Genomic DNA, 72,089 nt, shown 5'->3' on the forward strand with positions numbered 1-72,089 from the left:
CTGGGGCAATGGAATTGCCATTTACAGATATGAAGACACTGGAGGTAGGGGAGAATTGAAGGAGAGGAAACCCAGAGTTCAATTTTAGACATTCTACATTCCAGATACAAAAGGTTTTCAAAAGAGATATTAGAATGAACTTGGTTGTGGACACTGTCCTCCCAACTCCAACATTTAGAAGTCTGGCAGAGGAGGAAGAGAAAAACCAAAATCAGGGAATAAGTTTAGTTTTTCTTTTTTCCCTAAAAAAAAACAGAAGTCATATTTAAGCCAACAGTCACAAATTCAAAAATTTATGCCATGGTGGGCAGATGAAGTAGCACTTTGCAAGACAATAGTTACTTGGCTGCCTCTATGGTATTGTTATCTGCCCAGTATCAGAATATTTGAAAACACTGTTTTATATAACAATGAACTAAAACTATACGTGTTCTTATATAAGTCCTGTTCTGGTTTGCTAGAGCTGCCATTATGCAAAATACCAGAAATGGATTAGCTTTTATAAAAGGGATTTATTAAGTTACAAATTTACAGTTCTAAGGCCATAAAAGTGCCCAAACAAGGCATTAACAAGGGTATACCCTCACTGAAGAACGGTAGATGGAGTCTGGAAAATCTCTGTTAGCTGGGAGGATATGAGTTTGGAGTCTGCTGATACTTTGCTCTGGGGTTCTGGTTTCAAAATGGCTTTCTCCAAAATGTCTTTGGGCTTGTCTCTATTAGCTTCTCCGGAGCAAATTCTGGGCTAGCATCTCCAAATGTCTCCAAGCATCTCCAAGTTGAGCGTCAGTATCAGCTCTTAGCTTCTCTCCAAAATGTCCTGCTCGGCTGCTCTGAGCTCCTGTCTGTGAGCTGTGTTATAGGACTCCAGTAAACTAATCAAGACCTACCTGGAATGGGCAGGGTCAAATCTCTATGGTAACATTCAACCAAGAGACCACACCCTAATTGGAAAGATTAAAAAATCTGCCCCCACAAGATTGCATTAAAGAATATGGCTCTTTGGGGGACATAATACTATCCAAACTGGCACAAGTCCTTTTGTGTGCTGGCCATGAATTTCTGACCTCTGATTTAAGCCAATTCCAAAGATTTTCTATTTTTCTACGTTGTCTTTTACCTTCTAGGTGCTGTGCTCCAACATGATAAAAGGTAAGACGGCAATTGGGCCACATTTAAGTTTTGTTGTGTTTGTGTTTGTGCTTGCCATATGTATAATTAAAAGCAAACTGCATGCCATTTTTATTCAACCATTTCTTGACTTCTACCAGACAGTATGGCTTCGAAAATTTCTCTTTTTCCTCTTATGTTGGGTAAGGCATTTTTTTTTTTCTGTAACTGTTTCTTTTGGTAACTTGCACATTGATATGCAAATGTGAACTTTCTTCCCAATTTCTACAGCACATCACGCAAGAAGGGTATTTACATCCTAATCATGTATGGTATAATAATAACCCTGAATATGTTTTTGAACTTTGAATTTTAATTACATGAATGATATTTACTTTTATGGGAATGTGTTTTTCTCAAAAAGATCAAGGTTTAGAATAAGTGGTCAGTTTAGTAAAATAGCCTTTTCATCATTTTTTATTATTTATTGAGTTCCTATGGTGTTCAGGGGACTCCAATTTATGTTTAAGATGCAGGCAGTATGCAGTGATTACACAACAAAGTAGAAGCATCATTTATATATTTGATCTTGTTCACAGCTTTCTGCTTGCCCATATGTTGCTATGAATCAACCACAACACACGGATGTAATGTGCATGTCTGTCTTTACCATTATCCATACATTAAGTGCAGCAAGTTGCTGAATGGTACATGGTGGCAACACAGGCTCAAACACAACAATGTCTTTCAGCAAATGACCATTTTATGTCTTACACAAAACAAAGGAAGTAAAAGAGCAGAAAAGGGTTCCCATCATGGATGATCTCCCAGGGAAGCCAACTTCTTGGTTCAGGGTGGGTGGATGGCAAAGCTCTGCATGCCCCACTTCACATAGGAGAGGAGAGACAAACCTGCTGCCTGAGAGAGGGATACTTATATACCCCAGTGGGGAGGAGGGACTGCTACTGAGCAAAAAGCATATATCAAGCTATCTTTGTGCAGAGTTCTTGCCCTGATAAGCAGCTGGGGCTACTTGTTCCTGGATTTAGGTTCAAGGTACTGTCATGCCATTCTGTTACACCTAATATCTCTTTTGGACTGTGAAATAGAAACATATTGAAACATCTACACACAAGAAAAAGAGTGGGGAGGTGAGGGCTGCTGTGACTCTCCAGTATTAGACCACACTTACTGAGGATCTAGAATGTGTGAAGTAAAATGCTAAATTATGGGGGTATGCAAAGGAAGTCCTCATGACCCTTTTCAAGGAGAGGAGTCATATTTTGAGATAGCAAATATAAGCCGACAGGATATATACATTGTGTATTAAGTCCAGTAGGAGATTTGAAAGTGTCTAACTTAGTTTTGGGATGGAAGACAGCAATGGCTTAAGAAAATTTGCCTAAGAATGGGTAAACTGAACCTTCAATATAAGTAAAAAATTCTCAGAAAAAAAAAATAGGCTTGGAAGGGAATTTAGACTAAAAGAGCAAATACTCTGTGATGATTAAAGAACTAGAGAACACTAAAGCAAAAGAACAAAACAATATAACACAATTATTTATGTTATAGTAAAATTATAAAATGCATTTCAATTCATATATCATCAAGAGCAATGTCATCAAACATTTATTGGTGTTAATTTTTGTGGGTCACTGAGATAGTTTGTTGAGATATAATAAAGTTCTATAGCATAGGATATACTCTTGTGGGGCTTATAGGATGAGTGAGGCTAGGCTGCTTGCATTTTAAAAAAATATATCAGTTCTGGCATATTAAAATTATACTATGTAGACATAATATGATAGACTGATAGTTTTTTTGTCTGCAGATTTCAAAGAGCTTCATGTCCTTTCCTTTGAAATAATGTTTTACATTAACATATAGGAGTTGGAAATTTTCTCTTTTGATTTAAAGTGTTACAAAATATAATATTTGCAAACAATGATATCTTTGATACAAACACACTTCCCATTTATTACAACTCAACCTGTTTAATATATATATACATATATATGTATATATAGTTTAACATATATATGCATATATATGTATATATTATTCAACAAGGCTTATTAAATGGTCTATTAAGTGTTAGGCACTGAGAATGCAAAAATAAATGAGGCATGTTCTCTACATTTAGAAGCTTACAATCTAATCAGGAAAGTGAAAAATCTTGATTTTACAAGTTAAAAGAGCCATAGTAGAGGTAGTATGAGGCACGGTTGATGATGGGCAGCAACTAATGCTCATGGAAGTCTTGAGGTGCTTTATGAAAAGGGGTCATTTGATCTGGAGGTTGAAGTATGAGTGGGAGTTTGTAAAGAGAATTCCAAGAACAGCAGATATGTATAAAAATGAAGATTTGTGTAAAGATACTACTTGTAGTTTGGCATAGTCAAAATGCAGGATATGTGAATGATAGCAGAAATGTAGCTCAGGGATCAGACCAGCTTATGCGTGACTTAACACACCATAAATATTTCTATTAATTCAATAGCATCTCCAAAAGTTCAATGTAGTGAAGGTATCATAAGCTTTCAATTTTGTGCTTATTTGGTTTTATTTTTTACTGTTTTAATTACTCAAATTTCAAAGACATTTTTCCTCAGAACTCTTCTTTTTAAAGACAAACTCTAGTACCAAATATTGTATTTATTTCTTTACAATTAAGAAAGCCACTTCCAGACGTAATGATATTGTAATTTTTACTTTCTGCCCTAATTTTATACCCCTTGAGATTTCTCCGGTATGGTGACCACATGAAATGTCAACATGGATTCATGCTGTCCTTCAAATGTTATTCTTAGATATGCACAAAGGTAGCACAAACAGATGCACCCTGAAATTCCTCTGGGCTTGTTTTGCAGTAGTTGTAGCAGTGAACTTGGGAATTAAATTCAGGAAGAGAATCTTTTCACAACCCACATGCAGTAAAATGGAATCATTAATGTCACATTTGGCAAAGGCCAATAAAATGTGCTCAATAAAGTTTCACATTTGAACAAAATGGTGTCTTGCTGCTACTTTCTTATGTATCTCCCTTACAATTATTCCTAACATGTACTGAGAATCCCTCTGAGAGTACCAACATCACAATTATTTTTTATGTATATACACACACGTATTTATACATGTCTTATACATATCCTATATTATATATATATTTATCCTACATATATGTACACATATTATTTTTACAAATGGAAAACCATGTATTTTCATGATATGTCATTAGTAAATTACACTTTTAATTCAAGGGGCAATTATTGATTTCATAATAAATTTTTATCGTCTATTTTCTTCTTCAAGGACTAATATATTAGTATTATGACTTTTAGTGTGCCTGATGATCATATCATATTTTTGACATTAAAAAGGCTACTTATTCTCACAACATTGCAAAATGATAATTTTAAATTATTCTACGTTAATTTGTTGAAAGGACTGGTGATATTCATTTAAATCCTCTCCCTTGTTTGAAAATATCATTCTGGTGTTTCAGGACTAGAACAAATTTGACTTTTCTGAGAGGCATGGTATATAAGATAATGGCGCAATAGATATGTTGTTACGTAAACTTAATGAAATAATGTTAAGCAATGAAGTGAAGCTCATTTGTATGAAGAGGAATATGGTGATTTTCCTCTCTCTATATCCCATCCTGACACTCTTTCCAAAGCAAAATAGAAGGCCAGCATTCTGAATCTTTTTATCTTTCCACCATCATATTTTGGGTCAAAATCAAGAGTTCCCTTCTCTTTTGTGGTTGCATCTTCTTGAGGATCATAACCAGACAAATTCTGTAAAGTCTGGAACAAAACTTCTTCCAATATTATAAACTTAAGCATCTATAATAAATAAAGAATTTTTGTGACTTCGAAATTAAAATTCTTAATTATAGCCATTTTTGAAAACGAGGTCTTAAAAAGTATTCCTGATATACATCTCAAGTCCAAAATAAGGGTACTGAGCCCATTTTTACCCACAAAAGCAGCACAAACTTTCTGGTCAATCAATTATCCTCCATCGCTAAGATTCACTATACACAGAGAAAATGAAAGATATTCACAAAGATCTTTCTTTTCATGAAATGTCATCTTCTTCCATTGGAATATAATGTTAGCGTTGAAATAAAATGCATCCAGTCTTAGAGAAATCAGAAGGATCAGCAAAGCCTTAAATGAGAGTCTGCTAAGACTGGGGATAGATACCCCTTTATATAAGATAAAGTCGTTGACCTACAAGAGCTCAGACTTCTGTGAATAAATGCGTAGTGACGTCATGAGGCAATCTTGTAAAGTGCTGTTGCAGAGATATATCAACTTAGGTCAAAATAAACAAAGTGGGAGTTGCACTCCCACAGCCTTTCTTAGAATAAAATAAAGAGCTTTTCAATGAGCCAAAAGAAAAGATGAAATTCTGTACGGGTTTCTAGCTTGTCAAAAGAATCCCCCATTGCATCTCCATTTAGTTAGAAAGTACAGAAATCCTAGTCTCCCTTACCTTCTGACGTCTGATTCTAATGGGCCATATGGTTCCCGAATCTTCTGTAAGTAACTTAATGCTTTATGTAATTAAGAGGGCATATGCTTCCTGTACAAAATCACTGTTAGATCTTTGCATGGCAGAAACCAACGTGGACCCAATTGTGATATTGGCTTTGATCTTCTGCCAACCAACTTTAAAACTGCTTAATAAAATTCAGAGAAAATGAAGACACATCTTACAGTTTTCAAGATATTCACATGCATTATTCTAGTTCATTCGTAGACACTCTGCCCAGGAACTCTTCACATTTTGTCACACCCCATGCCCCTGTTTCCACCAACAAGCTTTTATGGTTTCAAATTGATCAGACAGCAGGCAAAGCTAAAATTATCTTTAGAATCTTTTTACTCTTTCTGCAATTTATGTACTCTATAACAACATTCCAGCTCACTAATTTTTAAACATCTCACCAGAAACAAGTTACTTTTTTTTTTCTATCACCCTAATTCTGTGAAGCAATAACTGCAAGTATATGGTCAAAGGAACATCATCATTTGTGTACTTTTATACATCAAGGGACAGTACAGTATATGACTTTTTTGTTTCATATTCTGAGAATTCACTTTCTTTGATCTTCATTCAAAATAGTTATAGAATCAAGTCCTTCATCTTGAGTCTCATTCTGCTTTAAAGAGCTAGAAGCAAGGTCTTATTTCTTTCCTTTGTTCTGCTCAACATACCTTAAGAGGTATCAGAAAATCCTGATTTTTATTAAAAGAGTAATTGTCGGAGAACTTTGCTGGGGGTCAGGTAGTGGGGTTCTGCACATTTTAGGATACACTGTAGGGAGTGGGGAAGTTTGAAATTTCACACACTAGTTAGTAAGAAAAGCAATGTGTTGGATGCTTAAATGTTTAAATAAACTTTTATCTATTTCTTGGGTGCACATGTTAGGTGGCACTTATGATGCATCTCTTCTTATATCCATGCATTTGCTCTGCAACTTTGCAATGACTTCCCTTGATGGTTCAGGAGAACTGCCCCACCATTTGACTCGGCTTGGCCACGTGACTTGTTTTGGCCAAAAGAATGAAGCGGAAGTGACACTGTGCCAGTTTTGAGCTTAGGCTTCACCAGACCTTGCATATTTGATGGAATTCTTGTGCTTCTGCCATAGCCAGAGAAGGATGTTCCAGGCAGCCTGTAAATCCTAGGAGAAGAATGAAAGACATGCAGAGCAGAAGATAGCCCATAGATGGATAAGGGAACTCAGCTGGGTTTAGCTGAACTCCATAGATGCATGAGAAACATGTTTATGGTTTTATGCCAGAGTTTGGGATGATACGTTCTGCAGCAAAGGACAGTTAGTTTGCATTTGAGGGGTGCCCTAAATAGAAATCCTTTGCCAAAGGTGGCTGTTCAAGCGTTTCAAAGATCCTTATCAAAATCTACAACAAAGGTTTTGTTAATTAGCATATGGGTTGCTACAAATAACTATTTATTGATGAAATGAGCAGTGTTTAAGATATGTGACTGGTTCCACCACCGTAACTATTTGGGAAAATCACTGTGCTTGTTGGAAGCTGTTAGGTACCCTAGAAAAGACCATGGTGCTGGTTTGACAGTGTTATGTACCCCAGAAAAGGCCATGTTCTTTTAATCTATTCCTGTGGGTGTAGACCTATTGTGAGTGGGAATTTTTGATTAGTTTGTTTCAATTGAGATGTGACCCACCCAATTCTAGGTGGCTTTAATTGTTTACTAGAGCCTTTTATGATAGGATAAAAGGCAGAGAAAACTAGGAGAGCTCAGAGAGAGAAAACCCCCAAAATGCCAGGAGAGGACCCGCAAAGCTCAGAGAGTTGGTGACCAGAACCAGGAGCTGAAAGCAACAAAACCCAGGAGAGAAGGACCAGCAGATGCCAGCTATGTGCCTTGAGATCTGACAGAGGAACCCCAAATGCCAACAGCCTTTCTTCAGAGAAAGTATCATCCTGTTGGTGTCCTAATTGGGACATTTTCATGGCCTTAGAACTATAAATTTGTAAACTAATAAATCCCTGTTGTAAAAGCCAACCCATTTCTGGTATATTGCATCCTAGCAGCTTGAGCAAACCAAAACAACCACCCTTGCAGGAACAAGTCTTGGGATCCGTAGAGCTGAACAGGCTAACACCTTTTGATCAGAGCTAGGGATGCCTTGGTTTTGTGTTCTTACTTCATGCAGGACCGTGTCTCCTGATCTGCATCTATCACTGAATGGTCATGGCACAAAAATATCATGCCTTGGTATGAACTTTCTGTGAAAGGTGCTGGGTAGAATGCCTGAGGACGAAGAATGGCACCTTCCTAAGATTACACAAATTAAAATAAGTAAAGATTTATGATTAATTTAGTACCGACTTGCTAATAAATATCTGCTTGTTTTGCAAATTGTTCTAAGACTTCCTTTCATTATGAGGTAGTCATTGATGCTCTGCACAGAATACTTATGGTCCTTCACCCTCTATGGCATATAGTAAGATTGCACTTTAACCTTTAACCCTTGGTGTTCACAGTTAGTGAGTTGTGAGAGTCACTTCTTGATTTAGCATTTAATTGCTGCCCCAAGACCTGCCAGGACACACTTTGCTTTTGCCCTGTGCTATGGCTACAGGCCATGTCCTAGATAATTGTTATTCTTCAGCCCTGGTCCCAGAATGAGGATGATTAAGAAAGATCAGAGCCCTCAGTCAATTTCCAAGGGATATAAACCTCTGCTACTTTAACTCTGAGAGTTGTAAGTTATTTCTTACTGCTGCATAGCCTTGACTCATGAACAGTTTTTTTTAACAGGGTTATCAGGAAGAGGAGATACAGTGCTCACCTGCTTCTAAACACCTCCAGTAAAGGAGAGCAGCTGAACTTGACAGCTCTTGAATGACCAATTTGGCAAAGACCAGGTTGAAATATTTCTTTACCGGTGTCTCTACTACAGTTCCATTCACTTGGTTGAAAATAATCATTGAGTCTTTCTTTACTGAGAATGTGCTGACTAGGGCTTTAATTCTTTCTGGGTCACTAATGGATTGTCTTAAGTGAGATAGCTGGTTTCTTGTGACTGGATCCCACACTGAAAAGTGGGGAGAATATCTGCCTTAGATGACTCATGGTGGTTTAGGAATAAAAAATACATGGTGTGGAAAAATATATTTCTTGAATGTTAGGGAACTTAAATACATTTAGTACATTGTCACTTTAATTTTGTCTCAGCAAATACTCTGAGCCAATCCTGGTAAGAGTCTTTGCACCCCAGCTGGAAAACTTCACCAGCTCACAGGAAATGGTGAGTCCCAGAAGCTTTTCACCTCAGGGCTACTGAGACAGAAGATTGGAGGATTTACTGAACATATGCATAATTCATTTCAATATGTCTTTCACATGGGTGATCTCATTTAGTCTTCCCACGGTAAGCTCCCTTACATATGAGTGTTCCTATGCAGGATTCTTCATGAGCAATGGAAAGTTGGGTTAGGTAAGTTGGCCAAGACCACATAACAATAATAAAATTAGCAGAACTTTGGTTTTAACCCAATCTTTTCCTCCAAGTGTCATATCATTCTCCTGTTACAAAGCTGGTTTGTTTTCATTCCTTCTGGGACTCTGCCTTAAGGCACGTGGGATGACATACTCCTCTTAGTTCACTTGAGGTATCCATGGGCCATTCTTCTGGACAACCAAGTACAGGTATGCAGGTTATGCACCGTATGTGGTGGTCCTCCGACTGTGCTCACTTGAAGGTACTTAAAGGCCTTTTCTAGTGTATGGGTCCTCTCCCACTAGTCTACTTTATGTTCTCATTCTTCATTTTCTTTTCTTACCACCTTTTCCCTTACTCTATTCTCTCTCTGTTTAACACTTTTTCTTTAGAATCTGGTGTAAAAAAAATGAATTAGAGTTAGATCATTCAGTAAGTGAAGAAAGAAAGCTGAAGCATCTTAGTTTTTCTTCCCTTCCCACCAATCAAAAATGAACTAAGTAAGAGTGATGATTGCTTTGCTTTATTTCTGAAGGCCAAGTGGTTAAAAATCTGATAAGTGTACTTTCTTAAAATGGAATTTAAAAGGATTAAAGCTTATCTCATTTCTTTTTACAAATCTCCTGAATGTGAAAGAAAGAAAAAAAAATGTGTTAGCTTAGTCTCACACACTAGAGAAACCTAGAGTAAAATTATTCAGGAAATAGTCTTTCCCTGAATATTCATGAAATGTGGACATTTTAAGCTTTTGATGTTTGAGGGAAGTATGCCACTACATTTACATGAGAATTAAACTCTAATCCTCAACAAATATGGTCAGAAAATATGTCGATATGTATATTTTCCTTCATATATCTTTTACAGGAAAAAAAAAATCACAACCCAATTCAGCTGGTTTGAATATATGTTAAGAAGTGGAAATAGGGAGCTCAAGAATAGGTTGAATCAGGAACTCAACAGAATCAGCAAAGACTAAAGTGTTTTTCCTTTTTCCTTTTCCTTCTTTCTGCCTTAATGTCTGTTCTCAAGCCTTCAAAATGGCTGCCAGAGTTCCAGGCATCATATCCAGGAATGGTGCATGGCATCAGCAAAAGAGACTGTCCTCTCCTGTGACTTATTTTTTAAGAGAAAGGCAACCTTTCCAAGAAGCACTATCTGCAGATATCCTAAGGCCTTATTGGCCTGTATCACATCCCACACTCATGCCTAAACCAAATAGATTGAGTCAGTATTTAGGTTGAGGTTGGGATAGGGTCACCATCCCTGAGGGATACACATCTAAACTAAATTGTCCTCTGTAAACAAGGAAGAAAGGAAAATACTCGGCATTTAGACAAGCAACAATGACTGCTATGGCATTTGAATTTGTTTCTATATTACAGTTGCTCTTTTCTGTGGCCATTCCTGCAGCAACTCACAAGAGCATTTGAACAGTGTGTTTATATGAGAGAGGAGAGAAAAGAGAATTGATGTTATGTTGTCAGATTCATCAGAGTCATGGAAAGTGCCTTCTTTAAAATTAGGAATGCACTTTGGAAAACACATTTTGTTTCAGGTGGCAAAGAAAATAGTGAATTTTTTGTATTTCACTCCTCCCACATTCCTACTTGATTACCACATTTCTTGTTTGTTCTTTTTCTTTTGCATTATTTACAGTTTTCACATCTTTAATTTAGAGATAACACCGTGTTCCATTTTGCAGCCCACACATAGCAATGTCATCATCATAAGTTTGTTCTCCAATTAACCATGGGTATGTATTATCAAATACAGTGTGCTAGTTAGAGAAAAATCACTTTGGGCAAGAAAAAGTGTATGTGTGTATATGTGTGTGTGTGCATGTTGTGGAGGAGGGTAGTTGTTGGTGAAGGACCCAGTCTCCTTAGACTGAAGACCAACGTTGAGAAGACGTTCAAGTTTCTGCGGGAAACAATGAAAGGAAGGAAACATTAGTCAAGGGTGAAAAGCACCATATGTCCTAAACCACCTAGGCACAACAGGGAGTCAGCTTAATGACTCTCTAAATGCACCCTGCTGTGAACAGGTATCGGAGGACATATGGTATATTTCACCCTGAACTGTGAATTTCCTGAAACAGCTGTAATGTTCTTTTAATGTAGTTTGTGTGGGCTATTATATATAAGCAAAGATGTTTAAAGCATCCCCCTTTCTCCCACTCACAGTAAGTAAAGGACATTTATACGTTGTTAATGTAAGCTTCTAACTATTGAAATTTTTCCCATTTTGAAATCATTACCTGCCCAACACCCTCCCTTTTCCCTTTCCCCTTTCTCTGCAAATCTTTTTTTTTTTCTCTCCATTTCTTGATCCTACTTTCTCTCCATCCAATCCTATTTTTCCTAGTTAGCAAAGGGCACTATTGAGGATTGGGAGGGAATGTGTCATTCACATTACTTTTAAAGTGACAATTTGCATATCAAAACAGATATTTTTAAAATATTGAATAAAATATGGAGCTCAATCCCAAATTTGAGATTTCAGATATATTAGTGAATATAAGAAGCTGTGTTCATTTTCTCATGGAGAGTCATTTTTTTCCTTAGGGACATTTTACATGAGTTCTGAGTTCAGCACAGCCAGTTCTGATTTGCAACCTGTTATAGTTACAAACAACTCCCATTCCTTAGAAAGGGTTTAATGGCATCTTTAGATTCAAGCAATAAAAATACCCCAATTCTGAGATTAAGAAAAATTATCTGGATGAGAGTAGAGTGGTCAAGACATTATGATAAAATCATACAAACCTGTAGTCAAGAAAATGGACGAAAGACTTGTCAGGAAACATGTCTGCTGTGAAATTAATTTGGCATAGGTGTAACTTCTAAAGAGACTGTTCACCTAAATAAATGTAGATGATTGATGGCTCAAATAAGACACATATGCCACCATCTTAGAGAACATTTATTTCTCAATGGTGTTTGGACAAAAATTAAAATTTGCAGCATTAAATAAGAACCTAGTTAATTGCTTACTTACATTAATAATGACACAGGAAGTTAAAAAAATGCCTGATATGTTGCAGACCACACACGCTTCACCTTTACATGAGTATAATTTTTATAATTTTAAATTTTAAATGGAGTTACCTGAATTAAATATATATGGTTTTATTCTTAGAAAATACATGGTATCATATCTTTCTTGGTTGTGGAGGGAGATAGCTCTTATTCCTACTCAAAGATTCAGAAACTGAGATGCACACACAAAACTGTTAGAGACAACATTATTAGCAAGGCCACCCACTCTCAGCTTAGAGGTCTTTGATCTTGATCATAAATGTAACTGGATAGGTATATTTTAGGCTAACAATTCTTCCAAGTATTTTGTTTGGTGAAAAGGGGATCTTAGAGTACAACATATGCTCCAACTACATACAAACACCTTCACATCGGCCAAATGGTTTCCCCTAAAAGTTAAATATTCAATCTCACTCTACCACCTTGGAATTTATAATACTTCATGGCTATGAAAAGTTTGCTTTTGCTTAATTTTTGATAAAAGGATTAACCAAGTAAAACCAAGTAAAAGAAATATGATATGGGAGTCTACTTGAGAAAACAGATTTCTCGGTTGGCATAATAATGTTTAAAGATTTGTACGAGTTCTTTATGACAAGCAAATTTTTATGAATTCATTAGAGTAGGAACAAATAATCAGTATTCATTATTTGGGGTCTTTTCCTCTATGAAATATCCTTTTAAAAGTATTTTATAACTTTTATTTAACAGTACTGGACTTTTTCTTTTCCTTAATTAGCCCATGCAGATTCCACCCCCCCACCCCCACCCATTCACATCAAGTCACTTACAAAATTGACAGTCCTTCATGATAAACAACATATGGGGCATAGTGCAGCAGCTCAACTGAGAAGCCTAACACCTGGCTTTTCAACCTGTCTCTGTACTATCTAGCTACATTGACCATGGACAAATAATTTAACTTTTCTAGATTATAATTCCATAATCTAGAAAATGAGAGTGTATAAACAGACCAGTGTGTCAAACATTAATGTGCACACATATCAACAGGGATCTTGTTACAAATTCAAATTCTGATTCAGTAAGTCTGGGGTCGGAACTGGAATTCTGCACTTCTAAATATTTCTAAATAGCACCTAAGTGATGCTGGAGGTGCTGTCTCATTTTGAGCAAAAGGCTCACCCCAGCTTTTGATTTCTGGTCACATAACCAAAGCACCTAGGGGGATCTTTAAAAATACTCATGCCTGATCTCACTTCAGACAACTGAATGAAACTCTTGATGTGGGGTCAAGGTGTCAATATTTTTAAAGTTACCCTGGTGATTCAGAAATGGAGCCAGTATTGAGAATAACTGCATGAGGTGCTACCTGAATTCTGTTCAAACTCTACATTGACCTTAGAAGACAAGATATATTTTCTAAAAGCATGCATTCTATTTCATAAAGGGACAACTGGTCATCCACAGGATATTTGATAATAAAATGGATATCTTTTCAGGTAGCGAATTTACATTATTTCCAAATGTCTCTCACTGAAAGTTGCAAAACAAGAAAATCGTAAAAAAAAAAAAAAAAAAAAAAATGTAATTTAATAACTCCAAGAATACCAAAGGGAGATCAAGAATCCACTTAAAAAATGGTTTGGCTTGGTGCAAAATTTGTAACATGAAGCAAAGAAAAAGACAAAGGTCAAGGCCACATTTAATTAATCCTGAGAAAAGTCACATGTAATTACCAGCTGTGTGGGATAAATATCCATGTCTATGTGCTTGTAAAGGTGAAAATGGATCTGATCTAGTGTGAGCCCCTGGCCACAAGAGTATGTTCAGTTACTCTTGATTGAGCTAACAATCCTTTGGTCCCATGTGACAAAATGTCTTTAAACCCCATAATTACAATTACAAACAACTTCCATTCCCTAACCCTCTGCCCACTCCTTTGCTTTAGTTTTCTTCTTGCTACCTATCACCTTCTCAGATGCCACGGTATGTATTTCCTTTATTTGCTTTAGAATGTAAGAGCAGAAATTTTTGACTTATTTTCCTTATTCTCTCCATGGTGCCTATAACAGAGCCTAACACATAATATCTGTGTTGGATAAATATCTGTTGAACTAGTAAATAAATGGAAGAAAGATATTTAGAAAAGTATAACTAAATATGGTCCAGCAGAGTAAGAAGAGAGATAAAGAATGTAATTGGAGAAGATCTAAAGGTCCATTCTGACTCCTCCTACTGACTGAAGGAATCTTTATATTGTTGCTGTATAAAAATCTGGCCTTATACACTATTGCATCTTGATTATTTTTAAGATATTTTTACCATAATGCTATCAGCAAGTGGCGAAATCAAATTTAAAAATTTCCCAAACCACTACAATTTTATAAATAAGATATTTCAAATGCTATACCAAGTACTAGCAAATCCTTAAAATCCTTAACAGAATTCAACTGCAGAAAATTGCTTTGCATATTTGTAAAGTGAACAGAGAGATCTTCAGACTATGGGGGATTTTTGCTTTCTCACAGAATGCAATAATTTTCTAATTAGATATTACACTATTCTTTGAAGGCACAGTTGATTCAAATATGAAATAAGACAAGCTCTTATTCTAATAACCTAGAAGAATTTAAGGTGGCAAAATGAGAATCCAACAATGGGCCAAAACAGAGCTAGCACTTTTTCTGTGCCCTTACTGTTGAATCCATATATTTACTTGTGGAGTGTTCTGGGTGTGAAGGAAAACAAGTTTGCTCACTTAGCATATCTAGGATGGGAGCAGTCCAGTACAATCTGTGGTTATTTAATAGTCTACAGAATTAAAAGCAAAGCGAGGCAAGAGGAGACTCTGGCATGTGTAGATGAGACTCATGTATATTTTTCTGGTTCAATGGACTTGGCTAGCCAAAAGACTGGTTAAACAATTTATGAGTGTTAGTTTAAGCGATTAGTTTTTGATAGTGTTTATTGATATACTACTTCATTTGTTTCATTTCTCTTTCAATTTCTTGCTCCTTTAAAGAAAATGCAGAAGGGGAAATGGCTGACCACAGCAGCCAAATTCACAGACTCTGAAAAATTATGTTTAATGGTGTTTCTAATGTAGTGAGTTTGGATAATTAGAACTTGCTTTCTACTGGGCTTGACTTTTATTCTTTCTCCACCCTATTCCAAATGCACATCTTTTGGTTTCGAAAACATAAATCAACCAGCAATTATCTTTGTTTCTTGAAATACTGCTGAAAATAGACATGTGAGTTAATTTGTGTTAACTTGAATCAATATACGGTTGAGTTAAATTGTGAATTTTAGGGGAATATATTCTTATTTGAGTTTAATAATGTGGTTGAATCAGTGGAAAAAGGAGGTAACCACTTATAAAGAGTGGCCTATTTCCCCTCCATTAAGTTTAATTGCAAACATTTCAAGCATAATGAATCACTCTGCCAACCTTACGCTACTTCATCTTCTTTCTGTGGTCATTGTGGTTGCTTGTGGGTGCAAGTTTTGTATCTTCAATTAGTTGTGGGAAGAAAATTGTAAGCATAATTGTGAATATTGTAGGGGCCCTTTGAAAATTGCTCATGAAATTGGGTGAGGGAAAAAAATAAAGCGAACAGCTTCAAGAACACGTCTACCTACTAAAACTTTTACTTCATGGATGTTAAAAATGGTTTCTTCAGTTTTGTTTTTCCATATTAGTTGGATGGCACAATCATAACACTCTGAAAAGCCATTTGTAAGAAACTTTAAAATGTACTTTGAGAAAACCGCTATAACTGTTTTAAATTGTTTTGCAAAGTCCTGGGCAGTTCAAAGAGCCAAGCTAACAAAAGATGTAAAATTACTTTAGCTGTCTTCAAGGCTATAAACCGTCAGAGATACAGAACTAGCTACTTGTGGTTGATTGCAAGAATGATGTAGCAAGAGACACCAAAAATAAGGCAGATGTTCCTTGTTATTAGAAAAGAGAAAACAAGTCAAGCAAGTAGGTTCTAGGGTAACACTACTTGAGCATTATGAACATAAAAAATGTTTTCTGAAAGAAAATATTTTAATGAGATGCTTGGCAGTAAGTAGAGTCAGAAGACAAAGAAAGGGATATCACAATGGTGAAATGCTCAGAATCAATTTTCTTTGTTGGTAGATATAATTCCAAAATACTGTTTTAGTACCTAATTATTACCTATTTCAACTTTAATTCATTGTACAGACCAAGAGAATAGAAACAATAGGGATTGAGGAGTAGGACTTATTTTTCTTATCTGACTATGAATAGAAATAATTGATGCTTCAATTACTGTAAGCTAAAACACACAGAGAACCCTCCTCCTTTCTCAAAATACGGTGCGGTATATACAAATATGGATATAAATGCAAAGAAAAAATTATGGAAAGCAACCAAAGAGGTTACTTGTGAGATGGGAAGGAGGATAGGCCTTGAGAAGGGAATTTTCTTATATAATTTTATTTTATTTTTACCAGAAGTCATGCACTAATTTTTCAATTATTTTTAACAAATTATTTTCAAATTAAAGAAGAAAAGGAAGCTTTAACCCGTGCTATGGAAAATGGAAAGATACAGGTTAATTGATATCTCCGAGCTTCAAGGAAGCTAGAGCAACCAGAGGCAGAAAATAGAGAAGACAAAGTTTTGAGCCTCACAAACCCATTTCTCCTTCACGTCCTTTACTTTTGGGTTTCATTTCATCTTTTTCCACATAGTCACAAAAGTTAAAGACTCTCCCCACCGATGTTTACAAGGCAGATTCCTTCACTTCATCCCATTTCCTGATAAAATGTCACTTCCATGGATGGTCCTTACCCCACTTTCCGACATACTGCCTGTCACCCTCCCTCCATCCCACAACCCTGATTTATTTTCCTTCACACATTCATCACAACCTGATAGACACTCATGCATTAGCTTATAGTGTGTCTCTAGCACTAGAATGTAAGTTCCATGAGGGCAGGGACTTGGGCTTTTTCTTTGTTTTTTCAGTACCTAGAACAGGGCTGGGCACATAGTATTGCTCAACACATATTTGTTGAATGAGAGAAGGAATTGATAGTCTGACGGATGCCAGTAGAAGCAAAAGCCAAATAATAAGACAGAAACTGAAATAGGATGCCAATATAATATAACCAATACTTTCAAAAGTTAACTTGTTCCATTTGGAAATTTTAATCTTTGCATTATATGTTTCATTTCACTTTTCTTAGGTGTTTGTATTTACCTCTTGGTATTAAATGGAGAATTTTAAATTAAAGATCAATAAAGGAGGAATTATTATTTAATACTAGGGCTAGCTTTTTCCCTTTCTGAGTGTTATTTTGACTTGAATTATGACCCTTCCATAATGTCTCATCATTTCTACAAATACTTGCCATAGAGATTCAGAAGGAGAAAAAAAAATGTCTGGGAGTATTGTCAAGGCCCAAAAGCCACCTATTGTGGAAATATACATTGGAAATATTTCTCCATCATAAATGTGAACTTATTTTTTTCCCCATATTTTCCATTTAATTAATTATTTATTGAGCGTTTCTTTAAGCAAATGGTAGCACTTAAAGTGTGGGATATGTGATTTAAAAATTCTTTGTAGTTTAAGTGTTGAAACATATTACTATATCTTACTACAGGGATATTTTCTTACTTTTATGTGTGACTAGTCATACCAGATTAAAAACTAACATAAATTTCTGTCCAACATTGTCAAAAGTTCTAGGCTTTACAAATCACCTCTTTCTTTTTTTTTTCTTTTAAATCCCAGTTTGGTGTATAGCATGTGCCAGTTTTCAGAGCAAACAACACCTGCCTTGACTACAATAAATGGTGAGAATAGAATTATTGAGAACTTCAATTAAAATGCAAATACCAAGGAAGATAATTTATTGTTCTACTCATAATGCAAGGAAACCTGTGAGATGTTGATGTTTTATAGATCTCTCCTTGCAGATATTATCAACGCTCTGAAAATTAATCTTGTGTTAGTGGTTAATTGAGTGACTAGATTTATCTCTAAAAGTCATATAATATCAGTAAAAAAAAATTATATATATTCAGCACAATAAGTAAAATAGTGCATTTAAATTGTAAAGTGCTTCAAAATTCATGAGATGTATTATCATTCATCATTATTATAAATGTTAGACACTAAAAGTAGATAAAAATCACTAAAGAGGATAAGAAGGGCATGCTGTGTTTAATACAAATATCTGACAATTGAGGATTATCCAGAAAAATATTTTTCTTCAATTTGAATAGCTAACATTGTTTCTAATTGGAATGGGGGGATGTATGTCCATCACCATAAGGAATATAGTATAATTTTTATGTGACCGTTTAGAATCTTAGAATCACTCAAGGCATTTTGTGACCCCTTAGTCATCACAATATTAAAGTATGTCTAAATATGTGGGATTATTTTTAAGAATGCAGGTCCCAGTACCCCAGAGTCTGAAATTCTGGATTCTAAAACCATTAGTCTAATAATTCACATACTATGGAAAAGATAATGCACCATAGTTGTTGTTGTTTTTGATGATGATGACTGACAATAATATTAATACTAATATGTAACATTTCAAGTGTACTTATCACTTACCACTGTTTTAATCACTTTACATGTATTAAATCCTAATTAACTCCTTTACTACTCACAATGAACTTAAGTGGTGGCTGCAGCTGCTAAAGTGAACTATAAAATATGCTGTTTTGCTATTGGAGACAGTATGGCACAGAGAGATTAAATAATTTGAATTGTGAAGGCTGAAGCCAGCATGCAATTGTGAATTATGAAGGCTGGAGCCAGCAGTGGAACCAAGGGAGTCTAATTTCAGAGTTTGCAATATTAACTCTTTCATGTTTCCCTTGAGCCTAATCCATGCCAAAATCTGTGGGTCAGAGGTGTACAAAACACAGCCTGATTACAAAAATTCTTCGAATCCACAAGAGGAGACGGACAAGCACAGAGAGACAAATATAGAGTTGATTTAGGTATAGGATAATCACATAGGCAAGGAGGAACTATTAATCTTTGCAGGGAAACCTTTGCAGAGGTGGTGACCCTACCTTAAAGATTGTGCCAGAATGGCTGACAGGGTGGTAGGGTCATTACCAGCCATGGCTGAAGGGTAAAGAATGTTAGAGCATATCAAGTTTGAGAAAAAGGAGTTTTATTTGGGAAAAATAGAGTGTGCATATAAAGGGAAAGCCATGAAGGAAAGGACTTCATTGACTATGTCAGGGCTACAGTTGAAGAGTTGTACAAATTTTATTCTAGGGGAGTATGCCCCTTTGTGTAGGACAACACCTACTCTAATGTATGCATGTGGGGTATTTATTCACGAGAGGGCATTAAAGAGTGGATGACAAGGTGAGATTTTCCACAAGTTTAAACTGGTACACTATAAAGCACCATGGCACACCTAAAGGATCAGAGAATTTGGGAAGCCGGGTCAAATGTAATTGGATCTGATGTTACGGGGCCATTTCAAATAAACCACTTTAAGGATAGAGTGTAGAAAGACCTTGGAAACAGCCCTCTTTACCATGAAGTCCAAAGTTCACCTAGTCTTTAGTCAGAATTCCTCTAAACTTTAATGACTTTATATTGCTGTCTCTACCAGGCAAGGGAACCAGCTGAGTAATGACTCACAGTCACAAAAACAGTAGCTAAAGCATTTTTGGTGCTTGCATTATTTTAGGGAAGCATGGCCACTTACTGTGTTGCTTGGTTCTTGCTATAGCAGTGCATGTTATGCCATCATTGAAGTAACTGATGTGGGAAAGACCAGAGCAGGTGAACTAAATTTTAACAAGCTCAGGTCAAAAATCTCCTTAACCACTTGGCTTGGCAGATAGGATGCTTGTCTCTGGGGCATCACTGCAAATAAGAGACCAGCCGTGTCAACTGCTCGCTGGGGAAGACATCAAGGAGCAATCGCCAAAGCAGGTTTCAAATGATGCAGCGAAGCAGACAGGAGCAGAAAGCATGGTTCTTAAAGAACTGGAAAGGTTCATGAAAAAGGGAAGAAGTTAAATGTTACAGGCAAACTGAGAAAGCTCTACTTAATCCTGTCAGGGAAGCAAACTAAACCCACTGAGAGGATGGCTGTGTGAGAATTATTGCAGAAAGAGACCCAGAGGGCAACATACATAAGCAGGTTGGGTAAAAAGACTGAGGAAGAGAGAAGTAAATTAACAAGAAAGAGGAGATATATTTTTTTAATTAGGTATTTTTGGTAATGCTAACATGGAAATACACATGATCTGGTTTGTTTCTGACTTTCTAATAAATTCTGATGTGTTACTTCAGGATTCAATCTTGTGCTGATTGGACTCCAAAGTCCACCTTTCTTCCATAATAATTGAGCCAGTTCCTCCCACTCTATTACACAGAAGGCCAAATAGTTCTTCAGGGGAAGTTTCTACCTATATAAGAGTGGGGGTAATTATTAATAGATAAATATATTTAAAATTACAGTGTGTGTAGGCTGGAGAACCAGTGAAACCTCCAAGTTTATGGTTGAAATTAATCACTTCTCAGAAGTGCAGAATCATTCTTATAAGGATAGGTTACAAGAACATCCTAAGTACCTGGGTGAGTGAGCATGAAAGTACACAGTGAATTTTAATGTCAGCTAAGGCAACGTGAAATGGTTAAGTATTAAACAGTTAAAATGCATGCAAAAAAAAAGGTCCTCTGAATTATCTGTTCCTGTCCTTGACTCATAGTTCCCACTCATAACACTTGCCTTGCTGGTTGGTTATACAACTGCTGTGTGTCTTTCTTCTCCTTATACTGCCCTTATCTAGTTTTGCATAACTTGGCCTAGCCCAGTGGCTACAGTGGATCAAGAAATGTCTTTTAAATCAAGCAAAATTGTTCCCAAGTCACTTCAGCTCTATACCTGATTATGTAAATAGGCAGCAAAACATGGGCTGTTATTAGAAACGGCACTAGAAAACAAATGGAAAATTATCCTGCCAGCAAGGAATAGGTTACACCTAAATACCTGTAATAATATGTGCAGTTGCAGTCTCTGCATTTCAGGTAAACAAGAAAAGGAAAAGAGTGCAAAGCAATTATGTAATAGGTGAGAGAGGAGCAGAGGATGCTGTGCTGTAAAATTAGACTAAAAAGAATCTGCAGAGGTGACTGTTAAAAAGATGTAATGCAATCCTAATGTTGTAAATAAAAATAATAATTATATCATTATTCTATATCGGCATTTAAATAAGGTATATGCATTCTTATTTATATCTCGTAAGAAGAAGAAATTGGTCCTCAGAGACGTTGCAAAGCAGTCATGATAAGGGGCAGAGTTAGTCCTTGAACTCAGATCCTTTGGGTTCATGGATTTTTAAATTAAAAATTTGACGAAAGGTTTGACACTTTTATTTGAGATGGGAGTGTGTGACATTAAGTACAAATACAAGGAAATACTAATCCACCTGGTAGATAATATATAATATGAAGAGGAATAAAAATGGGTCAGAAAGGATTTGGAAATTTTATTCAATATCCACAGGATAATGTGGTGCTGGCTTTACCTTTAAAGTTGAACTAAGAAAATGCCACCTTGTTTTTTTCTTATGGCATTGCTCTTAAGCTCCTCTCAGAGAGCCCTGTGAAGCTGATGCTTCCCAAACAACTTGCAAAGCCGTGGGCATCAAAAACTGAGGATTTTAAATGAAATTAAAGTTCTATTTGAATTCAGGTGTATCAAATGAGTCACCATATAAAGGACAATCAATGGGGAAAGATGGTTGAAATGGAATATAGGCTAGAAATTCCATTAGCCTGTACAACAATTTTTCTAGAAATATAAGATAATAGTTGCAACAGAAGTATTCCCAAAATAGACCACATTCCAAATCAAATCATTCTGATAGTACAATTATTCAGATACAGTCCCTATCTATTCTTATACTGATTGGAATAGAGCAGAATTCAAAAAAAACAATAAACAAAACAAATAAACAAAAAATGAACTGGAGACTTTAAACTGATGTCACAGATTTTTAATATTTTATTATTTAAAAAAATTTCAATCCACATTTCCATTTTAGAGAACATATTGCCACATGAATCCAAAGAGTTTTCTATGTTCAAGGCTGTGGAAAAGAATACTTTAGGAAAGCTTTTTTAAAAAATATTTTTAGGTAGGGGTTTGCAATATGTTTATTTCCTGGAGACTACAAAGAATGAACCTACTGAAAGAGCACATTATATAAAGCGATAATATATCTGTAATATATGCATTTTAATATTATGCTTGTAAAGTTATTAAGTCATGACTACAACTAATAGTATACTTAAAACTATTTTAAACATTTAACAAAAAGACAAACTCCGCCCCCAGCCTTCAAATTTCATGTGAACTCCAGCAGGTCACTCATGCTTTTCAATGTCACAGCAGATTGAAGTTTGGAAGATGAGGCATTTAGATGCATATTAAGTCAAGGCACTCAGATCACACATTTCTGAAGCAATAATTATAGCTCACATTTGATAAACCATTGCTAAGTGAAAAGCATGGTTTCAAGTGCTTTATATGCACTCTACTATTCAATCTTTGTAATGAATCCATAAGGTGGTACTATCATCATCCCCAATTTTAGAAGGCAAAGACAATATTAATTAGGAAATTAATAATCAATATCCATAACTTCAGTCAGGTCATGTGTGGGCACAAGCTTTTCAGTTGTCTGAACACAAATCCATAATCTGGCCACTAAACTATAATTCAGAGATACCATCAATTAATTGAAAGAAGGAATCAAGCTTGAAAATAAACATAATCTAAGTCCTATTCAGTCATCAAACTAACCAACCAAGTAAGGATATTTGTGTGGAGGGAGAGACAGGAATGAGAAGGGTTAGTTAAATATATACATCAAGCTATTTTACTTTACATGAATAGATAATATATTTTTTCATACACAGATGAGAAAGGAGTGGAGAGTTTCCACCATAAAGACACATTGGAAGAGTAAAAGTGCACCAAAAAGCCTTGTGAATACAGAGAATCTTAGGGATAGCAAACAAATTTCTCCAGACAAGCACTCTGGTTCCCAGATGTTGATCCCCAGAAACCTAGAGGTTTAAGAAGCAAATCATTGACATTAGAGAGCAATTTGAAAGATTACAGGAAGACAAAAACAGACAAACAGATTGCAAAATTTCATGGAATGAAACTGCATGGATAAAATAAATCTTTTCTTTGAAATTACCATAAGGGTATAATTTTAAATGGTAATCCTGTTGTTTTGTTTTGTTTCGTTTTTTTGGAGGGGAGTGTTTAGTATTTTAGATGTTCTTGCGTTTATTAGAATAATAATGAAATATATTGCTTGATGTTGAAAAACCTATAACCATGTCATATATATGCAATATATTTATATGCATGCTTATATATCTGCTTTTAACTAACTATATATGGCAAGCATTTCTATATTAATCTATCTCTACCTTTATATGAGAGAAGCATTTTTTCTGAACAATTTTGCTCTTGACAGGTACCCTGTATACAGCCAAAGAATATGACTCTTCTTGATAGAGTTACAGAGGCACAATAGTCATATTTGGAAATGCTTTCCATGATATACAGAAAATAAGTCTTGAAACCACTGGTACTTCAGTACTTGGAGATAAAGCAGCTATAGAATGTGGAGGTGAAGTGGCTAGAGATAGAGGAGGTAGATTTATTCAGAAACAATTGTTTTTTCTTGGGTATCAGGTGCAGCTGACTGGGCAGGTGCTATCTCATTGTTAAAACTCTGTTTCCTAGTATTCTTTTAAGCCAGTATTTACATAGCTGCCCTAGACACAGGTTGCCATAGACCCATGTAATCCAGACATCCTAAACTGGTTTCTATATCAGTGTTGCTGAAACTGTTGATCACAATGTAGTAGGCAGCTATGTCATCAATTTAGGAGGTCTTGTCTAGATTATTCTTTTTTAAAATTAAAATTATATGAAAATTACATGCAAAGTCCAAATGCATGTCATGGAGCAAGGGTAATTATAGTTTTATGGAAACTTTTGTTTGAGCCATACCTGTGCGTGGAGGTGGTGGGGGATTGGGGAGTGGGTACTTATTTAGACCTGCATACCGTTTTACAGAGTAAAATGCATTCCTGACTGTGAGTGGAGACCACAATAAAATTGAATAATCCTGTCCCAGGCCATTAAGCATCATAGAGAAAGTAGATAAAAACTCCCTGTAAAGCCACTCTGTAAGTTTGGAATCTCCCTGGTCCAACATTTGTGACTTCAATTTAGGAAAAAGATTTTTTCCACCTGCCACATTTGTGGAGTCCATCCTTGTTTTCTGTCCTCCTATGATGCTAATTTTATTCAGGCTCTTGGGCAGGGTAAGTTCTTATTTTAGCTTGCTAAATTATCTCTTTTTCTACCACTCTATCCTCTTCTGTGCTTCTAAATTATTTTTCTTTCAAACTACAGCCCTGCTTAGAACTCTTCACTGGTTTCCAATTATGGTCAAAAAAATTTGAACTCTTTATCTGGATGTTAAAAACAAATCCTTTAGCAATTGTCCTTGCCAATGTCTCCAGGCTTACTTCCTATCACACAAAAGCTACATATAAAAAAAACAAAACCCTTGCTGGATTCCCCACTTAACATCCAGTGCTGTCTTTGTATGCTCTTTTTTCCTCCATTTATAAGCTGGTAAACCTCCAGTTTGTTATTGAAGTTTCTATTCAAACATCACCTTCTCTGTGGTATCTTCATTAACACTCCCTGCCCCACCAGCAGGAGATACCTCTACTTTTCTGCCTCCATGTTCCCTTACAAGGCTGTCTCTCTTCCATTCTCCCATTGTATCTTTATTTAAGTGTCCAATTCAGTACTTGGAGTATAGTAAGAGATCAATACAGTGCATAATTGTTGAATGAATACATGTCAATAATTGTGGCTACACACACACACACACACACACACACACATATGAAAGAAAGAAAAAGCAATAATATTTTCTGGACACAGTCATTTATTTGATTGTTGCTCTCCATTTCCAAAAACTGAATATATATTAATTAATACACCAACACCGCAAAATTGAAAATGAAATTCTAAACACTAAAATGAAATCACTGTCATTGCGGTCACAGTTGATTTGTCTGGGGGGGGTGGCGGCCGGTTGCTAAATCCTAGGCTCCCAGGATTGCTCGGAGGGTACCGGTGGCGGGGGCTCTTTCCCGGAGGCGAGGGCGAGGCGGGGGACTTGGCCAGGTCCCCGGCGGGGTGGCGTGCAAAGTATGGAGGGCGGCGAGAAAGGAACAGGCGGGACACGTTTCTTTTAGGGGTGAAGAAACCAAGAGAGTTTATTAGGGGAGAGTACAAGCTTATATCGGGCGTTTAGAGGGCGGGGTAGCTGTAGAGGTTAAAGGCTTGGATTGGTTCTGAGAGGGCGCGGAGGTTGATTGAAAAGGGGCGAGAGTTGCTCCGGTAACGGTGTCTGGCAACAATGTATGCGCACTGGTGGTAATGGGAGTTGCACTGGCAACGGGGAGTGTCCGGGCAAGATAAGGGGGTGGGGAAAAGGCGGTTTCCTCCGGCAAGCCTCCCCTAACAGTGTTATTTTGGGTGAGGAAATGGGGCCTGCCTCCGGCCTCACTTTCCCAGGCCCGGGGGGCTGCGGAGGGCGCTGTCGCCCGTGCCCACCACCCTCCCCAGGGGCTGATCAAGTCCTCCAGCCCAGGCCCGCCAAGTTGAAGCACGTAATCAGTGTCCCGCAGTCATCATTTAGTACACATGATGCTCTGAGCCTTGCAAGTAACTGCCTGCCTAAGCAGTTCCTGATGAGTTATTTTAATCTGCAGAACAGTAAAGAGAAATGATTTGTTTGTTTATTTATAAATAGCTTATGGATTATGTGTTTTGTGTGTGTCTGTGTTTGTATGTACAGGGAGGGAGAAGTAATGGCATGGAAAAGACAATGGAGAGAATTGGAGAAAGGAGATTTTTAAAAGAAGACAAAAGCATTCTTACTGTCTTTTCACCAATAATTTTGTCTCAAAAGAGAAATTAGTGTCTATAAAGCAGTATAAGATAAGGTTTGAGGCTTAAAAATCCATGCATTCAGTTATTGCTATTAAGGGATAGAAATGCAAGCTCAAATTGTTGTTTTTGAACTTTAAAACAGTAAAACTGAATTAAAATGAATAATATGTTTGATCATTTTTATTAAAAATATAATGGCTACTCAAATTAAAATTTTGATATTTGTGATTTTAGAAACTTGTGCTCATCTTCTTTGTGGAATGATAAACAATTTTCCTTTACCCTTTGTGGTATGTGACCCAGAAAAACATGTTTGTAAACTTAATCCATTCCTGTGGGTGTGACCCCACTGTAATTAGGACCTTTGGAAGAGGTTTCTTCAGTTAAGGTGTGGCCCAGCTCAATCAATATGGGTCTCAATCTTACTACTGGAGTCCTTTAAAAGCAGAATAAAATTCAGACACAGACAAAACAATAGAGGGAGCAGCCAGAAGCTGAAATCAATGGAACCAGGGAGAAAACAGAAGAGGCTGCCATGTGCCTTACCTTCTGACAACCTAAGGACCAAGGATGGCCAGCAGCCACTCCAGAATGCCAGTCTTTGGGGAGAAAGTATCAGCCTTGATGATGCCTTGATTTGAAACTTCTCTTAGCTTCAATACCATAAGGAAATAAATTCCCATTGTTTAAGCTGATCCACTGCATGGTATTTGCTTGAGTAGCCAAGGAAACTAAAAATTCTTTGAACATACAGCATAAATTAGATAATTTTTCTTGGCATGTAGTTTTTCAATTGCACAACTGCTAAATTAGATAATCAGAGGAAGATTGAATCCATATCTTACAAATGGAATCATAAATAGATATTTCACACTAATGTTGGCAAGTGTGGGCTGAAATTTTGGACATATGTATAACATAAAGAGATTAAGCTGACATCTGTGATTCTGATAGTGAGGTGTGGATCCAGAGACACATAGAGTTAGGGAATGATGGTGTTGGAATTGAAAGTGCATTGTTAAAGAGCAGGTTTGGTGAATTAAAGCAATGAGTAAATTTTAAAAACCTTCTTTTGTGGGTCTTACTGGGTAGACAATATGTGTGTACATTTATTTACTGCCTTTTAAAGGAAGGAAGGTAACATCAGTTAGGTCTTACTATGGGCTGCTGACTTCTTTAAAAAAACTCTGAAGTAGACATTCTTATAATCTTTTTATAGTCCACATAATATCTTTTTATGGGTCAAGTAATTTATTTATACTCCTCAAAATGCTTTTCCCGTCTTGTTTCAAATATTGTTCCCCCAAACAGAATATGAAATCCTTGGAGTCAGTTATTGATGCTTTCTCACTTTTGCTTCTCTAGTAATAAGAATACTCCTTTGGCTCTTGACTTACTATGATCTACTCTCCCCAAAGCAACCATAATTTATCTTTTTAAAAGCAAAGATCTTATTCATTCTACAACAAAGACCATAGAGTAATTGAATGCTTAAAATGCATCATTCATTATTCAAGGAAATGGTGAATAACAATGAATTAGATAAAGCCCACATCCCCACATGCCCATGACCCTCTACTCAATCCCACCCTTAGACTGGGCAGGAGGCTCCAGCTTCCTGGGCTCTGTGCTGTAGAGGGCCCCACATTGGCCTTGCTCTAACTATGCCTTTTCCTATGGGGTATAAAGTCCATGAGGATAAACATGCATATAGCTGGAACCAATTTATCACTCTTCTCCTTTCTAGCTAGTGAATAAAAATGAGCATAGACTTCTTAATCCAGTCCACAAGGACTGGCAAGATTTAGTCCCTGCCTCCTTCCCTGGTACTCTTTAACTTCCTCAGCAAGATGTAACCAAGCACTTGCCTAGTTTTGTTCTTTGTAAATGTCAAGCTCATGCCTACCTGAGGACCGTGCACTGTATATCTCCCTTTCCTCCTATACCAGGGCCTCTGTTCTGAAGGATGAATTACTTCCTGTGTCCAGGTTTCAGCTGAAATAGCACCTTCTCAAAAAGGATCTATCTGACCATCTAGGCTAAGGTATTTTTTTCACTTCTCAACCCCCACAATTTCCTTCTCTTCCTTTTTCCTCTTCTCCTTTTAAATTTTCTAGTTCAGAACCTACCTCCACCTTGAGTGTGTGGGTGCACATGTGTGTATGCATGTGTGTTATGTTGGTCTCTTTAGAATGCAAATTACATTAAAGTAGAACTTATTCCTCTTTATTGTTGCCTTATCTGCTGCCAAATTCCTAGAACCCAGAATGGCACCTTGAACATGAAAGGCACTCGATAAAAATGTGATGAATCAGTGATTTTTTGAATGAATTGTCTGGAACAATCCACATGTTCAATAAATGTATAGTGTTTGAATGTATGAATCAATGAATCAATGAAGGTTTACCTCATTCTTCTGACTCCAAATCCAGTGGTCATTTTACTGTTACAATATACTTATGCCTGTTCTGTGAATCCTAATGAACCCCTGTACTCTTAATAGTTGGAGGCAAGAAATCAGATGGACACTGTAAAAATTGTTGGAAATTCTCTTCTTCCTGGCATCCATGGTATTGTAATGTGACATGGAATATCCTCCCATCAGTAAGTGGAGCCTACCTCTCCTCCCCTTCCTTTTGGGTTAGTCACATGACCTGCTTCAGTCAATGAGTTATTGACAAACCTGATGCAAGCAGAGGAACTTACCCTCTCTTTCTACTCCGAGAGCCCCTGACACTACTATGTGAAAAAGCCTAGAATATCCTACTAGATGATGAGAAACATGTGGCCTAGTACGTCCTGTTGCCTGAGTGACAGGTTATCAAATGTCAGTTTTTAGCTTCTCCCAGGGGGAAACTCTGGATTACATATCTTAGCTTCTCTCCAAAATGTCTCTCTCAGCTTCTCCGAGCTCCTTGTTTCCATGAGCCTTCTTAAAGGACTCCAGTGATCTAATTAAGACACACCCAGAATGGGCAGGGTTGCAGCTCCATGGGAATAATTTAATCAGAGGTCTCTACCCACAGTTGGATGAGTCACAGCTCCAGGGAAACAATCAAAAGGTTCCACCCAAAAAGATTGGATTAAAAAATCATGGCTCTTCTGGGGTCCATAACAGTTTCAAACTGGCACAGACAGCATTAATGAAGTGTCTTATTTGTTTGTCAGAAGAAAACTTAGGATTTTCCTTGATCCAGTTGAATTTGATAATGAATCACTTTGATTTGTCTTATAGTTGGCATTTGAGTGACAAATTAAAAAAAAAAAATCACAAGTTGGATAGTTTGGAGGCTAAATAGAGGAATTGGAAACCAGGGTTCCTCCTAAATGCTGACAGCACAGGATTTGCCACTAGCATATGATAGTTGGAATAACAGCTGTGGGAATGACAATTTAGAATTCTCTGTTTGATCCATGGCTCAAATGAATTTTGATACTGTGAATAATACTAAAGTTATGGCTGAACATCCAATTACTTTAACATCATTGGACAGCATGTTTTGATATACACACTGACAAACACCACATTTTGCTTAAAAATCATTGAAAGTTTCACTGAGAAAGGTATCGACCCCCAAGCATATTCCAAGGAATGATTCCAATACCACGCTAATCTGATACTTAAATTTGAATTGCTGATATTATAAAAATTTGCTGCCCATGCTGCCACTATCGATGCTCACTTCTGCTAAGCCAGATGCTATTATCCATCCTGCCTCACAAACATTAAACTGCTGCTCTCAGGAAAGAAGAGATGAACTTGTTTATTTTTATTGTTGCTGCTGTCATACTGAAGGATCCCTAAGGTGTAAGGCTGAGGCAGGTTTTTATCACACAAAAAAATTTATTATAATTAATATTATTCGCTTTCCTTCTAGCATTCCTCTAGCCCATTTGGTATGTCAAGCTGTGCTGCCAATGGCAATATGGTTCAGTCTGTGGTGTTACATCTTCCCAATCAGCAAATCATGAATGCAGTTCCCATTTCTCACATAAGTGGCCTAGTCAGGTGATTTGAAAGTGCCATCTACCAAAATAGGCACTGCTACAGGAATGATGGGGTTTCTCGTTATTTACTAGCAAAAGAGCTATGGATATACTAAAAAAATTAAAATTAAAATTAAAATTAAAAAAAAAAAAGCAGAAACAAAGACAAATATGACCAAGAAACAGAGAACAGAGTGTCTTTACCTTAGTCAAGTGAAGATCTTGAAATAGGCTAAATCTTCTACATTACCCAAAACCAAATGATTTTCTTTTATATTAAACGTTTTCTTTCTTTTCTCAAAAAACCAGGCTCTGTAATGATGGAAACCTGGATTCATTCAATCTTGAGCATATATTTTTCCGAACATGGAAATATTTTTAGTTTTTTCATGTAGTCTTAGCATCAGTTCGCTTTTGCTGGGTAACAATTTGCACCAAATCTTAGTGGTTTAAAACAACCACCATATTTAACTCACAATTCTTTGGATTGGCTGGGTGGTTCTTCTAGAATAAGTCAGCTCAGCTAATCTCTGGTAAATACTTCACATATTCCTACCATTTACTTATTTTGAAATAAATCCAAACAGTCTTTGATACTCTTCCTTTCAAGAGGTGCAGTTTAATTCCTTCTGCAATAGTGTGGCCTGGGCTTGGCGACTCACTTCCAATAAAGAGAACACGGCAGCAGTGATGGTGTGTGCCTTCTGAGACAAGGTGATAGCAGGCACATGGCTACCCTCCTGCTCTCCCTTGGCTAAATCACTCTTGGAGGAGCCAGCTGCCATGTTGTGAGAACACTGGAGCAGTCCTGTTGGGAGGTTCACATGGTAAGAAAAGGAGGCCTCCTGCTAATAGTCTTGCCAATGAACCATTTTGGAAGTGAATCTTCAGAGATAGTCAAACCTTTAGATGACAGCAGCCCTGGGCCACATCTTTACTGCAACTTTATGAGAGAACCTGAGCCACAACCACTCAGTTAAGCTGCTCCTGAATTCCTGACTCACAGAAATAGTGCAATAACAAGTATCTATTGTTTTAAGCACTGCATTGGGATAACATGTTATTCATCAATAGATAACTAATGCACTCACTAAAACAGTGAGTTCAATAAAACTATCAAATAAACAAAAATATTTCTCAAATGTTCACTGCCAATATTTTTCCTCTCTTAAAAATAGGTAGTTTACTTCAAATGTCTTCTTTGTTCTTATATAAAAAAGTTTGGGAGTATTTGGGGGAAATTATAAAGGTATGATATGGGAAATTAGGAAAAGTGCTTGAAGTATAACCGAAATTATAAAGATCATGTAACTGAGAAATTATAAATGCATGCATAATTAGATATATGTACACATGCATTGAGCTACCTGATCTGGAATGCTATTAGTTTAGCACATGATATCTATTCCCCTGTACCTTCTTACAACCACTGGCAGGTCAGGACACATTTGTATTTGAAAATTTGGAAGAGCAAACAGTTTGTGATTTGGGGATGATGCTTATAGTGGAAGGCTGAGCAAGATGGACAAAACTGCATGTTCCCTGGCCAGCCCCTTGGTCTAGGTTTGATTTTGTATGTTAGAAAATAAAGGGCCAGAAGCTGACTTAATTGTTAAAGAAAGATTTTGTTGCTCAGACTGACAATCATCTGTACAAGTCCAATAAAGCATGGAACTGAATTAGAGAAGAGGTCATTTTCCTATTCTTTGCGTACAGTCCATCAAAACCTTGTATCTCCAGGATTAAAATGTTCAGTTATAACTTAAGTTAACGTCCTTAAGAAAACAGCACTGGAGGTGACTTAATGGGTGGTGGCAGGACTGCTTCCTTTGGATCCACAAGTGTAGCAGGGGCAAGCACACCTAAGAGCAAGAGCAGAGGCGGAAGGCAGACTCCGTGCAGTGACACAGTGGACACATCAGTTGCTATGAGGCACACTCCTTGGAGGCTGCCCAGAAAAACTTGAGTATTGTTAAAATGACTAATCTCTTAGTTATGAATTTATTAGGAGGCCTGAGAGGGAAAAAAGTATAATTATTTATAGCCACAGTCTGGAAGGTCTGGGACATACTTTACAGTGTATCCTAAAGGTTTTTCCTTGCTTCCCTGCCTCCCTAGTCGCTCCCCCTTCCCTCCCTTCTTCCCTTCATTCCTTCATGTTTTCCTCCATCCTTCCTTCCCTCTAAATTCCCTCTTTTTCTTTCTTTCTTTCTGTCAAATTCTACCTTAATTACTTTTTCTCTAAAGCCTGGATGCCCTGGCTAAGAGTTAGGCCTCTGTTTCGCATTGGTTTTATTGACTTGGGCCTCCTGACACACACACAGACAGACAGACAGACAGACACACACACACACACACACACACACACACACACACAGTTTTCATGTTAGATGCCTCAATCTATTTCCTAACCCTACTTGGAGTGTTTTTTTTTTTTTTTTTTAAATTCAGTTTTATTGAGATATATTCACATATCATACAATCATCTGTGGTGTACAATCAACTGTTCACAGTACCATCTTATAGTTGTGCATTCATCACCCCAATCTATTTCTTGAACATTTTCCTTGTACCAGAAAAAATAAAAATAAGAGTAAAAAATCAAAGTAAAAAAGAACACCCAAACCACCTCCCACCACCATATTTTTCATTTAGTTTTTTGTCCCCATTTTTCTACTTACCCATCCGTACACTGGATAAAGGGAGTGTGAGCCACAAGGTTTTCACAATCACACTGTCACCACTTCAAGCTACATTGCTATACAATTGTCTTCAAGAGTCAAGGCTACTGGTTTGCGGTTTGATAGTTTCAGGTATTTACTTCTAGCTATTCCAGTGCATTGAAATCTAAAATGGATTATCTATATAATGTATAAGTTGCCCAACAGAGTGACCTTTCAACTCCATTTGGACTCTCTCAGCCACTGAAATTTTACTTTGTTTCATTTTGCATCCACCTTGTGGTCAAGAAGATGTTCTTAATACCATGATGTCAGGTCAAGGCTCATCCTTGGGAGATTTGCACCCATGGGAGTCAGGACCCATGTAGGGGGGAGGGCAGTGAGCTCACCTGCAGAATTGGCTTAGCTGGAGAGAGAGGGCCACATCTAAGCAACAAAGAGGTACTCAGGGGGAGGCTCTTAGGTACAATTATAAGCAGGTTTAGCCTCTCCTTTGCAGTAACGAGCTTCATAAAGGCAAGTCCTGAGATAGAGGGCTCAGCACATCAAACTTTCAGTCCTCAGTGTTTGTGAGAACATCAGCAACAATCCAGGTAAGTCAGTCTAACACCTCTGCATTTTCTCCTAGCTCCTCAGGGGGGCCCTGCATATTTATTTTTATTCTCTGCCCAAATTACTTTGGGATGTGTCTCTATTTCACACTAACTTAGACAAACCTACCAGGTCTCACTTCCTATTAAAAGTTCCATATAATTATGGTATTTCAACAAACTGTACAAGTTAAATTATTTGGGAAATATAGATCGTGCACCAACTAAACATCTCTTCCCTTGGTCTCACATGGACTTTGAAGTTTTAAAACACAGATAGTATCATCCTTTACCCTTTGGCCCAATTTGCCCTAGTCATAACCACATCTGCTTCATTCATATCTCTAATTGAAGTCTGGACTCTTTCTCAGTTTTTTTAACAGTTGCTATATGCGCTAATACTGACATTCATATCTGCCGAGCTTGAGTTCTGAGTTTCAGGTGTCACACAGATACCCAGAATTTCACGGATTGATCAGGTTACACACAAAGGGATCAGCATCTCAGAATCTGGAGACAGCCATTACAATTCAGGAATAGATGTGACTGCTGTAAAAGCTTACAATCTAGGGACCATTACAGTAAGTGTTCCCCTGATAAACTGTGCTCTAAGATTCAATTCTGAGTTTACACAATGTAGTTAGTCCATACTGGTGAGGCATTATAGTGTTTACCTTTGTTTCTGGCGTAATTCACTCAAAATGCTGTCTACAGGATCCATTCACCTTGCTGCATGTCTCAGAGCTTCACTACTTCTCACAGTTGCTCAATATTCCATTGTATGCTCACACAACAGTTCACCATTTTGTTTCTCAGTCGATGTCCCCTTAGGCCACCTCCACCCACTGCAAATCATGCATACTGTCTCCATAAACACCAGTGTGCAAATGTCCCTTCACGTTCCTTCTCTCAGACACTCAAGTATATACCCCCTAATGAGATTGCAGGACCTTACCACCCACATACTTAGCTTCTTGTGGAACCACTCCACTGTCCTCCAGAAAGGCTACACCATTCCGCCTACTACTAGGAATGTTTTTGATCTATTTGGTCAATCACACATCCTTGGAATCTAGAAAATGTAGCAACTATGTGCTGCCATTCTAGATTTCAGTTAGTTAGAGATTGAGTGCTGCCTTGAAGACTTTTTATTGGAGTCGGTTGAAACTTGACATAAATTTTAACAACTAGATGCAATATTTCTTCCTGATGGCATGATTCATAGTCACTTTAATAATGCATTTTTCCAAAGTAAAATCCAGTAGAGGTGCAACATCTGGTTTCTAGTGAAAAAGCCAACTTAATTTACTTAACTCCCTGGTGTGATTTACAAAGCAACAAAGAAGGTAATACATTTTGTCGTGTTGTAGAATATGGACTATGTCTATATTGACAAAGGTTTTCTAAATGGCTCATTTAAAGCAATCAGGGATTCTTTTCTTTGGTACCACCCTAGAGCCAAAATGTTTACATTTCTAAATGAAGACCTTTTTTTTTTCCCTTTGGCTAAAAACATTTCCAAGAAAAAAGTAAATGCATTTGTCATTAAAGGCCAAGTCAACACTTTCCTTTGAAATGTGGAGATTATGAAAAGTTTTCCAAATATCCTCAAACATTCTGAGAAAAATGCAAACGTTTGATAAATTCTTGGCTCCATATATCATTATTAAATCACAAAGTTGCAAACAAGTTCTGGTTTTCAGACAGGCTACCAGTTCTTGCAGTGGGATGTTTGAATATTTGAAAACACACCCAAATTACAAAAGCAAACTGAATAATGTTCTGAAGAAAATTAACAGGATAATTGAGGCCAGCACTCACATATATACATGCTTTTCATAATAACAAAACAGAATTTCAATGCCTCATTCTTTTTTCAATTTTATTTCTGTTTTATTGAAATGCTGAACTCTGATTTTGAGGTACTTCATATTTAATTCGTATTTTCTAAGCATCCACTATATAATGTGGTAGGTGTTATAAAGGAAAAAGTCAAGACTTAGTATTGGGCTGGTAAATGTCTCTGCTAAAACCAGCATTTTATCTTCCCTTGTACTATTATTAGTACATGAATGGAAATGGGTAGTTCCTACAAGGTTTTATGCTTCTTGATTCCATTGTAGCAAAAGCACTGAAGCCATAATTAGTGAGCTAACTATAATAAAACCAATTTTTCTACTACAAACATAAATAAATATAATTTCCTACCAAAATAAATAGTAACTATTTTCTCAGTTTTAAATGATAAGTAAAAATAAAACATTTGTAGTGAATGCAGAATGCCACACAGGAGCTTCTTAGAAATTTTATCATTTGAGGATAAGTATAAAACTGACAAGAAACCATTTTCATGCCATCTTAATTTTTACGATTTCAAGAACATCAAGTTAACTAGTTATTATGCTTTGGATTTTCCTCTTATCTTTACAGATGAAGGCATAAGGTCAAAAGTTGAAATCCACTTTCATAGTGCTCAGATAATAGGTCAGTTTAAAACTTACATCAGTGGTTTTGGCTTTTAAAATCAATTCTGGATTAAAGACTGTGAAGTTCATAATTTTCAAATTCTACATCTATTGCAGATTATGATATAAACTGTGATGTATTTTATCTCATGTAATCCCTTACTACCTCCTCAAGTCATTATATTATTGTTCCTGTGTAATAGACGAAGCAAGGTGGAATATAGGCAACTGCATTGAAAGTTTAATAAAAAGACAAGGATATTTGCCTCTTCTGATTATCTATATTCACTCTAACAATGAAGTATGTGTTTAATCTGATTCTATATTAAATGCAATATTCCACTCAACACCACAACAAAATTATGTTTTACTACAATTACCAGTGTAAGCCTGAGTTTTCTTATGTTTTAAATACAGCACTTACCTTCTAGGGTATTTATGGGTATTAAATATCACATGCAAACATTTCTGGCATTAACGAAGTATGCATGAAAATTTAGATTGTGGAGTTAAGTGGGAAGATATAAAAGATAGTGTTGCTAATTAATTTTAAACTTTACATATGGTCATATATAGGTCATTACCTGGAAATATTGATGAAAAGTGCGTAACAGCTATATGATGAACTCATAAAGGAAGTGCTGTTTGTTTGTTCTATTTTGCTGTTGTTTTGCTTTGATTATCCTGATTTATGCTGTTCACACAACCACATTCATTTATTCCTTCAACGCATATTTATTGAAGACCTATTATATTGCAAGTACTTTTCTACAGGTGATATATAATTGTGCACCAAAGAGACAGAATTCTTGTGTCAGAAATTTACATTCCAGTGGGATAGTAGAAGAAAATACACAAGTGAAAATATATTTCAGCAGGTTGTAACCAGTAATATATATATATAAAAAAAAAGGCAGATAAAGAGATAAAGTGGTAGGGGGAGGAAAAGTACTATTTCAGATAGGCTGGTCAGAGAAGATCTCTCTGATAAGTGAATATTTCAGCAGAAACCTGAAAGGCATGAAGAGCGAGCTATGTCAATATTGTTGGACAGAACATTTTACATAGAAGAAATTAAGTACAAAGGTCCTAAGGCAGGAGCATTGTTGGCATACTTTACGGACAGAAAGGAGAGCATCTGGGTTGGAGATGAACGAAAGAGGAGGGGAGTGGTAAGGACCTGAGGTTAGAGAAGTAGCCTAGGGCAGATCCTGTAAGAACTTTTTGACCAAGGGAAGGACTTTTGCTTTTATTCTGCAAGAGGTAGAGAGCCACTGTAGGATGCTGAGCAAAGAAGTGACGAGGCTTGCAATAGTTAACTGACATAAATTAGTGGTCTAGGCAGAAAATAGTATGTCTTGGACTTCTGTGGTAACTGATGAATACGATATACATACAGTATCTAAGAGGGAAGTCAAGTATGATCCCAAGTGTACCTTTAACCTAAATTACTGGAAGAAAGGAGTCATCATTTACTGAAATGGAAAGCCAAAGCAAACAACTGGTTGGAATGGGGGACAAATATACAGGTAACTTGAAGATGCTTGTTGGACATCCAAGTGAAGATGTCCAGTAGGAAGAGAAGTGTAAGGATTACAAATAGACTTGAGAGTTTTTAGTTTGATAGTCTTTAAAACTTTGGAGTTGAAGTAATCACTTGTGGAGATTAGAAAAAAAGAATTTAAAGAATTGGTCCTAAAATATTCCATTGTTTAGAGGTTGGGAAAATGAAAAGTTCCAGGGGGTAAAAAGAAGCTCAAAATGAATATATGTATTGAATTTGGAAGTGTAAACTAGGATAAACCTAAAATTTTTGTTGGAGGCAATGTTTCCCAAGCTGGTATGGGATTTAACTCAAATAAAAAGGTTTTATATTCAGATACATTTTGAATACCCATATATCATGTTGCCCTCTGGGAAATTCTTGATGAACATTTCCATATTATAGGCTCTGAGAAAACCTGTAGGACAGTTACCTATTTAAACTTTTTTTCAATTTTTATACAATTTTATTGAGATATAATCATGTAACATATAATCATTCAAAGTGTACAGTCAGTTGTTCACAATATTGTCATATAGTTGTGCATTCATCACCACAATCAAACTTTGAACATTTTCATTATCCAAAAAAATGAAATAAAGATTAAAATAAAAAAGAACATCCAAAACATCCCATTTCACCCCATTCCCCCTGCCATTGTTCATTTACTTCTTTTAATACAGTTTAATTGAGATATATTCACACACCCTACAGTCATCCACAGTGTACAATTATTCATAGAACCATCATATATTTGTGCATTCATCACCAGAATCAATTTTTGAACCTTTTCCTTCCTCCAAAATAAAAATAAGAGCAAAAAAGAACACCCAAAACTTTCCATCCTCTCCATCCCACCCTATTCTTCATCTAATTTTTGTCTCCATTTTACCACTCATCTGTCCGTACACTGGATAAAGGGAGTGCAAGCCACAAGGTTTTCACAATCACACAGTCACACTGTGCCAGCTACATAGTTATACAATGGTCTTCAAGAATCAAGGTCACTGAACTGTAGTTTGACAGCTTCAGGTACTTCCCTCTAGCCATTCCAACACACCAAAGACTAAAAGGTGACATCTACAAAGCACATAGAATACCTTCCAGAGTGACCTCTCCACTCCATTTGAAATGCCTCAGCCACTTAGTTTAAAAATATGTGTGTGTGTGTGTGTGTGTGTATATATATACACACCCACATTTATTTATATGTATATACACCCACATTATTTATTTATATATATATTTATACCATTATATAATCATAGAAATCTGTTGTTCTTGATAGCAGCTAAATAATTCTGAGATCTTAAAATTATTTTTCTGACCATTTTTCTTTGCTAAAATCTCCTTGAATGTGCATTTTGATATGTGATCTGCCTTGGCTATTCTTTTAAAAGTAAGGCTAATAATATTGTCTCCAAATTTTAGCACCTACAATAGGGACAAGTTGCTAGACTGCAGATAATTTTTTAATTTAAAAATTAATAGAATTTATTTATATAGATTGAAAGCCATAGGAAGGAAAAGAGACAATTAAGGATCACTGCAGTATTCTGGGATGAGCAGTTGTTTACAGTTACTGCCAGTAACTGAGATGAGAAAGACTTGGAAGAGTTTGGAGGTAGGTTTTCTGTGTAGATGGATGCTGAGTTAAGGGTTGGATTTTGTTTTATTGTTTGTTTGTTTATTTATGGAGTAGTTGTGGGTTTACAAAAAAATCATTCAGACAATACAGGTTTCCCCTATACCACTCTATTATTAATCCCATACATTAGTGTGGATATTTTTTGCAACTGATTCTAGCACATATTTATAATTATATTATTAACTATAGCCTGTGGTTTACTTTAGGGTTCACTGTTTCATAGCATACCATGGATTTAAAAAAAAATTATTCTAGTAATATATATGTAGAAGCTAAAACTTCACCTTTTAACCACATTCAAATATATAATTCAGTTCTGTTAATTTTGCTCACATTATTTTACTACCAGCACCACCATCCTAGAAATTTTGCACAATTTAAATATTAACTGCCTATTCCTTACCTTCACTCTGGCCCCTTGTAACCTATGTTCTAGATTCTGACTCATTGACTTTGCTTATACAAAGTATTTCCTATCAGTGAGATCATAAAATACTTGTCCTTTTAGGCCTGGCTTATTTTACTTAGCATGATACCTTCAATGTTCTTCTGTGTTGTCACATGTATCAGAATGTTGTTCCTTTTTATTGCTGAATAATAGTCCATGGTTTTGGATATACCACATTATGTTTACTCACTCATCAGTCAATGGACACTTGAGTTGCTTCCATCTTTTGGCAACCTTGAATTATGCTTCTCTGAACATCAGTGTGCAAATTGAATCCTGATTCAATTCTTTTGGGTATTTACTTAAAATTTTGAATGGCTTTGGGTATTTACTTAAAATTAGGAATGGCTTATGGTAATTCTATACATAACTTTCTGAAGAACTTCCAACTTTCTTCCACAGTGGTTGCACCATTTTGCATCCCTAATAATGAATCTGTGTTCTTTTATCTCCATATCCTCTCCAACTCTAGAAATTTTCTGTTCCTTTTTTTTAAATAGTAGTCATTCTAGTGGATGTGAAATGATAACTCATTGTATTTGCATTTCGCTAATGAATAATGAGGTTCAGCATCTTTTCATATGCTTTATGGTCAGTTGTATATCTTCTTTGGAGAAATGTCTATTTGAGTCTTTTGCCCATTTTTTAATTGAGTTTTTAATTGTTTAATTGTAAGATTTCTTTATATATTCTGTATATGAAAACATTATCTGATACGTGGTTTCCAAATATTTTCCTCCATTGTATGGGATGTCATTTTACTTTCATGATAAAGTTCTTTTATGCACAAGAGTTTTTAATTTTGATGAGGTCCCATTTATCTATTTTTTGTCTGTTGTTTTTGCTTTCAGTCTAAATTCTATGAAAACATTGCCTAACACAAGGTTTTGATGATGGTTCTCTATATTTTCTTCTAGGAGTTTGATAGCTCTGGCTCTTATATTTAGATCTTTGATCCATTTTTATTTGATTTTTGTATATGGTATGAGGTAGGGGTACACCTCCATACCAGAACTTAAGAGTTTTCACAGGATGATTAAACATCTCAGTTTGATGCCATATTTCTGTATGTTTGATCTTGTGCCAATACCATGCTGTTTTGCTTACTGTAGCTTTATAATAAGCTTTCAGATCTGAAAATATGAATCCTCCAAATTCATTCTTCTTTTCCAAGATGGCCTTGGCTTTGGTTTTGAGGACCTTTAACCGTCCATATAAATTGGCATTTCCATTTATGCAAAGAAAACTATTGGAATTTTGATTGGGATTAAGTTTAATATGTAAATCACTGTGGGTGGACATAACATGGAAAGTCCTTCCTTTAATTAGGTCTTCTTTGATTTCTTTTAGTAATGTTTTGTAGTTTTGGTATCAGAAGAGTGGTACTAGAAAAGAATGTGTATTCTATTGCTTTTGGGTGACATGTTCTATAGATGTCTGTTAGGTCTAGTTGACTTAGAGTATCAGTGAGGTCTTGTATTTCCTTACTGATTTTATGTTTAGATGTTCTATCCATTATTGAGTGTGCTGTATTGAATTCTCCTACTATTGATGTACAACTGTCTATGTCTCCCTTCAAATCTGTCAATATTCACCTGATACATTTTGGGGCTCTTCTATTACGTGCTTATATATTTACAGTTGTTACGTCTTCTTGTTGAATTGACTTCTTTATCAGTATGTAATGACCTGTTTTGCTCCTCACAACAGATTTTTCCAGTCTATTTTATCTGATATTAGTGTAGCTACCCAAGCTGACTTGCATGGTATACTTTATTCCATCCTTACACTCTCGACCTACTTAAGAATTTAAATTACTTTGAATTTAAGGTGAGTATTTTGTAAACAGCATATAGTGGAGTCATGCTTTCTCAAACATTCTGCCAATCTCTGCCTTTTCACTGGAGAGTGTAATCCATTTAGTTTTAAAGTAACTACTGATAATGCAAGACTTTCTTCTGCAATTTTGCTATTTGGTCTCTTTTATTCCTCAATACTTCTATTGATGCCTACTTTCATATTTATTTGATTTTTGTATTGTACCATCTTGATTTTCTTTTCATTTCTTTCTGAATATATTTTTCATATATTTTCCTGTAGTTACCATGGGGTTAAAATTTAACATTCTATATATATAAAAATCTAATTTTATTAGATACCTTCTTGACTTAAACGGTAAACACATACACATTTCCTATACCCCTCTGTCTTCCACTTTTTTTGTACTTGTTACAAATTACATGTTTGTACATGTTATATCAAAAACCATAGATTTATTATTACTTTGTATGCATGTGAGTGTTATTACCTCTAAGAAATAAGAAGTGGAGTTATATACTAAGTGTACAATATGGTAATATTAGCATCTATAATTACCCACACTGTTACCCTTAATGGATGTCTTCTTTTCTTTATGCCACTTTGAACTACTGTCTAATGTCCTTTCCCTTCATTCTGAAGAACTCACTTCAGTATTGCTTGTAGGGCAAGTCTAGTGGTGATGAATTCCCTTGGCTTTTGTTTGTCTGGGAATGTCTTAATTACTCTCCTTTTTTAAAGAAAGTCTCTCCAGATATAAAATTCTTGGTTGACAATTGTTTTCTCTCAGTACTTTAAGGATTTCAATCCACTGCCTTCTTGCATTTACAGTTTCTGATAAGAAATAAGCACTTAATCTAATTGGTACTCCTTTGTACATAACATGCTGCTTTTCTCTTGCAGTTTCTAGACCTCTCCCATCGTCTTTTGTATTTGACTGTTTGATCAGCATGTATTGGAGTGTGTTCCACTTTAAGTTTTTAAGTTTATCCTGTCTGGGGCTCTTTGGGCTTCTTGGATGTATGTATTCACATTTTTGCTAAGTTTGGGTATTTTTTTGCCATTATTTCTTTGAATATTCCTTCTGTCCCTTTCTCTCTTTCTTTTTCTTCTGAGACTCCCACATGCCAGATTGGTATGTTTGATTGGGCCCTAGAGATGTCTTAGGCTCTTTTGCTTTTTTATAATTTTTTTTTTTTTTTTTACTCCTCAGTCTGACTCATTTCAATTGTTTCGTCTTCTAGTCCATGAATTCTTTCTTCTGCCAGTTCCAATATGCTGTTGAGACTCTCCTGGGAATTTTTTATTTCAGTTATTATGGTTTTCAACTCTAGTAGTTCTGTCTGGTTCCTTTTAAAGATTTTCATCTCTTTATTAAGGCTCTCATGTTGTCCAGTCATTGTTTTCCTGATATCCTTTAGTTCTTTCTCTGTATTTTCTTTCATCTCCTTGAGCATTTTTAAGATCATTTTTAAAAAAGGCTTTGTTTGATATGCCCATATTCTCATCTTCTTCATTGGTGTTTGCTGGATTTATTTCCTCTTTTCTTGGTTAGGCCATACTTTTCTGTTTCTTTGCTTTGTACTCTTTTTCACACATTTTGCACTTTAATATTTTAAAATATTAATTCTGGGATTTTTTTCCACGAAATGTCTGTTTCTTCATTTTTTAACCAGCTGGTGGTAAGACAGATTTTCTTGAACTTCAGCCCTCTATCAGGATGGTCTTCCCAAGGCAAATGCAGTGTGTAGGTTTTCCCTGTCTTTTTGGGCCTCTGCCTTATCCTGGACTTTTGCTTGTTAGTTGTTGTGGAGTTCCCCTATTTACAGGAGTTTTGTTATCCCCTCTGTTTCCCACAAGACAGATACCTCTCCCGGGTATTTGAAGCCTGTGGGTCTTTGTTCCAAACTATCCACCTCTATAGATTTTATTTTTTCACTCCCTTTATTGTCTCAAGCTGGTTTTCCCTGTATGGAAAATTCTGAGAGGAGAGCAAAACAGATAATACTTGCCCAAATCAGTCTTTCCCAGCCAAAACAGGGCCACAGAAGAAGTGCAGACTGGCTCCAAGTGCCCTGGGAATAAGGAAGGGTACAAAGAGCTTCTCTGATGGCTCCCAAAAGCAGAGCTTTCCTGGCCTGCCCAGCAAATGCAGCCCTTCAGTAAATTGTCCCTCATATCCCTGAGGAAGTTCAGCATCTTTAAATCCCACTACCACTACCCCTGTCTGGAACAGTTTTAAACAATGGCTGCTTCCACTTCTGTCCAGTGTGAGTTGAAACAATGGTTGTTCTGAGTTGGACCCCCAGTGATTTGAATGTGCTAATGAAAAGCTGTGATCATTGACCAGCCATGCTGACCCCTATTCCTGTGGAAGAGATTTTTTTCATGTCCCTTTTTGTCATCAGCAGCTAGACAGGGGCTGGAATCCACTGCAGCCTGCCATGAGAGTGGGGGTATTGTTGCTGTTAGCCACCACATGAAGAGAGTAATTTACTGTTCTTTACTGCAATTTATCAGCCTCTTCCTCCTGCTCTTCCCTGCATGCTATGCAATGTTCTTCTTGCATCAAGAGTTTAAAAATATTGTTTCAGATAGTTCCTGTCTATTTAATAGTTGTTTTGGTGGAAGGACTGAGTCCTGGAGCTCACTACTCTGCCATCTTCCCACAATCCTTTCTTCATGTGTCTTTTTTCCTTTGTTTTTTTAATGTGATATATTAACTGATTTTCTTATGTTAAATCACTTTTGCGTAACTTGGATAAATCCCACTTAATCATGGTGTATACTTCTTTTAATATGTTCTTGGATTTGGTTTGGCAGTATTTGTTGAGGATTTTTCACCTATGTTCATAAGGGATATTGGTGTGTAATTTTCTTTAATTGTGGTATCTTCACCTGGCTTTGCTATTAAGGCAATGTTGGACTCAGGAAGAGTTAGTGGGTGTTCCCTCCTCTTGAAATTTTTGGAAGAGTTTGAGGAGTATTGTTGTTAATTCTTATTGGAATGTTTGGCAAAATCACCATCAAATCCTGTTTCTGGGCTTTTCTTCGTTTAGAGGCTTTTGATGATAATTCAGTCTCTTTACTTATTATTTGTCTGTTGAGATCCTCAATTTCCTATTTAGTTAGTGTAGATAGATTTGTTTGTAGGAATTCCCCATTTCATCTAGGTTATCTAACTTATTGGCACACAGTTGCTCATAGCATACCTTCTAATTATTTTCATTTCTGTGTAGTTGGCTGTAATGGCCCCCCCTTCATTTGTGATTTTAGTTATATACATCCTATCTCTTTTTTGTTCTTACTCTGTTTAGCTATGGTTTGTCAATTTTATTGATCTTTTCAAATAAACAACCTTTGGTTTCATTGATTCTATTTCTTTTTAATCCCATGTTTCATTTCTGTCTTCTCCAATCTTTGTTATTTCCTTCCTTCTGTTCACTTTGAGTTTAGTTTGTTCTTCTTTTTCTATATACTCCAGCCATAAGGTTAGGTCTCTGATTTAAGGTATCTCTTCTTTTTTTAAAGCAATCATTTAAAACTATAAATTTCCCTCTCAGTGCTACTTTTGCTACATCCCCAAAGTTTTGGTATGTTAAATTTTCATTTTCATTCATCTGAAGATATTTCCTAATTTCTCTAGTGATTTCCTGATTAACCTAATGGTTGTTTAAGAATGAATTGTTTAATTTCCACATATTTGTGAATTTTCATGTTCTCCCTCTCTTATTGAATTATAGCTTCATTTGATTTTGGTCAAAGTAGATATTGTATGATTTCAATATTGAATTTGTTAGGACTTGTTTCGTGTTGTAATGTATGGTCTGTTCCAAAGAATGATTCATGTACACTAGAGAAGAATGTGTTTTCTGCCACTGTTGGATAAAATGTTCTATATATATCTGTAGGTCTAGTTTCTTTATAGTATTATTCCAGTTCTCTCTTTCCTTTTGATCTACTATCTAGATATTCCATCCATTATCAGAAATGGTACATTGAATTTTCCAGTTTTTAATGTAGAACTATCTATCCCTTCCATCAAATCTGGCAATCTGTGCTTTATATAACATGGGATTCTGCAATTGAGTGCACATATATTTATAATATGTATGTCATCTTGTTTAATTGATCACTTTTTCAGTGTATAGTAGCTTCTGTTGTCCCTTGTAACATATGTTTACTTAAAATCTATCTTTCTTATACTAGTATAGCTACCTCATCTCTGTTTTGGTTACTATTTGCATGGTATATTTTTTTCACCTTTTTGCTTTCAGCCTACTTGTGTCTTTGAATTTAAGGTGAGTCTCTTGTAAATAGCATATGGTTGAGTCTAGCTTTTTTCCTATTCTGATTTTTGACAAGGGAGTTGAATCCATTTTCATTTAATGTAACTATTGATAATGCAGGCCTTTCTTCTGTCATTTTGCATTTGCCTTAGTAAGACTTACAGTTTTTTTTTCTCCCCCATATTCTGTTAATGCCTTCTTTCATATTTATGTGATTTCTTTTGTATTCTACCATTTTTAGTCACCTCAATTTTTTTCTATATAAATTTTTCATGCATTTCTTCTCTGTGGTAACCATGGCAATTAAATTTAACATCTTAATTCTACAATGATCTCATTATAATAGTCTTTCTGCCTTTTCTTCTCCTTTGGGACCCCCATAATATGTGCATTGATACACTTAATGGTATTTCACAAGTTTCTTAGTCTCTGTTGGCTTTTTTTTTTTACATGCACAAAGTTGTGTAGCTTTATTTTCCTCCCTCATAGTGTGATTCTGCCCTTTTTCATTCAATAATCACTGTAATTCACCTTCTAGTTGTGTTCTATTTCAGACGTAACCACAGATAAATATTGAGCAAAACAGTTCTTATGTGCAGAACATACACAGTCTTACAAAAAAACTAGGATTCTTTTTGGAAGATCAAGTGGGTACATATTGTTATTTTTGTAGGAGACCATGAAATACATAAGTACTAAGGCAGAACCCAAAATTATGCTTGTGTGTACACATATATACCTATAATGTAAGTGGGTGATATTCATTGTAAAACATTAAATTTACACATCAAGATCACTTCATGATCCTTGCCTTGGGCTTAGTGTAATGCAAAAAGCCACAATTGAAGGTTCTTCTTGAACTGCTTTTCAAAACAACTTTTAGAGATTGTTCACATACCATACAACTATCCAAAGATCCAAAGTATACAATCAGTTGCCAATTGTACCATCATACAGCTGTGAATCCATCACCACAATTAATTTTTTTTCAATTTTTACAACATTTTCATTGCTCCAGAAAAGAAATAAAGACAAAAAAAGGAAACTCAAATCCTCCAATACCCCTAACTGCCCCTCCCCCCCCATTATTGGTTCATAGTTTTGGTATAGTACAATTGTTACTGTTGATGAAAGAATGCTAAATTACTACTAACTGTAATATATAGTTTGTAATAGGTATATATTTTTTTTCCTATATGCCTCTCTATTATTAACTTTTAGTTATAGTGTCATACAGTTGTTCTACTTCATGAGAGAGATTTCTAATATTTGTACAGTTAATCATGGATATTGTTCACCACAAATTCACTCTTTTATACATTCCCATCTTTTAACCTCCAACTTTTCTTCCAGTGACATACATGACTTGGAGCTTACCCTTTCCACCACTTTCGCATACCATTCAGCACTGTTAGTTATTCTCACAACATGCTACTATCACCTCTGTCCATTTCCAGATGTTTAAGTTCACCCTAGTTGAACATTCTGCTGATAATAAGCAACCGCTCCCCCTTCTTCAGCCTCATTCTATATCCTGCTAACTTATATTTCATGTCTATGAGTTTACATATTATAATTAGTTCATATCACTGAGACCCTGCTATATTTTTTCCTTATGTATCTGTCTTATTTCACTCAATACAGTGCCCTCAAGGTTTCTACATCAACCCATTTTTTAAAGATGGTTTTGTTCACACACCATACATTCCATCCTAAGTAAACAATTGTTGGTTCCCTGTATAGTCAAATACTTATGTATTCAGCACCATTGCCATTATCTATATAAGGACATCTCCATTTCTTCCACAAAGAAGGAGGAAGAGTCAAAGAAGGCAGAGAGACAAAAGAGAAAGAGAGAGAGAGAGAGAAAAAAAATACATGGCAGCTAGAAAGAAATAAAAGGAAAGATAGCATTAAACTAAAGTAGAATAAAGAGTCAGAAAACATTACCAATGCCAGAAGTCCCATACCCTTCCCCTATCCACCCCCCCATATGCATTTGGCTTTGGTATATTGCCTTTGTTATATTCAAGGAAGCATAATACAATGTTTCTGTTAATTATAGTCTCTAGTTTTCATTGATTGTATTTTCCCCCAATCCCACCCTATTTTTAACACCTTGCAATGTTAACATTCATTTGTTCTACCTCATGTAAAAACATATTTGTACTGGTTAATAAAATCGTTGAGCACCCTAGGTTTCCCTGAGTAATACCATCCTAGTCTTTATCTTTTGTCTTTTGTTCTGGTGTCCTACATGGTCCTAACCTTCCTGTTTCAACCATATTCACAGTCATCTTTGTTGAATGTACTTATATTTTTGTGCTACTATCTACAAAAATTGTTTTCCAAACCTCTCACTCCTGTCTTTCTTTCTGTCTGCAGTGTTTCCTTTAGTGTTTCCAGTAGAGCAGGTATCTTGTTCACAAATTCTGTCATTGTCTGTTTGTTTGAGAATATTTTAAGCTCTCCCTCATATTTGAAGGACAGTTTTGCTGGATATAGGATTCTTGGTTGGTGGTTTTTCTCTTTCTGTATCTTAAATATATCACCCCACTTCCTTCTTGCCTCCATGGTTTCTATTGAGAAATCCACACATAGTCTTATCATGCTTCCTTTGTATGTGATGGATTGTGTTTCTCTTACTGCTTTCAGGATTCTCTCTTTATCTTTGACATTTGATCCTATTCAGATCTATTTTGTTTGGGGTATGCTCTGCTTCTTGGATCCATAATTTTATGTCTTTCATAAGAGATGGGAAATTTTCATTAGTTATTTCCTTTATTATTGCTTCTGCCCCTTTTCCCTCCTCTTCTCCTTCTGGGACACCAATGACATGCGCATTCTTGCTTTTTGTTTTGTCCTTAAGTTCCTGGAGATATTGCTCATGTTTTCCATTCTTTTCTCTGTCTGTTCTTTTGTGTGTAGGCTTTCAGGTGCTTTGTTCCCCAGTTACTGAGTGTTTTCGTCTGCTTCTCGAGATCTGCTGTTGTATGTTTCCACTGTGTCTTTCATCTCTTGTGTTGTGCCTTTCATTTCCATAGATTCTGCCAGTTGGTTTTTCAAACTTTCAATTTCTACCTTATGTATGCCCAATGTTTTCATTATATGTTTCATATCTTTTGCTGTATCTTCCCTAAACTTTTTAAATTGATTTGTATTAGTTGTTTAAATTCCTATACCTCAGTTGAAGTAGAAATCTGCTCCTTTGACTGGGCCGTAACTTCATTTTTCTTAGTGTAAGTTGTAGTTTTCTGTTGTCTAGGCATGGTTTCCTTGGTTACCCCAATCATGTTTTCCCAGACCAAAATGGGATCTGGTCCCAGAAGGAAGAACTATTCAGTAACCAGTTTCCCTGAAGATGTGTCTAAGAAAATTGACACACCCTGTGAGGCCTCAGGTCACTTTGCTTTTCTGTCCAGAAGTTGGTGCCTCTCAGCCTGTAACTCCAGACTGGTGTAACAAGATGTGGCCTGTGGCTGTTTTCCTCCAGGCTCTGGGGTCTGGTTCTGAATGGGCCCCACCCCTTTCCTCTTAGAGAAGATAGACCCCCCCCCCAGGGAGAGGTCATTAACATTTCAATGGTCTCTCTCTGTCTGTGCTATCTCCACCCTTGTCTGGGTCAGAGCACTGGGAACTGAGAATGGCTGAGGCTTTCTTCACTAAGCCAAAAGAGGGACAGAAAACCCCCTCAGGGTAAGGCCATGGTCACTCTCCAGCTCTCCGAGATCAGTCGTCACCCAAAGCCTCTGTCTGCTTATTGGGGATTCATAGCTGTCATCAAGCAGTCCACATTTGCTAATTAAAACCCCAGTTGGAAGTCAGCTTAGCTATACTCACTTCTTGGGAGAGTGTGCTCTCTAGCACCATGAGTCTTTACAGCTCAGGTCATGGGGGGAGGGGACTCCTGGTTTGGATCCACTGTTTTTACTTACTGATTTTATGCTGTGATCTTGGGCATTTCTCCCAATTCAGGTTGTTGTATGATGAGTGGACAGTCACATTTGTCCCCCTGAAGTTATTCCAGATTATTTACTAGTTGTTACTGGTTGTTTATTAGTTGTTCAAGGGCAACTAACTAGCTTCCACTCCTCTCTGTGCCTCCATCCTCATTGACTTTGTGAAGTTGTTTTTATCTTTCTTCTTTGAAGCCAGAATCATTTCAATTGTGCTGTCTTCAAGTTCACTTATTCTTTCTTTTGACAGCTCCAATCTGCTGTTGAAAGCCTCTGGGGACTTTTTCATCTCAGTTATTGTGGTCATCAATTCCAATATTTCAGTTTTACTCCTTTTTATAAATTTCTATGCCTTTATTGAGATTTCATATTGTTCCTTCACTGTTTTCATGATATTCTTTAGTTGTTGATCTGTGATGTCATTTATTTTCTTGAGAATATTGAGTCACATTTTCCTAATGTTCTTGTCTGCTATATCCAAAGCCTTGTCTTCTTAACCAATGTTAATGGCTTCTGGATTTTATTACTTTGGATAGGACATAATTTCCTGCTTCTTTTTTTTCTTTTTCTTTTTATTTTTCTTTTTTTTTTTTTTTTCACACTACATTTAGTATGTTAAAGCCAGAACTCTGGAATTTAATTCCTGAAATGTCTGTTCCTTAATGTATTCAGCTAGTGACATGACTCAGATTTTCTTGTGTGCCAGAAGCTAACACAATGAACAAATACACAAAAAATCACCTTTCAGAGTCTTTGCAAATTGACACTGCTTTAGCTGTCCATAAGTTGCTTCTGCTTGCAGGGCAGGTCCTGGGAGGGTATGCCTGAGAGGTGTTTCTTGTCCAGTCTCTCAGATTGCCTTTTGATATATTGGTACCAACATACTGACACCCAACTATGCACATATAGGTTAGTCTACTCCCTTCAGAACAGGACCACAGATACACAGTGGTAGCACAGCCTGACACCGCACCACACTGAGAAAAGTTGGAGGGGACCACCAATGGTACATGAACATCTCCTACTGTTTTTAATGCTGTTCTGTCTTGATTCCACTCTTGTCCAGTTACTGCTCTCTTTTAACTGGTTTCTGGAGTTTTTAAAAAGATGTCTCTACCTGTTTTCCTAATTGTTCAAAAGTTATTTGGGAGAAAGGCACCCTACAACATCTTACATTGCCATTTTCATTATCCAGAAGCTTGTTATTACTTTGTTCTTTTAAACTGAGGAGTAAGATAAATTTTATGTAGATCAAATTGCATTGTAGAATGTCACAGGAAACAGGTTTACACTATCAGATATTGCATGCAACTTATTGGATTATTCTTGATATCAGTCAAGAGCACTGGGTTTCTTAAGAGCCTTACCTATATAAGAAGGATATAGAAAAACCATGTGCTGGAAAGGGACTCTGATTGAAAAGAATGTGAACTTTTTTTTCAACAAAATTTGGGGGATGTGTGTGGCAGTGTGGTTTTTAGTTTTAGAAATATTCCCAGATCATTCTTAGAATTTTTTGATTTAGAAACATTTTAGATGAGTTTGTATGAACTCTTTTCTAGTCTATATGTTCAATTGAAAGTAAAGAACTGTGGGCAGACAAGAGACAAGGACCTGTTAAGGGCATAAGTATAAGCACAGGTCAGAAAAAGTAGAACAGAACTGAGAAAATGTCCTACTTCAAAATATATTTTTAGATATGCCCTCTCCTGAAAGAATAGTGACACTGGACTCATGCAGCCTTGTCTTAACCCACTCTGTCTGGTAGAAGAATGTCCAGAATGATCTACACTTTGTCCAGCCTCTAGGAATCATTCTGTCTCTTGGACTCTCTCTCTCTTTCTACTTTTGTGATTCTCAGATTTGGCTGAATATTGGAATAACCTGGGCATATTTTAAAAATACTTTAGTCTGGCTCTACACCAGATATTCTGATTTAATTTATATAGGATATGACTTGGACATTGAGCTTTGTAAAAGGTGATTCTGGTTAGGGACATCAGCAAGAATGGCAGAATTTTCAAAATTGACTACTCCATAAAAGCAATGAAAAATTGACAAAAATAGTCAGAATCACCCTTTCTGAAATTGGAAATTAACCCAGTCTTGTAGCAAACTTGAGAATGTTTATTCCAGAAAAAAAATGGCTGAGTTTCAGTAAAAGAAGTAATATTTGTGGCATTTTAACTTGCCCTGGTTACATCCTCTGCTATCAGGCTCTGTGGTAGCCTTGAAAAATTACAGTCTACATTCCTGGTGCAGCCTAGCTGCTACCAGAGTGAGCAAAACAAAACTGGTGTTCTTTCAAAACTTCATCTTCCAAAGGATTATCATAATTTGACTTGTCTGATGGTTCACCATAAGACCCTACTTACAAGGCTGTCTGTAAATGCCCTGACTCAGAGTTCACTCAGAGTAAAATGTCTTCTTCCCTAAAGGGCAATATTCAAAGAATAATTACAAGTAGGTGCTTTAGCTTTGCAGTTGCCTAAGGCCATGCATAAGAACTAGGGCAAAGAATAGACTATCCAAAGATAGTAAAAGGAAAGTTGTGGAATAAGTTGTTTGTAGGGGCTTTGAAATGCTCTGGCATATTCTTTTGGGAATCTGAATACAGTGAACATACATAGGCTTGGACACTTGCTCAAGAAAGACGTGGATAGGTCTTACATTCTCATGTCTGGCTGACTTTGAGGTTCTGCAGAAACAGGAGTTTGTCAATTGCCTTGTTGATTGTTGAAGGCATGCCCCAACACTCACATGGAGCCCAGTGGCTAACACAGGGAGATTTATTGTTTCCGGAAGTTTAAGGAAATCTCTGCCCAATCATTATCTGAGGATAAACTAACTGAGTAGAGACATGACAAAGAATACAGACCTTACAGATTATTTCAGAAATGTCACTAAACAAACAAAAAACTACAAGTACAACAATCAGCAACAACAACAAACCCTGGGTAGGAGGGAGAAGGTGATTTCTGGATTTGGCACATTATATTAATTCAAATGTCCAGTTTTCAATAAAATTATGATACATGCAAAGAAACAAGGAAGTATGCCCAATATGAGGGTTAAGAGAGAAAAAAGGAACCAATGGAAATTATCCGCAAAGAAAACTCAGGTGTTGAAATTAATAAAGACTTTAACTCAGCTATTTTAAATAAGTTCAGTAAGTTAAAAAAAGACTAAATAAATAACAAAATATGATAACAGTGTCTCACCAACTGGAGAATAATGATAAATAGATAAAAAGTAGAAAATAAAAGAACTAAACAGAAATTCTGTAGTAGAGAAGTGAAATAAAGAAATAAAAAATCCATATGAGGGCTCAACAATGTAGTAGTTGGCAAAATCACAAAATTGACTACAAGTCAATTGAGATTATAAAGTATGAAGCAAAGTAAGAAAAAAGAATTAAGAAATATGAAGAAGGCCTCTGAGACCTGATTGCATGTAGTGGGAATACCAGAAAGAGAGGGGAGAAAAAAATGGGTAAAAAGAATATTTGAATTAATGATGGACAAATTCCCAAATTTAATGAAAAGCATTAATCTATACATCCAAGGTGCTCAATCTATTCCAAATAGGATAAAACCAATGTGATCTATACATAGAACATCATAATAAAATGGTTGAAAGCCAAATACAAAAAGAGAATCTCAGAAGCAGCCAGAGAAAAGTACTCATTAGATAAAAAGAGCTTCACTAAGATCAACAGCTAATTTCATATCAAAAATACACTCTTTCATATTTTTATCACACTACTGAATGCAAAGTACAGGAGAAAGTTCTGAAAGTTGCAAAAGAAAAGTAATATGTTAATACAAGGGTGTCTCAATTAGATTGAGTGCCTTTTTCTCATCATAAACCATAGAAACAAGAAGGCAGTAGGTAGAAATACTTAAAGTGCTTAAATAAAACAACTGCAAGGCAAGATTTTATATTCAGTGAGACTTTCTTTTGAAAATGAGGGAGAAATTAAAACTTTTTCAGGTAAACAAAAGCTAAGAGAGTTCATCACCACTAGACCTGCCCTACAAGCCATGCTAAAGGGAGTTCTTCAGGCTTAAAGGAAAGTACACTAGACAGTGGTGCAAAACAGCATAAAGAGAAAAGATCAGTGGTAAAGGTAACAATTTGGGTAATTATAAATGGAGGTATATTATTAAAATTTATTGTTTGGTAAGTTACTCTACTTCTTACTTCCTACAGGTGCTAAAATGTAAATGCATAAAAAGGAATGATAAATCTATGGCTTTTTTTTACCCATATACTGTACAAAGACGTAAATAATAACAAGTTCAAAAAAGAACAGTGAGGTACAGAGGTTATAAGAAAAGTATATGTGCACACAATTGAAGGTAAGTTGGTATCATAACAAGTATTGGAAAGGATGCAGACAAATAGGAACACTCATTCATTGCTGGCAGCAATGTAAAATGGTGCAGTGGCTGTGGAGGACAGTTTGGCCATTCCTCAGAGAGCTAAGTGTAGAACTACCATTTGACCTGACAATCCCACTACTAGGTATATACCCCCAAAGTAGTGAAAGCAGGGACTAGAACAGATATTTGCTCACCAATGTTCATAGCAGCATTATTCACAATTGCCAAAAGGTGGAAGAAACTCAAGTGTCAATCAACCAAAAAGTGGATAAAAAAAAATGTGGTGTATATATAGAGTGGATATTATTTAGCCAAAAACAATAAAGAAGTCCTGATACATGCAACAACATAAATGAAACTTGAAGACATCATATTAAGTGAAATAAGCAGACACAAAAGGACAAATATTGTATGATCTCACTGATTTTAAACAATTAGAACATGCAAACTCATTGAGTCAGAATCTAGAATACAGGTTAACAGGTGACAGAGTCGGGATAGGAATGGCAAGTTAAGGCTTAAAATATACAGGTTTCCTATTTGGAATGATGGAAATGTTTAGGTAATGAATTAATGATGATAGCACAATGTTGCAAACACAATTAATGGCACTGAAATATATAACTGAATATGATGAAAAAGTGAAATGTAAGATTGTTTATATCGTAACAACAAAAATTTTAAAAATAATCCATGGAACAGCATTACACAAACATGGCACCCTAAGTTAAACCATAAGCTTTAAATAATAGTACAAGTGTAAAAATGTCCTATAATCAATTGTAATAAATGTTCCACACCAATGCAAGGTGTTTGTGGTGGGGTGGTTAATGGGAATCTTGTATTTTATGCATGATTGTTCTGCAAACACATCACTTCTCTAATTTAAAAGAGCCACGTGATAATCTCAATTGACACAGAAAAGGTATTTGACAAAACTCAACACTCTCTTCTTGATAAAAACACACAGAACATTAGGAATAGAGGGAAACTTCCTCAAGATGCTTGAAAATATATTGAAAAACCCACAGCTGCTATAATATGCAATGGTGAAAGTCTGAAATCTCTCCCTGTAAGATCAGGAATACTTTAACTATTGCCAATGAACACTATACTGGAAGTTCTAGCCAGAACAATTAGGTAAGAAAAAGACATAAACGGTCTCCAGATTTGAAAAGAAGTAAAATTATTATTTGCAGATAATATCATGCTATTTATAGAAATCCCCCAAAATCCACAACAAAGCTATGATAGGTAATAAATGAACTGTACACATTGACAGTGTACTTTTGCATCATACAAAAGTCAGTAGTGTTTCTATACACTAATAATGACTAATATGGTGAAGAAATAAAGAAAAATTCCATTTACAAGAGCATCTGAAATAATCAATTATCTAGGAATAACTTTAACCAAGGAAGTAAACAACTTATACACTGAAAACTACCAGACATTGCTAAAAGAAATTAAAGAGAACCAAAATAAATAGGACATTCCATGCTCATTGATTGAAACACTAAATATTGTTAAGATATCAATTCTACTCAATGTGATTTAATTCAATGCCTTATCAATGAAAATTCCAATAGCTTTCCTTGCAGAAATGGAAAAGCCAATCATCAAATTTATAAGGATGATTAAGGAGCCCTGAATCACCAAAACCATCTTGAAAAAGAGGAAGAAAGTTTTAGGATAAACAAGGTCAAATCTTAAAACTTACTCCAAAGCTAGAACAGCATGGTACTGGCACAAGGACATACATATGAACTAACAGAATCAAATTGAGAATTCAGAAATAAACCCTCACATCTATGGCCATTTGGTTTTTCACAAGCGTGTCAAATCCAATCAGCTGGGAAAAAATAGTCTTTTCAACAAATGGTGCTGGAAAAAATTTAATATTCATATGGAAATAAGTAAAGGTGGGCTCCTACCTCACACACTCTATAAAAATCAACTCAAAATGAATCAATGGCCTAAATACAAAATCCCATACTGTGAACCTACTAGAAGAAAATATAGGGAAGCAATTTCAGGACATTGTATTAGGCAATGGTTTCTTAGACATTATACCAAAAGTACAAGCAACAAAAGAAAAAAAAATAGATCAAAGTAACTCATCAAAATTAAAGATATCAAAGATATCATCATGAAAGTAAAAGGACTACCTACAGGACTGAAGAAAATGTTTGTAAATCACACATATGATAAGGGATTAATATTCAGAATCTATAGGGACACCCTACAACTCAACAAGAAAAAGACAAAGTACCCAGTTAAAAAATTGGCAAAAAAGTCCAGGACAAGATGGCAGAGTGGTGAGGTGTGGAATTTCAGTTACCCCTCTAGGGCAGTGCAGGCTCTTGTTGGCAAACCTGGGGAGCTAGGGTCTGGCTCTGGAAAGGGATTTTTTTTTCCTTTTTTTTTTTTTCCTTCCTATCTGACTCTTCATCTTTGTACTCTTCAATAGCCCATCAGTGCTCCTGCTTCAGCACTGCCCCAGACAAGGGAGGAATTAAAGCTCTCTCAGATTCACTGTTCAGGTGAAAGAGATAATAGCCAAAAGAGTGTATCTTTAAGTAGTCTATACTGGGACTGACAAAACTTGGGAGCTGGTGAAAGGCCTTGAAAAGGGATTTATTTATTTATTCATTTGAAATAACTATTCTAAGTAGTTCTTTTCAGAAAGCTCAGATATTTGCAATTGGCCACTGGACCAAAGCAAGGGAAGAGTTAAGATAGGTCAGGGAGACAAAACAATGAGTCTAGTGGAGGAGACAATTCTCTGAAAGGCATAACTTCCTAAGAAAAGGGGAGGAGGGGCCCCACTAAAGTTGCTGCCCTCCTTCAAAGAACTCAGATGCCAGGAAATGAAAAACAGGAACCAGCTTGAGTCAGCCAGGCCCCTGGCAGAGACAGTGGGACAGGGTCTGTGGAGAATTAAAGGCATCTGTGGCACCTCTTTACACTGGTGAGGAGCTGTGGGCTGATAAGCACCACTTTCTAGACAGGATACAAAAAGCACAGAGTCTAGAGGCTTCACAGGAGCATCTGACAACCTGTAGAGTCTCATTCTCAGGGAAACTTCATGCCCTCTTCCTAAGACCTGGATCTGTATGGACTGGGAAAATTTGATTATTGTTGATGATATCTGGGGAGACCCTCTCACAAAAAGGTTACATAGAGGCAGGGCAATAAGCAGAAAAACAAGAGGTGAAAAATTCTGATCAACTAACTGAAGCTAGGTTAGAGGTCTAGAATAAGTTGAAATGAATGCCAAAGAATAGATAAAAAACATAGCCAACCAACAGGAAAACCCAAGGTAAAAGTGAAAATGACCTGCAGAATAAACTGATCAAGAAAATCAGATGCAGAGACAGCTAAAAATAATAAGACATACTAGGAAACATGAAAATATGGACCAGCCAAAGGAACAAACTAACACCTCAACTGAGATACAGGAACTGAAAAAAAAAAACTAATTAAAGATGTTCAAACATATGCCCTAAATTAAATCAATGAGCTGAAGGAAACTGTGGCAAAAAGTGGAGGATATAAAGAAGACACTGGATGACCCTAAGGAAGAGTTCATAAGCTTGAAAAAATAAATGGCAGAACTTATGGAAATGAAAGATGGAATAGAGTAGATTAAAAGCACAATGGAGACATATAATAGTAGATTTGAAGAAGCAGAAGAAAGGATCAGTGTGCTGGAAGACAGGACATTTGAAACCATAAACACAAAAGAACAGATAGGGAAAGAATGAAAAAAAATATGAGCAGGATCTTAGGGAGCTCAATGACAACATGAAGTGCATGAATATACATGTCATTGGTGTCCCAGAAGGAGAAGAGAAAGGAAAAGGGGCAGAAAGAATAATAGAAGAAATACTTACTGAAAATTTCCAAACTCTTATGAAAGACAGAAAATTACAGATTCAAGAAGTACAGAGTACCCTAAAGAGAATAGATCTCAATAGAGCTACTCCAAGACACTTACTGATCAGATTGTCCAATATCATAGACAAAGAATTATGAAAGCAGCAAGAAAAAAGCAATCCATCACATACAAGGGAAGCTCAATAAGACTATGTGCAGATTTCTCTGTAGAAACCATGAAGGCGAGAAGACAATGGTGTGATATATTTAAGATACAGAAAGAGAAGAACTGCCAGCAAAGAATTCTATATCTGGCAAAACTGTACTTCATAAATGAGGGAGAGATTAAAATGTTTTCAGACAAACAGACACTGAGAGAGTTTGTGAATAAGAGACTGCAACTACAAAAAATACTAAAGGGAGTGCTATAGGATGATAGGAAAAGACAGGAGAAAGAGGTTTGGAGAAGAGTGTAGAAATGAAGACTACCAGGAAGGGTAAAAGGAGAGATAGAAAAAATAAGATATGACATATAAAATCCAAAAGACAAAATGATGGAAGAAAGTACTGCCCTTACAGTAATAACACTAAATGTTAATGGATTAAACTCCCCAATAAAAAGACATAGGCTGGCAGAGTGGATTAAAAAAACAGGACCCTTCTATATGCTGTTTACAAGAAACCCACTTTGGACACAAGGACAAAAATAGGCTGAAAGTGAAAGTTTGGAAAAAGATATTTCACATGAACAACAACCAGAAAAAAGCTGGAGTAGCTACATTAATATGAGAAAAAAAAAACCTTCAAAAGTAAAACAATTAAAAGAGACAAAGACACTATATATTAATAAAAGGGTCAATTCATCAAGAAAACATAACAACCACAAATATTTATGCACCAAGCCAGAGTGCCCCAAAATCATGAGACAAACAATGAGAACACTGAAAGGAGAAATAAATACCTCTACAATAATACTTGGAGACTTCAATACACCACTCTTATCAATGGATAGAACATCTAGGTAGAGGATCAAAAAGGAAATGGAGATGAGTTATATGATCAATGAACTAGAATTGACAGATATTTATAGAATACTGCACCCTGCAACAGCAGGATACACATCTTTCTCTACTGCTCATGGATCATTCTCTAGGATAGATCACATGTTGGGTCACAAATCAAGTCTCAACAAATTAAAAAATATTGATATTTTACAAAACACTTTCTTTGATCATAATGGAATGAAGTTGGAAATCAATAACAGGCAGGTCAGAAAATTCACAAATATATGGAGGCTAAACAACACATGTTTAGACAACCAGTGGGTAAAGGAAGAAATTACAAGAGAAATTAGTAAATACTTTGAGGTAAATGACAATGAAAATAAAACATATAAAACTTATGGGATGCAGAAAAAGTGGTGCTGAGAGGGAAATTTATTGCCCCTAAATGCCTATATTAAAAGAGAACAGAGAGTGAGCAAAAATCAGGGAAGTAAATACTCACCTCAAGGAACTAGAGAAAGAACAGCAAATTAACCACAAAGCAAACAGAAGGAAAGAAAATAAACAAAGATTAGAGCAGAAATAAATGAAACTGAGAACAGGAAACAATAGAGAGAATCAACAAGACCAGAAGTTGGTTCTTTGAGAAAATCAATATAATTGATACACCCTTAGTAAGAGAAAGAGAGAGGGAGAGGGAGAGGGAGAGGGAGAGGGAGAGGGAGAGGGAGAGGGAGGGAGAGAGAGAGAGAGAGAGAGAGAGAGAGAGAGAGAGAGAGAGAGAGAGAGAGAGAATAGATGCAAATAAATACAATCAGAAATGTGTAGGGGGACATAACTACTGATAATGCAGAAATAAAGATCATGAGAGGATACTACAAGCAACTATATACCAATAAACAAGAGAACTTAGATGAAAGGGACAACTTCCTAGAAAAGCATGAACAACCAACACTGACTTGAGAAAAAATAGATGACCTTGACAAACCAATGGCAAGTAAAGAGATTGAGTCAGTCATCAAAAATCTCCCAAAAAAGATAATCCCAGGACCAGACGGGTTCACATGTGAATTCTACCAAGCATTCAAGAAAGAATTAGTATCAATCCTGCTCAAACTCTTCAAAAAAATTGAAGAGAGGGAAAGCTACCTCATTCTATGAAGCCAACATCACCCTGATACCAAAGTCAGACAAAGATAATACAAAAAAGGAAAATTATAGACCAACTTTTAAGTGAATATAGATGCAAAAATCCTTAATAAAATACAGATAGAATCCAGTAGCATATTAAAAGAATTACACACCACAACCAGGTGTGATTTATTCCAGGTATGCAAGGCTGGTTAAACACAAAAAAACAATTATTGTAATATACCACATCAATAAATCAAATCAAAAGAACCAAATGATCATCTTGATCAATGCTGAAAGGCAATTGACAAAATTCAACATCCTTTCTTGATGAAAGTACTTCAAAGGATAGAAATAGAAGGGAACTTTCTCAATGTGACAAAAGCTATATATGAGAAACCCACAGCTAACATCATCCTCAATGGGGGAAAAACTGAAAACTTTTCCTCTAAGATCAGGAACAAGACAGGGATGGCCACTGTCACAATTGTTATTCAACATTGTGCTGGAAGTTCTAGCTAGAGCAGTTAAGAAAGAAAAATAAATAAAAGCCATGCAAATTGGAGAGGAAGAAGTAAAACTTTCACTGTTTTGCAGATGACATGATCCTATATGTAGAAATTGAAGAAAAATTGACAGCAAAGCTTACTAGAGCTAATCAGTGAATACAGCAAAGTGACAGGTTATAAGATCAACATGCAAAAATCAGTACTGTTCCTATACAGAAGGAATGAGCAACAGGGGGAGGAAATAAAAAAAAAAAAATCTAATTCTACTTACAATAGCAACCAAAAGAATTAAATATTTAAAAATAAACTTGACAAGGCCGCAGAAGACCTATACACAGAAAACTACCAGAAACTGCTAAAAGAAATCAAACAGGACCTAAAAAAATGGAAGAACATACCATGTTCATGGATTGGAAGACTAAATATAGTTAAAATGTCAATTCTACCTAGACTGATTTATAGATTCAATGCAATACCAATTAAAATCCCAACAAGTTACTTTACAGAAATAGAAAAACCAATAACTAAATTTATTTGGAAGGGCAGGGTGCTCCTAATAGCCAAAAATGTCTAGAGATAAAGGGATGAAGTAGGAGGTCTCACACTACCTGACTTTAAAGCATACTACAAATATACAGTGTTCAAAACAGCATGGTACTGTCACAAAGATAGATATACTGACCAATGGAATCAAATTGAGAGTTTAGAAATAGATCCTCTCATCTATGGACAACTGATCTTTGATAAGGCAGACAAACCAAAGCAACTGGGACAGAGAAGCCTCTCCAATAAATGGTCCTGGAGAACTGCATATACATATCAAAAAGAATGAAAAGGGACTCATCTCACACCTTATATAAAAATTAACTCAAAATGTATTAAAGACCTAATCATTAGTGCTAAGACCTTATTACTTTTACAAGAAAATGTATGGCAGTATCTTAAAGATATTGTGATAGGAGATGGTTTCCCAGACCTTACAACCAAAGCCTGAGCAATCAGAAAAGAAATAGATAAATGGGATCTCCTCAAAATTGAACACTTTTGTACATCAAAGGACTTTGTTTAAAAGGTAAAAAGGCAGCTTACACAATGGGGGACAATATTTGGAAACCACGTATCAGATAAGGATTTAATATCCAGAAAAATATAAAGACATCCTACAACTCAACAACAGAAAGTCAAAAATGTCAATTAAAAATAAATGGGCAAAACATGATGATGGAGGAGGGGAAGATGGCAGCATAGAGAGGAGTGTAAGCTAGTTAGTCCCCCTGGAACACCTAATAAACAACCAGGAAAAACTAGTAAATAATCTTGCATAACTGCTGGGAGACAAACATGACTATCCACACATCATACACCAGCCTGGATTGGGAGGAATGCCCAAGACCACAGCATAAAATTTGTAAGTAAAAACTGCAGACCCAAGGTGAGAGTCACTCCCCAACAGCAGCCCAAACTGAAAAGCCTTGCTGTACTAGAGAGCAGCACCCTCTGAACAAGTGAATATACCTCGGCCCAGCTCTAACTGAGGTTTTAATTAACAAATGTTGACTTCTCAATATAAGCTATGCATCCCCAACAAGCAGGCAGAGGCTTTTGGTGATGGCTGACCTTGGAGAGCCGGAGGACCTCTCTGGGAAGGAGGGCAAGCACAGAAGACTGGTGCTGTCTTTGGTCAATGGGTGAAACTGAGTGTGGCCATGGACTGGCCCTGAAGGGGGCTTTCTGTCCCTTTTTTGGCTCAGTGGAGAAAACTTCAGCCATTTTCAGTTCCCAGTGCTCTGACCCAGACAAGGGTGGAGACAGGAGAGTCAGAGAGACTATTCAAATGATAATGAAATATCCCCAGGGGGTGTATTTTCCTTAAGAAGAAAGAGGTGATGCCAAACTCTGCTACCCACCTTCCATTCAGAACCAGACCCCAGAGCCTGGAGGAAAACAGCCACCAGCCACACCTTACACCAGTCTGGAGTTACAGGCTGACAGGTGCCAACTGCTGGGCAGAAAAGCACAGTGGCTTGAGGCCTCAAAGGGTGCATCAATCTTCTAAGACACACCCCCAGGGAGACGTGATACTGTTGCCTCCTTCTGAGACCTGAGCCGTTCTGTTCTGGGAAAACCTGATTGGGGTAACCAAGGAAACCAGATGGCTAGACAACAGAAAACTACAACCTACACTAAGAAAAATGAAGTAATGTAAGTACACTGAACAAAGTTGACTGTGAGTATGGTTGAAACAAGAAGATTAGGAGCATGTGGGACACCAGAAGGAAAGAGGAAAGATAAAAGACTGGGACTGTGTAACTCAGTGAAACCTAGGGTGCTCAAGGATTGTGATAAAAGGTACAAATGTGTTTTTACATGAGGGAGAAGAAATGAATGACAGCATTGCAAGTGCTAAAAATAGGGTGGGACTGGGGAAAATACAATCAATGCAAACTAGAGACTATAGTTAACAGAAACATTGTATTATGCTTCCTTTAATATAACAAAGGCAATATACCAAAGCTAAACTCATATGAGGGGGGGCATAGGGCTGGGATACAGGACTCTTGGCATTGAGGATGTTGTGTGACTCTTTATTCTACTTTGGCTTAATGCTATCTTTCCTTTTATCACTTCCTAGCTCTCATGGATTTTTTTTTCTCTTTTTTTTTTTTCTTTTCTCTCTCCACCTTCTTTGACTCTTCCTCCTTCTTTGTGAAAGAAATGGAGATGTCCTTATATAGATAGTGGCGATGGTGGTGATACATAAATATATGACTATACAGGGAACCATTGATTGTTTACTTAGGACGAAATGTGTGGTGTGTGAACAAAACCTTCTTATAAAAATGGGTTGATGTAGAAACCTTGAGGGCACTATATTGAATGAAATAAGACAGACACATAAGGAAAAATATTGCTGGGGCCCACTGACATGAACTAGTTATAATATGTAAACTCATAGACATGAAATATAAGTTACCAGGGTACAGAATAGGGCTAAAGAAAGAGGAGTGGTTGCTTATTATGAGCAGAATGTTCAGCTAGGGTGAACTTAAACTTTGAAAGTGGACAGAGGTGATGGTAGCACATTGTGCGAATGACTAACAGTGCTGAATGGTATGTGAAAGTGGTGGACAGGGTAAGCTCAGAGTCATGTATATCACCAGAAGGAAAGTTGGAGGTTAAAAGATGGGAATATATAAAACAGTGAATCTTGTGGTGGACAATGTCCATGACCAACTGTACAAATATTAGAAATCTCTGTCATGAACTAGAGAAAAAGCATGACACTATAACTAGAAGTTAATAACAGAGGGGCATATAGGAAAAATATATACCGATTGCAAACTATATACTATAGTTAGGAGTATTTTAACATTCTTTCATCAACAGTAACAAATGTACTTTACCAATACTATGAATCAATAATGGAGGGGGGTTGGTTAGGGATATGGGAGAATTTGAGTTTTCTTCTTTTGTCTTTATTTCTTTTCTGGAGTATTGAAAATGTTCTAAAATTTGAGAAAAAAATAATTGTGATGATCAATGCACAGCTGTATGATGGTACTGTGGGCAGTGGACTGTGCACTTTGGGTCTTTGGATAATTGCATGGTTTATGAACAATCTCAATTAAAAAAAATAAATGGGCAAAAGACATGGACGGATACCTTTATGAAGAGGAAATACAAATGGCTCAAAAACATATGAAAAATGCTCAACTTCACTGGCTATTAAGAAAATGCAAATCAAAACCACAATGAAATATCATCTCACATTACCAGAATGGCCAATAACAAGAAAACATAAAACTACAAGTGCTGGAGAGGATGTGGAGAAAGAGGCATACTTATTCACTGTTTTTGGTAATAAAGAATAGTGCAGCTACTTTAGAAGGCAGTGTGGCAGTTCTTCAGGAAGCTTTGTATTGCCATATGATTAAGCAATTCCATTACTACATATATACTCAGAGCAACTGAGAGCTAAGACGTGAACAAACATTTGTAAACTGATGCTTCGCCACATTATTCACAATTGCCAAGAGATGGAATCAGCCCAAATGTCCATCAACAGATGAGTGGATAAACAAACTGTGGTATATACACATGATGAATATTATGCAGCTATAAAACAGAACAAATTCATGAAACATATGATAACATGGATGAACCTTAAGGATGTTATGTTGAGTGAAGTTAGCCAGAAACAAAATTACCAATACTGTCTGGTCTCACTAATATGAACTAACATTGAGGAGCAAACTTTTATAATTAAAAGCTGATAACACAGGTTATCAGGAGATAGAAAGAGGGTAAAGATTGAGCATTTGATGTTGAAGGAGGTTCAACAGGATTGCTTGTGTAGATCCAGAAATGGATAGCATAATACTGTGTGATAGTAGCACACTGTTGTAAGTATACTGAACAAAGATGTCTGTGAGTGGAGCTGAAAGAAGAGGCTGGTGGCAAGTATGACACCAGAAAGAAAGATATATGATGAAAACTGGCGCTGCATAACTTAGTGAAACCTACAGTGCTCAATGATGGTGCCTAAATGTACAAATACAAAAATATTTTTACATATGGGGGAACAAATAATTTGAACCTTGCCAGGTGTTGAAAAAGGGATGGTATTTGGGAAAAATAGAATCAAAGCAAACTGGAGTCTATGGTTAATAGCACCAGTATAATGTTCTTCCATTAAATGTAACAAAGGCAATATACCAAAGCTAAATGTTTATGAGAGGGGGAGATAATGGAGGGGCATGTGATTCATGGTGGTGGTATTGTCTGACATTATTATTATATTGCATTGTAAGGTATTTTAATTTTTTATCCTTTTGATTATTCTTTTAAAATTTTTTTTTGGATATGTTCAAGTACTGATTGTGGTGATGAATGCACAACTATATGATGATATTGTGAACACTTGATTGTACACTGTGGATGATTGCATGGTATGTGAATATATCTCTACAAAATTTCAGGGAAAAATATAAACAGACAGATACAAGTGCTAGAGAAAATATGGAGAGAGGAATGTACCTATTTACTGTTGGTGGGGAAGTAGAATGATGTAGCCTATCTGGAGGACGATGTGGTGGTTCGACAAGATACTAAGTATGTGGGTGCCATGAGGTTCTGCAACCTCATTATGGGGGATATACTTGGAAGATCTGAGAGCAGGGACAGAAGTGGACCTTTGCACACTGGTGTTTATTAGGGCAGTATTCATGATTTGCAATGGATGGAGGTGGCCTAAGGGTACATTGACTGCTGGATAGAATGGTGAATACTGGTGTATGCATATAATAGGATTTTGAGCAGCTGAAAGAAGTAATGAAGCTGTGAGAAATGCAGCTAGGTGAATGGATCTTGAGAACAGCATTTTGAGTGAAGTACACCAGAAACAAAAAAAGACAAAGATTATAATGCCTCACTAATATGGACTAACTTTGTGTGAACTCTTGAGAATCGAATCTTAGAGCACAGCTTATCAGGGGAATGCTTATTGTAATGGTCCCTAGATTGTAAGCTCTTACAGCAGTCACATCTATTCCTGAGTTGTAACGATTATCTCCAGATTCTGAGATGCTGATCTCTTTGTGTATAACCTAGTCATTCTCTAGAACTTTGGGTGTCTGTGTGACACCTGAAACCCAGAGCTAGTGCTCAACAGCTATGAAAGTAAGTATTACCTCATACAGCAACTGTTAAAAAAACTGAAAAATAGTTCAGATTTCCATTAGAGATATGAATGAAACAGATCTGATTAGGGCTAAGACAAATCAGGCCAAAGGGTAAAGGATGATATTGACTATGTTTTAAAACTTCAACTTCTATGTGAGACCAAGGGAAGAGAAGTTTATTTGGTGCAGGATCTATATTTTCTGCAGCACACTAAATAATTAACTTGCACGGTCAGTTTTTTCAAACACCATAAATACATGGAACTTTGAATAGGAAGTGATATCTGGTTGGTTTGTACAGGTTATTGTGGAATTCGGGTACATCTCAAAGTAATATGAGCAGATAATAAAAATATATTTGCAGGACTCCCCCTGAAGAACTGGGAGAAAAAGGCTTAATGTTGGACTTCCCCATCTGGGTTATTACTGATATTCTAACAAACATTGAAGATTAACAATTTAGAAGGTGGAGTCCTCAATCTTGGGGCTTGCTCTTATAAAGCTTGTTATTGCAAAGGAGAGGCCAAGCCTACTTACAATTGTGCCTAAGAGTCTCTTCTAGAGAACCTCTTGTTTGCTCAGATGTAGCCGTCTCTCTCTCTAAGCCCACTCAGCAGATGAATTGACTGACCTCCCTCCTATGTTGGACATGACTCCCAGGGGTGCAATGTGGGACTTAACTCCCATGCATAAACCTGGATCTGGCATTATGGGATTGAGAAAATCTTGTCCAAAAGCGGGGAGCAAAATGAAACAAAATAAAGTTTCAGTGGCTGACAGATTTCAAATGGAGTCGAGTGGTCACTCTGGAGGGCATTCTTATGCACTATGTAGATATCCCTTTTTAGTTTTTAGTGTATTGGAATAGTTTGAAGGAAATACCTGAAACTGGTGAACTGCAACCTAGTAGCCTTGATTCTTGAAGACGACTGCACTACCATGTATCTATACTGTGTAACCATGTGATTGTGAAAACCTTGTGGCTCACACTCCCTTTATCCAGTGTAGGGACATATGAGAATAAAAATGGGGACAAAACTTAAATGAAAAATAGGGTGGGATGGGGGGATGGAGTGCTTTGGGTGTTCCTTTTACTTTTATTTTTATTCTTATTTTTATTCTTTTTGGAGTAAGGAAAATGTTCCAAAATTGATTGGAGTGATGAATGCACAACTATATGATAGTGCTGTGAACAGTTCATTGTATACCCTGGATGATTGTATTTCATGTAGATATATTTCAATAAAATTGAATTTAAAAAAAAATTGGGCAAAAGACTTGAAGGACATTTCTCTAAAGAAAATATACAAATGGACAAAAAGCACATGAAAAGATGGTCAACATCATGAGCCATTCGGGAAATGCATATCAAAACCACAATAAGATGCCATTTCACACTGATGGGAATGGTGATTAATCAGTAAATGAAAAATACTAAGTGTTAAAGAGGATGAGGGGAAATAGAAACACTCATTTATTTTTGGTGGGAATGTAAAAAATAAAACTCTGTAAAATAGTTTTTTCATTCCCCAGAAAGTTAAATATTGAATTACCAAATGTCTCTTCAATCCCACTGCTATGTATATACCCCAAATAATTGAAAACAGGGACTCAGATATAAGCACACCGATGTTCATGGGGCATTATTCACAATTGCCAGAAGTCAGAAGCAACCCAAGTGCTCATTAAGTAATGAATAGAAAAACGAAATGTGAAATATAAATACAATGGAATATTATTCAGTTGTAAAAATGAACAAAGTTCTGATACATGTGACAACAAGGATGAACCTTGAAGACATGTTGAGTGAAAAAGACACAAAATACAAATATTGTATGAACCCACTGATATGAAATAATTAGAAGAAGCTAATTCTTGGAGTCAGTAACTAGAATTAGGTTACCAGGGGCAGGGATGGATGTAGGGAATGAGAGTTAATGCTCAACAGTTACAGAGTTTCTGTCTGGGGTAATGGAAAAAGTTGGTTAATGGATGGTTGTGATAATAACACAGCATTGTGTATGTACTTAACAACACTAAACTATACATTTGCATATGATTAAAAGGGGGAAATTTTAGTTTGTATATATGTTAACTAGAGTAAAAATTACATATATGTGTGTGTGCATGTGTATATGTATGTATGTGTGTGTATAGGACTGTATAAGGCAAACAGTAAACCCTAATATAAACTATGGACTGTAATTAATAGTATATTTATAATAATATTCTTTCATGACTTGGAACAAAGTTACCACACTAATTCAAAGTGCTAATAATATGGAAAACAGTGGGTTTTTTTTTGGGGGGGGGGAGCTGGGTGGTAAATGGGAGCTCTGTATTTTCTGCATGATTTTTCTGTTAACCTATAAAGTCTCTATTTAAAAACTCAATTTAAAAAATAATGAGAAGTTGATAAAGGAAGTTTTTAAATAAAAATCTGATCTTTCAGCAGTACCCCACTATTTTGATTCTCCAATGTATTACAAGAAAGTTTACGTCTGAGTTTCTTTCTGTTTAAATTCTAGTGTGAATGTAAGAATACCCAAGAGGATCTGAAAGTTCCAAATAAAAGGATCCACGTTCAGTGTGCATCTCAAAGACGAAAGTCGCAAGGATATTACTCAACATTTTAGGCCTTACCAGCTCACTCTGGGAAGAAAAAAAAGGAGAACCCAAGAAAGCTACAGAAACACACCTATTTGTTCTGGGAGATGATAGGCCCAGGGGAAGAGGGAAACTTAGCTGAATAATAACATTAGGCAAATAGTGGACACTATCTGCAGATTACTAATAATGTCAAAAAGTAATGCTGCATCTGGTAGGGTCTTTATGTAATACTGAAACAAAACAGCTAAAACTCTAATCCAGATACTTTCTAAATATTATCTAATACAAGCATACATGTAACTGAAAGTTTTAATTAAATTAAACTAAATGTAATTCAATATTTTCTGGAATGATAACTGAATGGCAGTTTTTTCAGGTATTTTTATTTGTTTTGTTGTTTTTCCAGTGTTTGTGTCCAGCTAAAGGCTTAGATTTAGACCAGTTGAGTTGTGTATTATTTTTGAACAAAATTATTTTTTAAGCATAACTTAGTTCTTGAACTCAAACATAAAATAAATATATTTTTTTCCTTCACACTCCTGCTTGATCACCACCTCTCAAAAGAGAAGCAACTGGCATGGAAATAATAGTAAAATGTTAACTATTTACTTTCTTCATTACTTTTAACAGTATATAGTTTGTTCTCTACTGCATATTAAAATATCTGGGGAAATCAATTTGCACTTTGGTGACTAGATTTAATTTCAAATGTGGCTGAAATCCTTTTTTTTCCTCCTAAACACTGTTTTATAATTAATTCATTTTGACCCAACACTAACTCTATTTTACCCATTTTCCAGATAAGGAACCTGAAGCTAAAAAATTTGCTCAGATTGTGACTCAAACTCAGATCTTTCAGAAGACAAGAATAATTACTATTGTTGCATATTTCCTCAAGAAGCAAAATTCCTACGAAACTATTGATATATGTATTTTTAGTTTGTTTCAGATATTGAACCTACAAATGTGGGCAAAATTCACACATATTCATGTGCTGGTAGTCCAAGAATTATTTTATTTTGTTTTATTTTTTATTAACTTTATTTATCAACAAAACAAAACAAAACAAAACAAACAACAAAAACAAAAAAACATTTCCAGACAAAATAAAACAAAGGAATAGGGAAACAAATATCCTGAAATAACTTCATTGCTTCCAATATGCTCCTACCATATCACAAGAAAATTAACAAACCATAGTCATTCCTGAGCATTACCATATCATTAAGATTGCCCTCAATATCTTATTTCTTCTTATTAGATTATCGTTCTCCTCTAAGGTACCTAGGGATAGATAGCAGTTAGTGAAGGAGGAAGAATTATTTATTTCTTCTTAGTGGGGGTGGGGAGGTAGAAGAAAAGAAGAATAATAAGAGGGGAAAAAATAGAATGACTGACAGCTTACTGTGACTCTGTCTCTGCATCAGGTCCTTTCATTTATGTTATCCAATTTCATAGTCCTAACAACTTTTAGAAGGATTATCCCCATGTTAGCTGTGAGGAAACTGAGGCTCAGAGTGTATGGTTAGATAGTAGTCATTGGCAAATCCAAGATTTTAAATAAATTTGATTTAAAAAACCTTTGTTTATCCACATCATATAACATGGGCAACCCACCCCCCGAGTATTCGGTCTTGTTGGAAATTACATGAAAATCCCACCACAAAATTTTATTACATTTCTACCTTTTACAAAGCCCCAAACCAAGTGATTCTCAAATAAAATGGAAAATGTACTTCAGTTGATGATTAAGAACTCAGTTTTCAGCAAAGTGCAGAAGTTTTCTTCTGACTTTTCCTATGGTATCTTGCTCTATAATATATACACTTCTTAAAGTACACATCTTAGAAGTATATATCTTAAGTATACATCTTAAGTATACATCTTAGAAGTAGGCCTGTGAATTCTTTATTTTTTTCTGCACTCAAAAAAGAGCTATTCTTTAAATAGTATCAGAATTAGACTATGGATTTCTAGATTTATTTTAGAATTAAAATTTAAAGCAAACAGATTACACCCTGATTTTTGCAGTACTCCAGAAACATTTCTTTGAATGAAAAAAAAAATATTTTCATTTGAAGAGGAGTGGATCTATGGCAGGCTTCCTTCTGCCTCTCTGTCCCCATTACAATTTAGCCTTGACCTTGGCTGACTCATTTTAGGACTTAAGGACATCTGATCAGGAGTCTAATTTGATGAAAGGCAGAGGGCTGTGATAAAATAGGCATGGGATAGAGATGAGAGGAAGAGTTGACATTTTAACAAAATAATGATGACTAGTAAAAACACCCCCCACGTTTCATTCTGTGTACAGATTCAAGGCTAGCACCCATGATCTTCTCCTTAAATTTATTGTCTCTGGAAAGAAATAAAGTAGACACTTTCAACACAAACGTATCTCATTACAGAGAAATTCTGACCCTTATGAAATGCTACATTATCAAAGAAAAAATCTGGAAGAACAGGTAAGCCAAGGTTTAATTTTATGGTGCAACCTCAGGCTAAGGTTGCAGGAATTAGCAGAATGTTGAAGGTTAAGCTGAGAATCAACTTTTACAAATGTGTCAAAGATAGTGCAACAGTCGCATTCCTTTTAAAAAGAAACCCAATTAAAACCTCTTTATAAATATGGCTGTATTTGTAAAAGATGGGGAATATGAGAGGTAATGATGTTTTGAATTATTCTGATTCCCAAATAGTCCATCATACTTGATGAGTTCTTACTCATGTTGTTGAACCCATGTGCAGTCTCCATCAACACTGCCAAGTCTAATCTCTTCAGGAGTTCACTGTATGGTTAGTTGGGCAGCCGAGGACAGAAGCTGGCATATGTCAGCTGGCAGATCCTCATTAAGTACTTCCAAGGAGTCCCTCTGATTCTTACGCTGTATTTTAATTTGACTAATAGATCTAAACCTATTTTATTTTATTTTCATAGACTCAACAACGTTGAGCAATAGCCACCTAATTCCACAACCCTTACTATTGCTATTTCTCCGATTTTGCCCCAAATATTGTACCAGCTAGTGCATCCTCTTATTCCTCTCTACCCATCTCAGTCTGCCACAAGTGAATGTGTTAGCCATCATACAGCTGCAATGTGTTAGGGACCAGACTATCAAAACTCCATTCATCAGAACTGATGGGGTACTCATTGTCATCCAATCAATAAGAAATCAACTCTGTAATCTCATCATTAATGCCTTCTTCCTAGGGCCATCCCATGCATTGACTGCCTCAGATCAGGTTGCCTAGGAGTGAGCTTGAGTTGGCCAGTCTTATTGAATAATAATCCTGAGGAACAAAATAGG

This window comes from Choloepus didactylus, chromosome 4 (assembly GCF_015220235.1).
Source record: "Choloepus didactylus isolate mChoDid1 chromosome 4, mChoDid1.pri, whole genome shotgun sequence".
NCBI lineage: Eukaryota > Metazoa > Chordata > Mammalia > Pilosa > Megalonychidae > Choloepus > Choloepus didactylus.